The sequence below is a fragment of the Mytilus californianus genome, unplaced genomic scaffold (genome assembly GCF_021869535.1).
Source record: "Mytilus californianus isolate M0D057914Y unplaced genomic scaffold, xbMytCali1.0.p SCAF_7, whole genome shotgun sequence".
NCBI lineage: Eukaryota > Metazoa > Mollusca > Bivalvia > Mytilida > Mytilidae > Mytilus > Mytilus californianus.
Window position 1 is genome coordinate 59434252 of NW_026262723.1, and position 69933 is coordinate 59504184.

At 31.6% G+C, this 69933-nt stretch overlaps 6 protein-coding genes across 11 annotated transcripts; all 6 read right to left on the reverse strand.

Moving 5' to 3' along the window:
• Positions 1 to 6043: 6043 nt before the first annotated feature.
• LOC127708268 (reticulocyte-binding protein homolog 2a-like) lies at positions 6044 to 17018 on the reverse strand. Its single transcript, XM_052213108.1, has 4 exons — positions 16971 to 17018; positions 8972 to 9422; positions 8382 to 8489; positions 6044 to 7313 (listed from the first exon to the last, which is right to left on the reverse strand). Exons 2-4 carry the CDS (start codon positions 9296 to 9298, stop codon positions 7140 to 7142), a joined length of 609 nt encoding a protein of 202 aa, XP_052069068.1. The 5' UTR covers positions 9299 to 9422; positions 16971 to 17018; the 3' UTR covers positions 6044 to 7139.
• A 901-nt stretch (positions 17019 to 17919) lies between these two features.
• LOC127707676 (cyclic AMP-dependent transcription factor ATF-3-like) lies at positions 17920 to 20945 on the reverse strand. Its single transcript, XM_052212327.1, has 3 exons — positions 20722 to 20945; positions 19464 to 19571; positions 17920 to 19020 (listed from the first exon to the last, which is right to left on the reverse strand). The coding sequence occupies exons 1-3, from the start codon at positions 20911 to 20913 to the stop codon at positions 18865 to 18867; spliced, it is 456 nt and encodes a 151-aa protein (XP_052068287.1). The 5' UTR covers positions 20914 to 20945; the 3' UTR covers positions 17920 to 18864.
• Positions 20946 to 23793: 2848 nt separating this feature from the next.
• Positions 23794 to 26496, reverse strand: LOC127708070 (uncharacterized). 3 transcript variants are annotated; one of them, XM_052212868.1, is made up of 4 exons: positions 26448 to 26496; positions 25508 to 25729; positions 24767 to 24874; positions 23794 to 24149 (listed from the first exon to the last, which is right to left on the reverse strand). In XM_052212868.1, exons 2-4 carry the CDS (start codon positions 25718 to 25720, stop codon positions 23958 to 23960), a joined length of 513 nt encoding a protein of 170 aa, XP_052068828.1. In that variant the 5' UTR covers positions 25721 to 25729; positions 26448 to 26496; the 3' UTR covers positions 23794 to 23957. The 3 variants fall into 3 exon arrangements, with proteins under 3 accessions (XP_052068828.1, XP_052068826.1, XP_052068827.1); XM_052212866.1 differs by lacking the exon at positions 26448 to 26496 and adding an exon at positions 26066 to 26416; XM_052212867.1 differs by lacking the exon at positions 26448 to 26496 and adding an exon at positions 26062 to 26416.
• Positions 26497 to 37234: 10738 nt separating this feature from the next.
• On the reverse strand, positions 37235 to 41024 carry LOC127707647 (uncharacterized). The gene is made up of 2 exons (XM_052212283.1): positions 39741 to 41024; positions 37235 to 37922 (listed from the first exon to the last, which is right to left on the reverse strand). Exons 1-2 carry the CDS (start codon positions 40505 to 40507, stop codon positions 37466 to 37468), a joined length of 1224 nt encoding a protein of 407 aa, XP_052068243.1. The 5' UTR covers positions 40508 to 41024; the 3' UTR covers positions 37235 to 37465.
• Positions 41025 to 53022: 11998 nt separating this feature from the next.
• LOC127707475 (tripartite motif-containing protein 45-like) lies at positions 53023 to 56423 on the reverse strand. Its single transcript, XM_052212009.1, has 2 exons — positions 55624 to 56423; positions 53023 to 54022 (listed from the first exon to the last, which is right to left on the reverse strand). The coding sequence occupies exons 1-2, from the start codon at positions 56379 to 56381 to the stop codon at positions 53734 to 53736; spliced, it is 1047 nt and encodes a 348-aa protein (XP_052067969.1). The 5' UTR covers positions 56382 to 56423; the 3' UTR covers positions 53023 to 53733.
• Positions 56424 to 61920: 5497 nt separating this feature from the next.
• On the reverse strand, positions 61921 to 66861 carry LOC127708183 (uncharacterized). 4 transcript variants are annotated; one of them, XM_052213030.1, is made up of 4 exons: positions 66823 to 66861; positions 64742 to 64955; positions 63551 to 63658; positions 61921 to 62854 (listed from the first exon to the last, which is right to left on the reverse strand). In XM_052213030.1, exons 2-4 carry the CDS (start codon positions 64952 to 64954, stop codon positions 62672 to 62674), a joined length of 504 nt encoding a protein of 167 aa, XP_052068990.1. In that variant the 5' UTR covers position 64955; positions 66823 to 66861; the 3' UTR covers positions 61921 to 62671. The 4 variants fall into 4 exon arrangements, with proteins under 4 accessions (XP_052068990.1, XP_052068989.1, XP_052068988.1 ...); XM_052213029.1 differs by lacking the exon at positions 66823 to 66861 and adding an exon at positions 66555 to 66809 and having other exon boundaries at positions 64742 to 65252; XM_052213028.1 differs by lacking the exon at positions 66823 to 66861 and adding an exon at positions 66555 to 66808.
• Between the last annotated feature and the right edge of the window lie 3072 nt (positions 66862 to 69933).

Consider the following 69933-nt stretch of genomic DNA (forward strand, 5'->3'; position numbering starts at 1 on the left):
TAAAGGGGCATAACTCTAGAACAGTAAAAGTGACGCCACCAAAATTCAAACATGATCTGTATTTTGTGGTAATAATGATTGTGTATAAGATTCATAACATTTGATTGTGGCAATAAATTTCAGGGTCAGAAGAAATCATTTTGATGTATACTGTTCAACTCCTCAGATGCTAAGGCTTTTGAGGGGTAGACGTCTTCAAAAACACTAATGAAAGTGTGGTTTTATGAGACCCATTTTCTGAAAATGGAATTAAAAATTTAAAATAACATCACCGGTACCAATTTTTCTGCACCGGATTAAAGACATGGCATTCGTTTACCTGTTTTACAATTTTTGAGTAATTCTCAAAGATTAGGTAAGCCTTGAATGGCAATTTTCACTCCAAATGTCGATCAATGTATATGCTACACATGAGAGAGCTTTATTCGGTAACAACTTAAAAAGAAAGATGTGCTCACAGATATTGCTCGTTTTGCTATAAGAAAATAATTTTGGACACCTTTAGATGCTCTAAGAATTAAAAGATATTGGATTGGTAGAAGAGTTGTTTTGCTTACCCTCCCCCTTTTAAGCTACAAAAATCTTCATTTCAAATATTTGATGGAAGATGTGGTACCAATGAGACAACTATCCATCCAAGTCACAATGTGTAATAAAAAGTAAATAATTATAGGTCAAAGTACGGCCTTCAACACGGAGCCTTGGCTCACACCGAATAGCAAGCTTTAAAGGGCCCCAAAAAGACTAGTGTAAAACAATTCAAACAAGAAAACCAACGGTCTAATCTATATAAAAAACGAGAAACGAGAAACACTTATGAACCACACCAACAATGACAACCACTGAACAACAGAATCCTGACTTGGGACAGGTGCATAAAAATGCAGCGGGTTTAAACGTTTATACAGGCGCCAACCTTCACCCTAACCTGAAACATTGACAAGTCCTTTTTTTAAGGTCTCTATACTCACCTGCATCTCCCTCCCGCCTCTCCTTTTACTTTCTGGGTAAGTCATGACCTCACAAAATTAACTCGGAACGTCCGTTAGTCGGGAGGCTCCAGAATAATATTTTTCTTGGTATGTATGGACGGTCCATGCATATTGCAAACATTTGACGCAGGTTAGTATATAGATACTTCACAAATGGAGGTTTACATTAAAAAATGTGACAATTAAAAAAATCCATGTCTATTTATTAACAACATACAAACAAGTATACATATTTGCTAGATGACACAGAAATCTACTTCATATTTGTAAGTAATGACATGCAGTAAAACAAAAAATAACTAACTAACGTAAAAAAACCCAAAATATTGCAGGTAAATGAGGTTAGCTTTGTCTAATTAATATATAAAATAATCCGTTTCTAATCTATACACTATGTTTTACATTTCAAATTAATCAATGAATATAGAGGTCTATTGCAAAGTAAAGGATTTTCAAACTTGTCACATTTGTTAGCCGTACGTTGTGTTTCATAATTGACATTTTAGGTTGACATATAAATGCTAATAAGAAAAGACTGCAAAATTGCATTGTTTATTCCGAAAAGAAAGTTGTAAGCTTTAGAAATTGTTATTGTGGTGTCATAATTTATTTCAAACTTGTTTTTTATACGAAATTTATATAATAAAATTAAGAATTAGAGACAACTCATTGGTGGTATTCTTCAAGTAACAATTTTTAAGGCACTATTAGTTTCGTTGCATTTTAAGACTCATCGATCAGTTAGTTAATAATCCTGTATTAAAAATGCGATTTGTCCACTTTTGGAGAAAAATAACTTTTACAAAGTGCAATATAATTGAAAAACAGCATTGGACAATCTAATACTTTCATTTTATTTAGTTTTTAATTCATAATACGAAAGGAAATAAAGTTGCTTAACATATACAAAAATACAAAAATGAATTTAAAAAAAAAAACAAAAACAAAAACAACAATTTACTTTTATTAATTACAATTGCCAATCGAACAATCTTACAAGACACCGAATTTTCTTCTGAAAATGATTTTATAATTTTTTAACTTTTCTCGATAAATTACTATCAAAGGGTCTGTCGACTTTACAATCTAATACAAATGCAGTGTACATTTATTTAAATATAGTTAAAATGTTTCAGGTACTGGTTATTGTGGACTGTTTGTTTTTATTAATGAAAAAAATAAATCTGCATGCAATATATAAAAATAATCAGAAATTCCTATCCTAAGTAAAATAATTTATTCTAAATAATAATCCTATCATTACATTTGATGAGTTCCTAAAACACTACATTATTTATAGAATTCTCTCTATGATCCATAGGTTGACCAAGGACAATTGTGATCCACACAAATCCATACAAAGTGGGGGTTTTGGATAGATAGGGGTTGCGCACATTTTAATCAAAACTTTTCTTATAAAAGACATTGATAACACTTTCTGTTTGCTTATTCAATTGTTAAAGATTTGGGTTAAGACAATTGCTTATTAACAGAAAACAACACTCGACGATCACACGTATCAGCCCCCTTTCCAAATAAAAAAAGAAGATATAATCTTATCCACATATGCTATACACAACATACGAATACATGGAAAAGATAACTGCTTTAACATACAATGCAATGTAGAGTTAAACTAGATAAAACACTCAAACATTAACAGAACAGAAACATCATCAGGACATAGCATGATAACTTGATTCAGAAATCAAAATAAAAGTGATAGTTATAAAATGAGTCTTTACATTAAAAACTAACAATTTGAACCACACAGAGTACATTTAGGGAGTGGTGCTAAGTGATAAAGTATTAAAACAAACTTTCTATGATGTCATGTTTAATTAAAAAATCTGCAAAATCATCATGAAAGTCAATCATTCCGAAAAAAGTCAAGTTGTACTAAAGGGCAATAGTCCATCGACTAAGGTCAATTAATTGGCATAGTTGATAACTTTATGGCAAAAGCATGAAACGTTGCACTGTTTTTTATGCTAATGAGAATATTTGGATATGGAACAATCTAAAAAAAAATCCATTATGGCCGCCAAGCTGTCTTTTGTTTACTACACTTAAAATTTTTCGAACTAATAAAGATTTTCTACCCCGGGAATAGATTACCTTAGCTAAATTTGGCAAAGCCTTTCGGAATTTTGGATACTCAATGCTTTTCAACTTCGTACTTTATTTGACCTTTAACTTTTTAATTTCGAGCGAGCATGAGTCTTTTGTGGACGAAACGCGTGTCTGGCGCGCAAAATTGTAATCATGGTATCTATGATGAGTTTTTTGTATTCCATATAGCCATGCGGATATCAGAACAATTGATCACTTTATGGTAAATGCATGAAATTTGGCATAGTGAAATATTAAAGTATAAACGAAATATATATAAACGGGCGACGAAAAAAAAATCCAGTATGGCCGCAAAATTAAAGATGACCGACATAAGGTACTTCAGTAGGTATCAAAAATCTAAGAAAATACAACGAAGATATGTTGAAAATATTTATCCATCTTTTTAAGAACAGAACATCATAAAAATGGCGCCCAAATAAAACGCAATCTATCTAGAAAATATATAGGAAAATAATGTTTTAACATTTTCAGAAGCAAAATCGGGGTGTTGCAATGCCGTCAAAGCGTTCGCATATATACACTATCAAAATAGTATAAAAAAAAAATGATCATATCGTGAAACTTACCATTTGATATTTATACCTGCCTAAATAGTATTAATAACACCAGGTGGCATAGAGTAATGTTTTCAAAATGACGCCGTAAAAATGTAAAACGTTTATTGTGTTTGCATATACATTATTGAGTTGAAATTCAATGATAAAAAACATTAATGAAACATTTATATAGATACGCACACAAATTAACATATTGGGAACATAAACTATGAAATAAGAATAGCGACACAATTCAAAATAGCGTCTCTGACAAGGTGTAGATTTTCACAGTTTAAATTAATGTTTACATGACTTTAGAAAATCTTTCAGGATACTTGCAATGAAAAATATGTGTAAAATCTTATAATGATACAAAACAAGTATCTTTTTTTCAAAATTGCGCCTCAAAAGTAACTATTTGGCTTAACAATTGTTACAGAACATATTTAAATTATCAATAATCAAAATAACATCCTAATTCTGGATAATCAACATTTAGCACAATCTCTTTGACTTTCTCTTTTACAGTCTGGTGAATAGATACATTTACTGTGCTGTGCATTTCAATGTTGTTTTCATGCATTTACATGTCTCTCGACATTACTTCTTACAGCCACTTTAGATAAGCTCATGGCATGACATTGCAGCTTCAGCACGCACTAACCAGAATGACACCAAAGGACCATAAAGTTTTTGGCAACCAAATGATCTGGTTGTGACGTAATAATATTTTTCTTTCAACAATGATCCTGAATAATATTTCCTTGATAAGCTGCACGTTTTGTAAGTTGAAGTAGTGCATCTTTTGAGAAATGTTGTCAATTGTACTGTTTGAATAAATGTTTTCTTAATTCATTCACCGTATTGATTGCGCTAGACCGGTCATACATATCGTTCTATAACTTTCATGACTTCTTATGTTTCCACTTAATTTGGTTTTTCAATTATCTGCCCAAATGTTGCTGGCAACTTCTCATATAAGCGCCGTGTGTCCCAAGCTGATTTCTTACCTTTCCCAACAAAAAAAGATGATATTGTGTCACAACCGGTGAAGACATGAAACAGTGGTAACACTTTTGACTTCAATAGTCCTAAAGCAATGCATAATTCATGAACTGGACTAAATTGGAAGTTCTTTCCCGTACCGAAACATATCAACAAATGTTCAATCTGATGTCTTGAAACAAGACACAAATGAGAAAACAGCATTTACATCAACGATTTTTATCAGTATTGACCATTCTGGGCAGCTTCTAATTAAGGTATGTAAAATATTCTAGTATGTGCCTCCCAATGTTAACATGGACTCGATGAATCATAGCTATTTTGTGTTGTATTTCTATAGGCGTTTTCTGGACGATAATAAAGTTGAGCTCTTTCAATTTTTCGCTGATAAAAAAGTCAACGCTGAAATGGAAAGTGTAGTAACTGACAAGGACAACGCCATTGGAAATACTGCAGAAAAAGGCGATCAATCATAAATCTATGTTTTCATAAGGAGGCAGATTATAGAATATTTGTATATGTCTTAGATACTGCCTCTAAAGGTCATAACAGAACATGGATAAGAACCGTTGATGCAGATGACTTTGTGTTGCCTGTATCTTGTTTCAACAGGCATCATATTGAACATGTGTGGATAGGGTTTGAAAATAACTTTCGATTTATTCCAGTTCATGGTTTATGCTTTGTTTGAGAATTATTGAAGTAAAAAGTGTTACAACTGTTTCATGCCTTCGCCGGTTGTGATACAGTATCAATTTTTTTTCTGGGAATGGTAAGAAAACAACTTGGGACAATGACGCGTATATGAGGAATAGTCAGCAGCCTTTGTGCAAATTATTGAAAATGCAAATTAAGTAGAAACATAAGAAGTCGTGAAAGTTATAGAACGGTATGTCGTACTTCTTTATAACCGGTCTAGTTCAATTAATAGGTGAATTAATTAAGAAAACATTTATTCATACGGAAGACAAGAACAATTGACAAAATTTCTCTGGAAAGAGATACACTACTTCAACACACAAAACACGCAGCTTACCGATGTTACCCAGGTAGTGCTATTTTTGATAATTGTTTAGTGGCAAATCCAAGTATGGTGTCATTAGACTTGTTTGTTTGTCAAAAACTTGATGGTACTCGAGTACAATTCTGTGCAGCGTTGAAGAAGCTTCAATGTGATGCCAGGAGCGAATCCACTGTGGCTGTAAGAAAGGATGTCGGGGGCATTTTAATACTTGAAAGCAGCATTGAAATGCACAGCATTTTGTTACCGTTCATCAGATTCTGAGGGGGAAACTGGGCAAGAATGTGATAAACGTTAATTAACCTGCATTTGGATGTTATTTTAGCTATTTATAACTTGATTATGTTCTATAACACTTGTTATAACCAATAGTTACTTTTGAGGCGCCATTTTTATTTTTTCACCATTTCCATAAAGAAATACTTGTCTTGTATAATAATAAGATTTAACACATTCTTTTTTCATTGCAAGTAGATTGAAAGATTTTTTCAAGTGTAAGCATTTACTATAACTGTGAAAATTTACACTTTGTTAGTGACACCATTTAGAATTGTGTCGCCTTTTTTATTTCATAGTTTATGTCCCCTGTTACCAATAATGATATGTTGGTTTGTGTCTGTAGCCAAAAATAAATGTTTCATGAATGTTTTATCATTGTATAAAACATCAATAATGTATATTGAAAAAAACTGTTAAATTGTTACATTTTTGACGCCGCCATTTTGAAAATATAAACTATGTCCCCTGGTATTATTAATACAATGTAGGCGTGTGTCTATATAAAAAAAATGTTTCATGAATTTGTTTACTTTGTATACAACAATGATATCGTAAATATTTAAATACTGTATAACTTTGAATATGATAGTTGTTTTCCATTCGTTTGATGTGTTTGCCCTTTTGATTTTGCCATTTGATAATATTTAAATTTTCCTCGGAGTTCGGTATTTTGTTATTTTATCAAATAAAAAAAAATTAAAATTAAAATATATCAGAACACGCAAGAGGGAAGACCCCCCAAACTAACGTTAACATTAACGAATCAAGAAAGTCAGAAATACAAAGGAACGAGAAACACAGGAGAAACAACAGAATGCTACCACTAAAAACCGTGACGATTGCTTAGATAAAATATCAGACCCTTCAGATTTTAAATAATTGAACACACAACAACAATAAAATCAGATCCCCCAGAGAAATAAGCATATCAAATCATTTTACAAAATAGCATGCACGTACTTTTTGTCTTCATACATATGCTTTTGAATTCTATCTTGTAACTTGAGAATTCTTTGTGGAATTTGTAAACATACCAGAAAAAAAGTAGTTTTCTAATGTAACGAATAGTGCACAAAAACACCGAGAAAAAGCTTCATATTACACATTAAGTAGTGTCATTCAAAGCTTTAAATGCGGAAAACAACATAACTCTGACATTGACTTGCGCTATCATGAAGGATATTTTATCGTTTGTTTGCATCCTTTGCAAATAAAAGAAGAAGTGTTTTCATTAACATCCATTCCTGCTTCTCTTAGTCTTCTCATCAATTCTTCTCTTTCTGTTAAAAGTTGTAACTTTTGTCTTTTCAGACTTTCTTCTTTTGAGGTCTCCATATCAAAAGTCTGTAAAATAAAACAGCATGAATGTCAATTTAATTATGTCTTGTTTGACTTAGAAGCTGGTTTCTAGTAATATGTTTCTATTTCTATAAACTATTACTACATATCCCATAAATACCATGAAACAGTTTCGATTTAAGATTTACAAATATCATAAATACTTTTATCATGTTTCAATGTAGAACAATTATGTTTTGTATATATTATTGGAAAAGCAACACACAATAAGATATATAATAAACATTCTTTCGCGAATTCTTTACATTTATTTTCTTTCAAAGTGTAATTTTCTTTTCACAGCAACCAAATCATTACCACAAAATATGTAGTGAATTTTATTGTATATATGATAAAGGGTAACTCATTTTTCAATGGTAGGAATGTTATGAATATAAAACAAACTGAAAGGTCTCGTATCATTTTATAAAATCATCTACATTATTACAAAAGATGCATATTGCGGGAATAGAAAAAAAAGAAGAATCTAAGAAGACAATAAGACATTAGAAGTAAAAAAAAAACAGTACCGTAAACAAAAGATAAAAGACAAACATATAGTCAACATATGCATATATAATATATACAAAACATTATACAGAAAACTGAATATTCAGTGGAAAAATCAGGAGGAGACAAACCCAGATCGTTTAGAAGGGTTATGATTCTTCTTCATTATTAATACCTCAAAAACTTCATTATTAATACCTCAAAAATTGAAAGAACAAAGAGGCCGACCCTAAATAAAAATAATACCGGCTGTAATTAGTGTTCTTAAAATACACTTAAACCTTAAAATCTTATTGTCCGTATTTTATTCAATTGGTGAAGTCTTCCTGCAAAACAACTATTAGTTGTCTCCCGACACAAAGAAATTAACATTACTATTAATTTTGTAATATGCTTTTATTAAAAACCTTAAATACATGTCTATCCTATAGTCATGTCTCTTCAATACTTTTCGACATAAATTAAAGATTAATGAGTCAAAATATCTAACAAAGATACTTTCAGATTTTTTAACAGATATCTATTGACATATTGCTGTAAGGGTCGATAACAGTCAATTATTACCTGTTTTAATATTTCTTCACGTTCTATTTCTTTCTGTCTTGATCGACGCAAGGAATCTCTGTTTTGTAACAGTCTTCGCCTGTATTTCTCCCTTTCTTCTTCAGTGAGCTTAAACAAAATTGTGTCAATAAATAAGCCTGTTTTTATATTGTGCCTTTTTTTTTGGCAATGATTATTCTGTACATGAGGGTAGTGACTTACAACATCTTTGATCTTAGATTTAATTTTAATGACCTGCCGTCGGTAGGAAATGTATTTTGTTCTGTATACTTTATAACGTTACTTCATTTGATTAATAATACATATGTAGAAAGAAAAAGCACTTGCATGAAATAAATATTTTTCGAACAGCATGATCCTCCAGCTCAGTGACTAAGTGGATAGTACCTCTCTCTTTCAACCGATGTTAAATGTTACCAACTCTTCAATAACGTATTCTAAACATTGATGAATTTTTGTCACTTCACCTTTTCGAAAGAACACTAGCTAGATATGTTGTTTTTCTAACTTTTGGCATCTATCTTCTAATTAGTAAAGATTGTTTTTCCTTCATTTAAACATATGCTATTGTACACTTACAAACTACTTACCTCATAAACTTTAGGTTCCTCTCTTTCTGGTAACAACTCTCCTTGACCCTCACTTAATCGTCGAGTTTGTATCTTAAGTCGCAACTCCTGCTTTAAAATTGGAAGTAAACTATCTTCTTTCACACTCTGATCATATGCTTTACTTAGGTCTTCGTCAGAGTCGGAACTAGTTGTTTTTTTATTTGAATTTTTATGTGGACGTTTCTTTGAAATTTTTGAACCTTTTTCTGGGCTCTTAAATTCCGGATTTTTAAAACTTGTTGATGGACTTTCTTCGCTGTTCGTTTGGTACAATTTTGTTTTCCCTTTGTCAGAGGGATCGATCATAACAAAGAAGGCTATTCATCAGAATCTCTGGTTAGCACCGAACTGCTACTAAGTATTCAATAATCAGAAAATACAGAATTTTCTAAAGATGACTTTCATTTACATAAATTAAATCTGAAATGAACTAAAGTAATATCATGATGAGCATATGTCCTGCACGTAATATAGAGTTGTAAAACCCTTAAAGCCGTAAAACAATGAAATAATTCAATGTAGATAAAATTGTTCTGTCATTAAGATGAAACTAACATTAGCATTTCAATATATTTCTCGGCAATGTTAGTCAAAACCACACATCAATAATTTTATAATAAACCTTTCTCCCGAAATATGAATAATCAAGCTAAGTATAACTTGTATATTGGGATGATAATCTTGGACTGCTTTCATTGAAAGTTTCTCATGTATCAAATTATCAAATATGAAAGCAAAATTCTGTCGGAATAGTGATATTCCCGGAATATTGCAACTATACAGTAGTGGCAGTAAGGAATCAAAATAAAATCATTTCTTGTCAGTAGTGCCCGAAATCCAAGGCTGGTCAGTCATGTCACACTTATCACCGAAAAAGACATCTCATCCAATTTGTAACGGTCATTGGCAGCATGATTGCTTTTTCTTTTTTTTTATTTTGATCATGTTTTTGTTTTCTAACTTGATTGCATCGTATTACTTTTACAGAAAAATCACACATTTGGAAGAAAACTGTATCATAGTAGCAGGAGAAACTTTTGTGTTGATTAAGTAAATGTTTCTAAAGACTGAAATGCGATTTGAATGCATAGCACAATAATGCTATAATAGATTATTTCCCTTTTTATGTATATACCATGCATATGTAAAGTTTATGTTAAAAAAACTTATACATGTGAAAATCTTGACATAAGTTGAAATCGAGGCGATGAATACAAAGGTAAGTTTGTTAAAAAAAAAGATTTGCAGTCTAGCAAAAAATGCATAGTTTGAAATTTCTACTGTAAAAAATAGAATAAAATTGCATGAACAGAATGACACTATAAATGTATGATTATGAGATTTTGTTATTAATCTTATTGATCAAATAGTCGACGAATTGACAATTTGATTATGGTTCAGGTTATACATATCTAAGAATACTGTGGATTCATTTATTTTCGTGGGTACCAATTTTCGTGGTTTGAAGAAAACTTGCATATTCGTGGATATTTAATATCGTGGTTTTGGCAAAGTGGTTCACCTGTACCCACGAAATCCACGAAAATTGGTATTCAACGAATCTTAATGAATCTACAGTAGATAACATTGAATGCTGATTTCGTGTAGTTTAGTTTCTGTTTTGTTTTTCTTCCAAATATTGAATCTGCATTTTCTAAAAACGATCCTGCATAAAAATGTAGCGTGCTTTGACAAAAATAAAGCCAGTTTTTATATGCCGAGTGAAACACTACACACACATATTCATAAATGTGTATGTAACTCACTATAGCATTAGTTCCCAAGTCGTAGACATCGTTACGTTTATTCAACAATTGAAATATATCTTAAATTGTGAAAGTAAAATTGTAAAATCGTTGGTATCAATGTCTAAATATAAACAATCGGTATATATCTGTCAGGTGAAAAAAAATATCAAAAGCCCAACATTGAAATGAAACAAGCATTCTGAGAGTATTGCATGGCAATACATAGTCCCCTACCGGATAAAAAATTATTATACTGGAACAAAATGCTAACTTGTTCTATAACTTGTCATGGTGTAAACAAAAAGTAAATATCATGTCAATATCTTCAAGCATGACTAAAAACAGTGTGGAAAACTGATTATATGCGTGAATTTTTCAAGTCCAAGGACCATAACTCTGCACAAAATTATTAGACCGAAACAAAAATTTGAACTTGATCTGTAACTTGTCATGATAAAACTATATATATACCAATTATCAATCAATATCTTATAAGCATGATGAAAAAAACATCAGATATGATTAATAGTTCTCTAAAATTAGATATGATGTAATACAGTGTATATCTATTTTCAAATTATAATCAAATATAATTAATAGTTCCAAATATTTTTTCTTTCATTTGTCACAAACTAATATAGATTTGTAACTTATCTATAAAATGTCAACAACTTTTATCTACACAATGTAATGTATTGAAATATATACATAATAAAAATAGATTATTATCTAATTTTTTTTATATATATAGCATTCAGAAAATTAGTTTATACTAAATAACTAACAAACCTGCCAAAAAATTCTTCAAATAATTGAACAAAGAATGTCTTTTAAAAAATTAGTTATCTCCCTTTGTACAGAAATATGGTTTAACATAGTACTCTAACATTAAATATGGTCCAGAGTTATGGTCCATAACTCTGGATTAAATCATCAGACCGGAACAAAATTTGAACTTGATCTATAACTTGTCATGATAAAACTATGTACAAAATAACAAATCAATATCTTCAAGAACGAAGAAAAAAAGTGTGGAAAGCTGATTTGCCGGACTGACGGATGGACAGACGGACGGACAGACAGACGGACAGAGTGCAAACCTAAAGTCCCCTTCGACTTCGTCGGTAGGGGACTAATAATGAAATAGGAGGTACTGAATTTAATCATGTTAGAAGTAGTCTATGAAAGTTTCACAGAATTCTGTCAAGCGGTCCAGGAGCAGTTGTGGATATACAAGTTCGACAGAAGGACAAACAAATGAACGAACAGACAACCAAACTCCCCATCGCTATATAACGCACGTTTAAGAAAGCGGGGAGTATAATAATTACTATATGGTTTGAAAGAGGTTGAATGATAAAACATTGACGATTAATCTCTGACGATGAATGTATTTTTTTTATCATCCATAACTTGTTAATTGTATAAGAAAATATGCAGAACGCAAAAATCGGTCAAGGATCAGTCAAAAATCACAATTTAAAAATGGAAAAACAGTACTGAAAAAGATGAAAAGACTAAATTAAGATACATAATAAAGGAAAGGAATGAGCAATATGACTCAAACAAAGCCAGAAGTTAACTCAAATCCTTCACATTTGTGAACAGTTTATGTCCTACATATGGTACCAATTGTGTTGTACCTAATTCGGTGATGTGTAGTATTCGGCAAGAAATTAACGACGAATTAAAAAATGAGGAGACCACTTTCGAATTCGTTGCATTTCCGTCAAAACTTTTGGTTTTAGTGAACATCATTCGTGCGTTTAGGGGCATCGTCACTTCCTTCTCATGTTGAGCGAGCGGTTGAATAAAATTGATGCTATATTGCCCGAATTCTTCGGCAAATCAAATTCTTATAATTGATTATCAGCACTGCTATCATTAGGGAATTGTAATTAAGTACCTACGGAACAAACATTATTTCTACTTTATCCTGCATAATGACGATCACGAAGACGCTTGATGAACTTTAATACCGAAGGGATACAGGTTGCCCCCTCTATCTGGTGAATGACGTCATAAATGCGCGCATAATTGACGAACTTTTCCGGTAAAGGACATTACACGAAAGTGTATTGTAATTAAGTACCTACATTAATTCGACGAAAAAAAGACAAGTCCATGACCGAAAGAAAAACTACTAAAATACAATCAGTAGTCCACCAAACACTACACAGATAACTTAACACTGAACAAAAAGAAATCACACTAAAAAACAGGGATAAACTCCGGATTGGTAAACAGATTGTATACTACAAGTGGCAATCGTCGTGTTACCCATGGCGACTCAAAAATTTGGTGAGTAATCTCAATCCGTGATTTCACAATTAAACAAACGGACGGTATTGAAGCTATTATAAGTTATATGGTTCGCTACTGACCCCCTACGGATCCATACAGGGTTAGTAAAATCCTTAGGGGGTGAGGTCGAAGGCCGAATTTCCTATGAATTTTATTCACGAAAATTGGGGTCAGTAGTTAACCGTATAACGAATTTATCGCACGCAGGACTTTTTCTGCTGCGTTTTGTAGAAAAATAAACAATGAAACACAACAATATTAATAGATGACATCACCATTAACAGTAGACGTGACGTCATGAACCCCCTATGAAATTTACTAACCCCTACGGATCCATAGGAGTCACCACGTGACGGCGTTAAACCAATCACAACGTGATAATTTACCCGCAGTGCGATAAAACAAGCTGTCATATCCGTGGTAATCTTTGAAACAGATATTTCGTAACGTTCTTTTCCTGTTTGAATGGTTTTACACTAGTCATTTTTGGGGCCCTTTATAGCTTGCTGTTCGGTGTGAGCCAAGGCTCCGTGTTGAAGACCGTACTTTGACCTATAATGGTTTACTTTTACAAATTGTGACTTGGATGGATAGTTGTCTCATTGGCACACATACCACATCTTCTTATATCTATATACAAACCTACATAAAACGTTGACTTCACTGAAAATTCAAATTCGTTGTTCACTTGTACACACGATATCAACGAAAATTTGCATGCAACTAATAATAAAGAATCAACAATAGACATTTCACAATAGGAAATTTGAAATAGTTTTTCAAATCTCTGAACTGGTGATTTATTGTTTTTCTTTTTTCGTTTTTTTTTTAATAATGACGAGGATCATGTAAGATGTGCTTGTCGTCAACAGACATAATTGTCACAGAAGATAATATATCTATTATTAGTCTATTAGCTATTGCCTCTTTACAGGATTATTTAAGAATTCTTCATTTACTTTTTCAGTCCAATATTTTTGTTTTGTCATCGTTTACCCTGTTTTCTATCAATTTACATATAAGTTGCAATGACTGCATTGTTTTGGCAAGTGTAACAATTTGTTCTTCGCAAGATGTTTTTAAAAATGTTTATTGATTTTTCAGTTTATTTTTTATGTTTTGTATTGGGTGCAGCCATGATTAAAGGAAAGCTTCGCAAAAAGTGAAAGATTGATATTATATTCATTATGTATAAAAAAAGCACAAAACCATAAATATTAACATTTTATAGATAAGATAAGAAATCAACATCGATTTTAAGTTGAGTAATATCAATTATCTGCATGTAGCAACTTGACGGCTTCCCGATTATAAACCATGTGATATCTATAAACCACAAAGTACCAAAACAAGCAAGGACTAACGTAGTCGTAATTCAGTGTCAAAATCACTTGTCAAGCATACGGTTGTTTTACCCGACAAGGTAATGACAAAAGCATACACAGTTTGAAGAATACACAGGCGGTAAAATATATTAATCATAATTCTTAAAAGCAATACACTTGCACTATTCTTCAAATGATAATGCTAGGGTTTCTCTCTCTTAAAGATGACGGACATACAAAAAGTATTCGACGATTATTTGGACCATCAACCACAATTCCTCTATTCCAACATATTCATTATTCCCCAAAGTGTGGTTGACTTTTTTGGTTCATGGGCAGAAATATCGGATACACGTTTTAAAGTAGAAACCTTGCACTATTACCAGTATCCTTTTGGTAGTTGTGAAATTACATTCATTTATAGTGAAAAGCTTCTTTCGTACTAACCAAAATAAATTCAGCAGAGAAATATTGCTCTTCAATGTGAAGTGGTTTTAGGACTTAACTAAATATACTTTTGCATGTATAGAAAATTTAACGAAAAAGCATTAACGGTACTAATTTTACTAATTTAAGTGCATCAGATGCATTAGTCCTTTATCTTTAACAAGACTGTTTCGAGATCTGCATTTGTTCTTAGAATTCCTGGTCATAGATGATGACGAAAAAAGTTGTAAAATAGAGGGAAAAGATACCAAAGGGACATTCAAACACATAAGTCGAAAAATAACTGACAATGCTATAGCAAAAAACGAAAAACGTCTAAAAGACCAACTACTGTATAGAAAACACAATATAGAAAACCAAAGACTAAGCAACAGAAACAAAATAGTGTGTGATCTCATGCGCTCCGGATGGTTAAGCAGATCCTGCTCCACATGTGGCACCCGTCGTGTTGATCTGTAAGTACAAACCTAATACTAAAGTCTAATTCAGTAGGTCAGATTCGAGGAAAAGAGGACGTGATTGCGGTCACGACGTGAAACCAAATGGCAATGTTTATCTTTGATTTACTGCCAATAGGTTAATACCATGACTTGTATCTGTGCAGTAGTATTTGACACCAGCCATACCAGCCGTGATTGTTTCATATATTCTACAAGATTCAAAGTTGGCTTTTGGAAATGAACGTACTCACATAATTTGTCAAATTGTATGATGTTTGTCAACTGTGGTAAAAAAATATAAATCTTATTCTTCTTTATGTTATCAGTAAAAAATGTCAACGTGATATTTAAGTAGAGGTCAAATAACATGTATGAGTAGGTTATGTATTTATATATATTCTTTCATCGTAAATGAAAATAACACTTTATTAATTTCACTCGTCTGAAACTCTGTTCTGGATTTACCTTCACAAAGAACACTAAAACCCATATATTTGAAAGTTCAGGATGTATAAGACCTCAACCTTTGAAGAGCTATATGTCCGAAATGAACCTTAAAAATAGTCAATAGATATGAGAAGATGTGGTATGAGTGCCAATGAGAAAACTCTCCATCCAAGTCAAAATTTATAAAAGTAAACCATTATAGGTCAAAGTATGGTCTTCAACACGAAACCTTGGCTCACACCGAACAGCAACCTATAAAGGCCCCCAAAAATTACTTGTGTAAAACCATTCAAACGGCAAAACCAACGGTCTAATCTATATAAAAAACGAGAAACACTTATGAACAACATCAACAAACGACAACAACTGAACATCAGATTCCTGACTTTATAGGACAGGTGCAAACAATTGCAGCGGGTTTAAACGTTTTGATGGTATTAAACCTTCACCCTTCATTTAAGGTCAACTTTGCTTATGGGAGTTGGAACCTTAGTTTCTAAATAAGTTCTTAATTTATCAACGTGGAATTTAAGTAAGTTTGTTAAAAATCATATGTCTGTTACGAAGCACTGACTAATAAGTTGATGATACATTCGGGGACTAGCAGTCCACCAGCAAGGGATTGAAAATATTACTTGATTAATTTGGTACGACTCCGAGGCGCTTTTCTGGATTTACCTTCACCAGTAACGCTCAAACCAAAACATTTGAAAGCCAGGGATGTATAAGACCTAAACACTATATCAGGACCAAAAGGGACATATTAAATATTAGTCAAATTCATCTAAGGTTAACTTTACTTTGTAAACTATAATTCACCAGCTGAACTACAACTACTTAAAAAGAAAGCAGAGAAAAAAATCCTTGTCTCCTTTGACCAATTTTCAAAACTGGATATCCTACGTAAGGCTACAATGCATATATTTCCTTATATAAAATTCAATGTTCACATACGTTTGCGGTTTTTTCAAGAACCGGTTATAAAAACTGATTATTATAGCTATGAACTATGCAATTATATGATACTGATACATTTTATGTGCTATTTGAATAAGTTAAAAATTTAAAAAGGCAAAACGACGACGCCTTTAGAAGTTTATAGAGGTTTAGTCATATACATGGGAGTTATCAACTTGATGGCGTTGACCTTTAAATAAATGATATAATTAACACTGATTACTTAAACAAAAATAGATAAAAGTTAAACGTAAATAGAATATAAAGCATGCAGTACTTGTTCCTAAGATTGAGGATGTGTTTTATTTACCTTTTGGTTTCTACCGATTGTGTTTTTCCATTACTATCCAACATTTTATTTGAGTGTATGTATAAAAATAGAATGCAAAATTCCCTTTTCCAAATATAACTTTTTTTTTAAAATTTATTTATAACATTTTCTAATAATAGATCGAAGCTCATGTTCTATTTATACGATGTCGCCTTAGCAAAGTAATCTATTAATCAGAAATCTATCAACGATAAACATTATTTAAAAGGTATTTAAAACAAGTTTCGTGTATCTTGTTTTATCATTGCAGCATATATCTACTGATCAAGGATAGATGAATTTATGTACATATATGATAACTAGTTCTTTTTTTTTGTGATCTCGTTTTTAATGGATTAATTGGGCACACACATAAATTATGGCGGACGTTACAAGTCTAAAAAACTCGTCTATAGGCAATCACAAGAATATGATAAACGTGGCTTTAATTAAATTGAATTTATCAATCTGAAATGCGTGCTCTAAATCTTAACATTAATAATTAACTTTTTATACGACCTAAAGACGTTTGAATATTTTTTAAAGATTAAAGTTTTAATCTAAGCTTGACGCAATGTGTATGATGTATACAAAGAACAATAAAATATTTTTTTTCTTTCACAATCAGTTATTTTGACGATGCATTTTCACAAAATTATAGTATATTACAGAAACGAGGAGGTTTCCATTATCAATAAACAAACACACACCCAAATCTGTCAATTGATATTACTCTGATTTTCCCATTTCATATATTGCCTTACTAAATAGCATACTAGTAATCTTCCAGACCTTTAAAAATTCCATGTCATTTTTCGAAAACATCAGTGTTGCATTAAATGCATTAGTGAGTTGACATTGAAAACTGTAAGTTTGTACCTCATTTAATAGTTTTAAAAAATGGAACAAAACATATATCTTTCTTTTATCAATAATTTATTTTTTGTCTAGAATATACGTGTATACATATATAATATTCATAATCAATGCTTGTTTTTTCTATATTCATAGATATAAGATGTGGTATGAGTGCCAATGAGACAACTCTCCATCCAAGTCACATCATGACAATCCAGATTTTGAATTTGATATTAATATAAAATCTTTGACTTTAACGTTTACTAATGCCCAAGTCTATCTGTATGGGATCTTTATTGAACATCACTGCACTTCAACTATGTACTTTATTTGGCCTTTCAATTGTTTTGGTTCGAGCGTCACTGATGAGTCTTTTGTATACGCGTCTGACGTACAATTTTTAAGCCCGGTATCTTTGATGAGTTTAATGACACAATATTCTACAAAAATTATGGGCAATTCAGTTACTATTCCAGCAATATTTCCAAATTGTTATAAAAAGCGACTAATAGGATTTGAATAGATCAATAGTTTCATATTGTTTTAGACCCCACGTGTCCCTTATTATCTATCTGTTATCATGGTTCCTATTCCGACACTTGCAGCTGCACATGTTTCGAAAAACACTCGCAATGCATTCATAGCTAGTAATGCCTATACTGCTGTTGTACCGAATCTCATTCGGTTGGGACTTCATGCAAATTCAACTGTTTTTAAACCTCATGTGTCTGCTTGTTTATGGATTTTTGTGATTTGTAATGACTTCGGTACACGTTCCTCATTTTTGTTTGCACAAACTAATATAACATTCTTGGCATTAAAAAAAAAAGTAGCGGTACAATTAAGATGGTAAAACAATTCAGAAATATCCACTTTCTGTTATACAATCTTTCAATTTTCAAATAAAATTAATATTACAAAAATCAACCCTGTTCTTCGCAATTTGTTATCCACAACAGCTAAACAAGTTGAATGCTTAAATGTATTTTTCTCTCACGAGATATCTTATACTTTCGATCTTTGGTCATAATACATATTATGCAGCTTTCATCATAGATCGATATACCTCTCCAAACATTTTCATCACCACCTGATTGTTTATCATATTCCATACGAATTGTTCCCTGTTAAGTTCAAGACATCTAATTCTTTCTTTGAGTTGCTTGTTTTCCTCTACTAATTCCCGTATTTCCTGTAAAGAAAAGAAATTTCCTACATTTGACCTCAATGGCATGATAACCTTTCCAAATCTTTCGGGATAAAATCAAATATTAAAACCGAATATTGTATGTACATCTTCTCGAAACCATTTTTCCACGTTAGAGTATCATTGTACAACGTTGATTGCTTTGCTTTCAAGAATCGAAGCTTTATTTGTCAGATTTTACTAATTCCAATTTCTTACAATGGTTGTGCTTGAAAAGGATGATATTAGTATTGCAGAAATATATAATTTGTGTATTAAGATTCTTTTATCATTTCTCCTGTGTGATTTCTTACCTTTGTTGGTTTTTTGTTGTTGTTAGTTTTAAGGAAATCTTTTTCCTATCAAGTGTGCACCGAGTTCAATCATGCTTTTGTTGCTCTTGCTATAAAGTTTGAATATATCTAATTCTAATAATATTTTTTTATTACCTCTTGTAAAAGACTCGTCACCTGTCTTTTTCTTTGTCGACACTTTCTTGCTGCAATTCGGTTTCTTTCTTTTCTTACAATTTGTTTTTCACGTTCCACCTTTGTAAGCTGTAAGAATAAGAGCCTTTTTGAGATACCATATTAATTTTTGTAAAGTTTCAACGTGTACATTTAATTTGCCCACTATTTTGAAAAATAATAAGCTGCTACAAAAATAAGAATTTTTTATTAGGATTCAATAACCTATAAATGAAAAAAAAAATGATGAGATTCCCGTAAAAACATGTTACATGACGTTACAAGATTGAACCGTCATTCTTTTTTTTTTAATAAATCTTGCTTAAAACAGAAATGGGAAAAATTGATCAATTGTTTCATTTGTACTAGAATTCTTCAATTTTCTTTAATTTTCAAACAATTTTTGTTTTTCTTATTTTTCTTAATGCTAGTGGTGATTTTTCCGCTCGTTCATTGACTAGCTAAAGAAGTAGTACAGTCATATAAGAGGCGGCAGTAGTTTACCAAAGTTCGAACCTCAAAACCAACCAAAAGAAAATAATCTGAGGGAAAAACACGAACCATAAACGGATGAGACCGAGTGCCTCGCCAGCACCGTCACAAGGAAAGGTACACAATTAGTAAATTTCATATCAAAATGACAGCGACCTGATACTGACAAAATGTTTCATTTTTATTCTACGGAGGAGGATTTCTTTTTCTTATAACGAAATAAAGTAATGCATATGGATTTAAATCGATTTTAAATGATTTTGTGGATGTGTAAAATCCGGCACTTTATTTACAGATATGAATCCAAACTGTACTCAGTTTGTGAGTGTCTGAAAAATATATGACGTTAACGTCTACAAAATCGTGTTTTATGCTTTAGTTCAATACCTGTCATGTGATTCAATCCAAACTTATGACTTGTTTCAGTGTCATTGAGCAATACCGGTTAAAAACTAGGTTGGGCGGAAATGACCATTATAAAATATAACATGATACACTTTAATAGTAAATTGAGACAGATAAGATAAAACAGATAAAAAAAGCTCTAAATATTTTACAACGATTGTTTCCCCTTTATACAATGAATGAACATTTTTTTCAATAGAGAATCATTACCTCTCTTGAGTTAAAATAATTCCTAGGTCCGAAACCTATCAACGCTTCTTATTTTTTAATTGAAATATAAAAGCTATAATCACAAAAACTATGTATCTATATATACATTAAAAATAAATATTTGTATACTTACTATGGTTGGCCGTTTTTCTGTAAAATCTGCCTGAAGCTGCTGAAGACCTTGAGATAAACGTTTCCGTTGAATTTTACATCTGAGTTCAGCTTTTATAAAAGGAAGAACTGGTTTCCTGGTCGAAGTACAATTTGCTTGATTTACACTATCGTCATCAGATGTAAGATGTAATGATGGTGAATCCATTTTCATGTATTTTGCAACTGAAATGAAACAGTAGCGGTCTTATTTACAGGGAAAAGAGTAAGCAAAGATCAAAGGTCAATCTAATCAAATTCAACCAACCAAAGAAAGAGAGACAACAGCATGACCAAAAGAAAAGACATAAAGGCAAACAGTCAACAATTTTAACACAGAAAAACCAAAGATTTTTGAGGAACACAAACCCTACTGAAACTGAGGCTGAACTCAGGAGCAGCGGAAGGACAAGTAGTTCCAGTAGTACCCGTCATATTGATCATGACTAGTGAAACTCCCTGGGATAAGGGGACGATTTATTTTATTTTCCGGGGGGGGGGGGGGGGGGGGGGGGGGCTGGAGGATTTGAAAATGTACATCCTGGTCTGGTAAGAGAAGGAATAATTTTGTCTTAAACAGGGAGAAAAAAATAAGGATGTATAGCAACAGATGAAAATGAATAGTCAATTCGCAAACAATCCCCCTATAATAACAAATGGTTGTCACATCAGTGGCAATCGCTGATGTCATCAGCAAAATATGGAAAGGACACGAGATTGTGGCTGCGACAAATAGAACACAGGTAATCTAGAACGGCCAACCAAATCATCCGTAAATCTTTTAAGATTGAGCAACCTTTCTTTCAATACCTTCCTAAGCTTACAATAGAAAAATCAAAGTATTGTTTTTAATTCTAAACTGCTCCTCACTTTAAAGGTTTTAGGTATAAGTCAAGATATAAACCGAACCTAACAGTATCTGTGGTTCCCTTTATTTCAATAGGTAAGATGCGATCAACATATTAACCAAATTTTGAAATATTCAGTGAAAGGACAGCATATATACAGTGATAAGAGAGGTTATACGCTAATGCTATGATTCATTTACCAGTGATATTGGTAATGATTTTTTATATTTCTTTTTGATATTGGCTATGATCTGATTCCAAATAGTATATTTAGGGGAAACTTGAAAATTCTGCCTAAATCTCTTCTTTTGAAATATTTCCCCAAAAGATATATATGCAACTGCAGTAACTTACACAATAAAATAGCTAGTAGATATAATTCATACGACGTTCCAGAGCTTTCATTTTCTATCATGATTTCCTTGATAGAGGGTTGCTGCTACAAGGAAGCTATTGAACCAAGAGTTCGATCGGTGAAGTTGAAATCGTCCCTTCGAAAATTTCTATCTCGTCCTCTATTCCTTGAATGTGGCCTATCGGATTAGACTTATCACCGGGTTTGTACTTACATGAGCAACACGACAAGTGCCACATGTGGTGCAAGATCTGCTTACCCTTCCAGAGCACATGCGATTCCCCACCCCTCCCCTCTTCAATTTTTTGTGGTGTTTGTGTTTCTTAGTCCTTAGTTGTTTTCGACTTATGAGTTAGATTATCCCTTTGGTATCTTTCGCCTTTCTCTTCCAACCATGTTGTAATTTTTATGTCTTTTAAGCTGCAATCATCGTGACATTACAGTTGTTATCTTGCTATTAATTAGTCATATAATAATTAGCAATTTTTATACACCGCATTTTAATTAAGATTCATTTGTGTATAGCTGAAAATTGGGAGGGTTGATGACGTACATATCACACAAATTCAACACTTTACCAAAAAGCATCCAAACAATATAGTGGTTTCGTGTGTAATCGCTCATCAACGATAAGATAGTTATTCGAAGATATTCTAAGCAGTAAGTGTAAAGCCAAAAATCTGCGTATTGCCTTTTATTTATCATATTCTCTTCATTATCAAAAAAAAATTAAAAGACAAAACGAAAGGGAGGATAATCTATATCACATGTTGAGCTTATATATATAATAAAGGAATAAATAGAAAGATTGTTTTTTTCATTTTGAACTTTATTTAACACAGAATAAAACATTTACAAATAATTATTTCGGACATCTATAATAAAGCTTTGCTTACCTGACAGTTATTTACATTACTGATAAAAGTATGAAATATATAATTATTATCGGAGGCTTACCTAATGATGAATAATACCATTGTCTGAGTAACTAAACCTATGAGTACTGATTATTAATGCATAGTTGAATGGAATGTAAAACTTATTCTAGCATTCAAAAATTAATGACACATTTTTAGCGATGCTTTGATATCATCGATGGATTTGATAAACCATGCTATGTCACATTCGGTTCATGTTATAAATATAGTGAATAAATACTATAATTAGATATTGGATTTTTTATGCTGGAAATAGATCAGTTATTGATAAAGCAATAATTAAGTGTTGACATGATGAACTATATTTACACTTAACGGAGATAGTGATGCCTTTGTGTATTATTTCATTATCATAAGTAAATAACCCGCACATAATACAAAATACACAATTCTGACTATTTTTTACCATTTTTATATCTCATTTGCAACGTATTCCAAGAATTATATGGAACCGTAAATCTTAACAAAACTATTACTGAAGATATCATAAAACAATATGCTATACAAATCATCACAAAATGTGTAATAAAATAGACATCATTCTGTTAACAACAACCATATTTATGTAAAACTATTCAAAACAATATTCAGAGATCTTCCATTAAAAAAAACAAGATCCAAAGTGCGCTCAGATCATTCTTTCAGGAACATTTTTTAGTTTAACCGCCTACCATCTTGTAATTGGCTTGTACTAATTACCTTCGTCCTGAATATGCATGAAATATTTGCCACTGGACGTTAAGCAACCAACAATCAATCAATGTACTAATTACCTTTTCAGTAATTTTGATTATATCTAAAATTATAGTAGCTGCATGTCTTAAGAAAAATGAGTGGTTCAAAAAAGAAACTATTTGCACACTTTGGATAATGTTTGAGAATATGGATTTTCACCGTAAAAAATTAACAACAAATAGCTGCATAGATCATTTGATTATTTCACGAATGTAGCATAACAGTACAAAACACTAACAACTAGTAATCAAATAATTTGATTTTTCCCTGAATTATATGTCTGAAAATATGAATATTCCTTCATGAAAGCACTTATGGGTCACACTCTCAAACGTGCACTAACTCAGTTCTGTACATATATAATCTCCTGTTTGATATCAGTCAAATTGTTGTCAAATGATTTTGAGAAGTCTGATAACACTTCCGATATTACTGGATGTCTTAGAATGTTTGACAAGAAAAATTCCTTTTCGGCCTCAATACAGCGAATGCTTTCTTTTAAATGTTTATTTTCGTCCATTAATGACTTCAATTCCTGAAAAAAAGAAAAAAAAAAACATTGTATATATGTCACAGTAATTTGTAATATAAAAACTTAATTAATGTACACAAGAATCACACGGCATCATTTTATCTACATGTATTTTAACAGAGCTCTTGTCGTCTATCGGCGTGTTATTTAATTACTGTCTTCACTAAAGAACATTAAACCAGCAAGCTCGAGTACATCACACACCCCATATAACGTTTTTGGAATATTTCTAAATACCCCTCCCCAAAAAATGGTTCTCCAATTCAGATTTTTCTGATTTTTGAAATCATCCAATGTAATGATGAGTGAAAACGTTCATACAAATTCAAAGACGATCTGATGAAACAAATAAAGGCGCTATCTCACGGAGTTCTTTATTGTTTTGTGTTTCAAGTAATTCAATTATGATACAGTATCTTGTGTAATGATGACCCCAAAACAGGTCACTGTCATAAATGTTAGTTCAAGAGTTAATGCTGAAATTGTTTCCATAGTTTTTGCAGAAATGCCATTATTAAGGATCTTTATTTTTCCATTACAGATATAGTGAATGAAATAATATAATGTCTTTTATTACATGTAAGTCAACCAGACCACTAATATATGAAATTGCTAATTACCTGCTGTATGTTTTGATAATTTATCTTTTTCTTCCGTCGACATTTTTTTGCTGATTCCCTGTTCAGAAGTTTTCTGTTTTCTTGTTTTTGTTTTTCTTCAGTTGTCAGCTGTAATATCAATAACATGAAAAATTTAGCTTATGTTATTTCTTTATAAATAAAAAAAAAACTGTTTGCATTTCTTTGCCTATAATTGTTTGGCTGTATATGAAAGCAAGAAGAAAATCAGAAAACAGATTTTTTTAATCTAAAAATGAAATGACGCAATTAGCGTAAAATGTGTGAAATCCTAATAAACGGAAGGTATACGACACTCCAAAAAAATCAAAACGAAATTCTAAATTTGTCTTATTATTCTAGATATTCCTTGTTTCGTTCGGTTGTTGTCTGTTTGACCTCTACCCCACATCTCCATACGATCTTTTGCACATACATGCAAGGAGGGGGGGGGGGGGGGGGGATCCAGGATTTTTGAAAGGGTGTTTAATTCCATAAAACGGATTATACACTGTTATATAAACTTTTTTGGGTGAATTTATGCTACAAAAATCATATAAATAGTGAATAACATGATATAATTATTTTTTGGGGCGTTCAAAAGGGGGGGGGGGGGGGGCGTACGCCCTCGACGCCCCCACCCCCTGGATTCGCCACTGATATGTATATGAAACCACCGAGAGAATACATGGTCAACCAAGTTAAAAACAAATAAACAGTTATTAGTGTTTATTTTCCACTTACAGGTGCTGGTGGCTTCATTTGGAAATCTACTTTGAGTTCTTCCATTCCCCGAGAAAGTCGTTTGGTCTGTATTTTACAACGTAATTCATCCTTTATCAAAGGTAGCAGAGAATCACCCTTCACAGACTCCAAAGCATAATTAAAAAGTTCTGTATCAAAGTTAAAAGCATCAGACGGTAGACGAAATGACGTTGTTTCACCTTCCATTTTCATACTTATGATCTGCAATTGAAAACAACAATATCATTAACTGTTAATGATAAAATAAAATTATATAAATAATGTTTTTAATCTTTGATAATGATAGTAATAATAAAAAAACGCGGAAGTCAGAATGTTAAAATTTAAAATACTTTTTTGGGCTATAATTATTAAGCAAAGATAAGAAACTTAGGAATCTATCTCCTTATTCTATTGTTGATAACCCGAATTAAACGACAAAAACAAATAATAGTAATAATAATGATAGTAATAATAATTATTAGTATAATGATAGTAAAAGTTTATCAATTATAAATTTAAAATGATCGTGATGATTTTATTTAGTTTCATACCTACTTTATTCGTTCTCCTTCAATGACGACTGTTTCAAAAATGTTTAAACAGAGCGGGACACGTGGTTCTTAATGAATCACTTCATACACATGTGTAGGCATAAACTGTAGCACGTAGTTTTGTAAATGGCTAGTCCTCCTGTGTTTAGTTCCTAATAAAGCTCTAAATTGTTCGAAGAATAAATTCTGACTGAAATTGTCATCTGATGTAAATACTATAAACTATTACAAAATTGAAACCGACGTCATGTTTATCACAGTGGTTCGTATAATTTTGTAAAAATCCTTCCTTCACGACAAAATGCTCGGCAGATTTAACGTACTCTTCGTGGAAAAATAAACGTAAATATGGTAGTCAAAGGATAGTAGGTAAAAATATATCTTACCGTATTAATTACCTGGAGAAGGAACACAATCTATAGGATATCTATTAATACATAGGTGATTTCCGCTTGCTATATATATATACATGAACCATAATGAACACTTCGGTTTCAGGAAGACGACAATACTGCGGTTTGAAAGGATTCATAATCCCGTATAACAAACGCGTTTAAATTTAAACCTTTAACAGTTACTTTATTTCATATCTAAATATAAACTTATCATTAGTGCTTTTTTTTTCTTCAACGTAAATCACAATATACTTTTGACGAGTATGTAAAGGTTGATTTGACTAGATGTTCTATCTTTTTATTGCATAATTCTAAGATATTTAACACAGGCATTTTCTATTCGTGTCATTGTAACAACTTTTTACTTTAAAATGGGTCATTATTTCAGTAATTTTGCTTTTAATAGTTAGTTATTTATAAAAAAGGGAATTTCTGTTTTCTAAAATAACTAGCTGCATGACATCAAAGGTCGTATGACAAAAACACCCATTGTTTATTATGATTAGTCACTCACACTTCATGTGTAGACAAGCATAAGCTTATTCTTTCCATCCGTGTGTTCCTTTACGTTTCCGATGGTATCACAAGTACGTAAACTTAAATTTTCGCGAATTTTTTTGAGGTAAAATTATCGAAATATTCTTCTAGAGTGGGTGCTATGTAGATATCTCGCTGAGGACTTTACTCGTGCTTTGCAAATTTTAAGGGGGACACGCCCGCCACGCCCCCGCCTGAATCCACCCCTGATGCTCTTTTCCGCGTGAAAAAATTAAGGATACCATTTGTTTATTCTTTTTCTTTGAACATTGTTGCATGTATTATCAGCCGCCTAAAAACGTTTACATAAATATACTGAAGGTTTTATCAAATTATTACTAAGAAAAAAAGTAAATGTTTTGAAAGTGATGGACAAATATAAAAGGGAGGGTAACCCAGTTAGTTGGTTAAAAAGATCGGTAGTTTTAATGTACTGTTTATGTAGGGAAAAGAATGTAAGCTGTTACATGTAGTAGTCCTAATACTGATAACAATCTTAAATTATCACCAACTTCCGTGGTAAAATATTTGACTGGTTCTTTCAACACAATAATATAGTGTATATTAACTTTTCATTTTAAAAACAGCCTTAATCTTTCAATTATAGATAAACTCGTCATAGATACTAGGACTAATTTTTTTTACGCCAGATGCGCGTTTCGTCTACAAAAGACCCACCAGTGACACTCGAATCAAAAAAGTTAAAAAGAGCAAATAAAGTACGAGGCTGAAGAGCATGGAGAACCCAAAATAGCGAAAGGTTTTGCCAAATTACTCATTATAGAGTGACAAAGAGATAGTTCTGCAGAAACTGATAATGATTTTGTGATACAGGTGACAGGCATGTAAAAGGAATATTTAATATATGAAGAATGAATGACTAGGCAAGTGTGTCTGCAAATAGATACTGCACAGTGCATGGCTGGACGTTATTGGAAAATGATGTATTTTATGGGAATATTCAGTAAATAAATATAGCAGTTCATTAGATATCAAGGATTGCCAATATTGGGGAGAGCTTCTGGATAACACTGAATACATGTGCTCCATTAATTGGAAGATTATGTTTGTAATAAATATTTAATATTAGATAGATCAAAACTATGGTTAAAACATTAATACAAATAAATGCTGAATGCAATTTATTTTTTACTACAAGATTGTCAAGTAGTGTAAGAATTTAGTGCGAATCTACAGTGCTTGTTAACAAGACCCTGTGAATGGCCCACAAATGCCGCATGACCTCATGTTTTGATTATTGCAAAAGCTGGGGCTACATTTGTACTTCAATGAATGATATATGAAAGCTTCTGATATCTAAAGTTAAACCAGGTATAAATTTAATTCAAGAAATAGGTTTGCATTGAAGTAAATGAGAGATTTTTGTACGGAATTTACCCCTATAGGAAAAATATGCACCCTGTCACTGTACCTTGTAAGGCCACTCAATAACCCCTGAGCCCATTTCCTGTAAATATTAATGCAATGAGAAAGCTTTTAGGAAACTGTTAATGTTGTTTTTCATGTAACAAAAAAGGACTAAGTAGACTGTTGGACGAGGCAATGGGGCCATGGAAAACAAAATATAACAATGGAAATATTTATTAACCAATTTGAAATTTGCATTTAAAAAGGGGAGCTAACACCCCATTTAAGTTATATTAAACTTATGCTAACTTGTAGAATGTCTAAATATAGATGTGAACCGTGTGGATATAATCATTTCCAACTATTATAGAATAAAAAAGACAAAATACGAAATTATCTGTATGAAATTCCGTTGATTTATTGTCAAAACGTAAAACAGACAGTCGTTTTACTAGAAATGGGCTAAGCTAGAGAAATTATAAGAAGAAGTAGATTCGGAAACGATATTCAACTTGAGACTAACGCCGCTCGTTGATTATCGTTTACGAATCCACAACTTCTTATAAATTCTCTAATACATAAATCACTATTATAAATACTTCCCTTTCAGAGTATTTTCAGCAGTGTCTTCTATCTTAACCCGCAGATAAAGTTGTGAATAAGGACTTTTTAAGTGTTCCAACACTAGAATAATCTGACGGTAAGAAGATATAGTATTTCACTACATATATCATTGAGTTTCTTTAATTCAAAAATATTCCGGAACATTTTTCAACCATTTATACATACCCTTCATCTATTAAACTGTTGTTTAAATGTATGTATTTGGATCGCTATGTCAGCTAATTTGCTACTGGGTTTGTTATTGACAGTGTTTGAACTACTCAAGTATTAAAAGCACATCTTTAGTGAAGTGAAACATATTTTTTTTGCACGAAACTCCTTAAAAAGCCTTTTTTCTCAAGACATATAATAAAAATTTTTTTAAGAATCTTGTATTGACACTGAAACTTGAAAATTGGTTAAATTACATGACCAATACACAAAAAATAGGAATGAAGAAAAAATGTCTCTTTTCCTTAAGTTTTTTACATAAACTATATGGCTATCATTTTTTTTAATTAGAAAAAAATTCAATTTTTAAACTTGATGCTCCACAGAACCTGTATTCCCTATAAATAAGAAGATGTGGCAAGAATGCCAATGATACAACTATCCATCCAAGTCACAATGTGTAAAAAAATAACAATGATAGGTCAAAGTACGGCCCTCAGTACGGAGCCGTGGCTCACACCAAACAGCAAGCTATAAAGGGCCCCAAAATGACAAGTGTAAAACAATTCAAACAGGAAAACCAACGGTCTAATCTATATAAAAAACGAGAAACGAGAAACACTTATGAACCACACCAACAAACGACAACCACTGAACATCAGGCTCCTGACTTAGGACAGGTGCATAAAAATGCAGCGGGTCTAAACGTTTAAACAACCTTCACCATAACCTGAAACAGTGGTGTAACATTACAACATAAAAAGACACACAATAAAATATCAATCGAAATGGCTTAACTCGATCAAAAAGACATACACCAAAACAAGTAAATATACACTGAACGAATAAGTTTGATCTATGAGACAATATAAATAAAAAAGATGTATCAATGTCGAAAAGACAACTTTAACCTAGGACAAAATGGCGTTAAATAAAGTAACATACACAGGTAAATTAGTATATAATAACTTTGTTGTTAGGAGTACAGAAACATTTTTTACAAAATAAATTTGTTGTTCATAGTACGAGTACAGAAGTGAAAATTTATCGTCATACTAATTAATTATCAAAGGTGGTATATATTAAAAATAGTAAGACGATATATAACACAAAATAAGTAAACATTAAATAACAGAAATGCATTACAAATTGTGTCAACAGGTCAAATTAACACGAAAGTACGATTTAAGAGTATTCACAGTTACTGAAAGCTAGTTGAAAGCCAGAAACAATTAATAACAAAAAATCATGCATCAGAGACTAAAATTAATTAAAACACATCCCAGGCAGGAATTTTGCGTTTTAACGCCATGGACAGTCATAGAAGACATGACTAGTGCAATGCCAAAATAAAAGTAACGACATGCAGTAGGATAGTTAGGATTTAACCTTATAATAAATATGTATGATGTTCTATATAGATAAAAACAATCTCTAAATAGAAAATAAACGTGGATATGATATACACATCCCAAAAAAACGAAAAGACTACAAATTTAGTTATGTTTTAATTTGTTAATGACAAAATCGATGTTAGAGCCAATGAAAACAATATTCAAAGATCTGATTACCACATTAATAAGATAACCTTTACTAATAAGTTTGTTGAAAGGTTCGGTAAGTTTACACGGATCACATAGTGATTCCCCCGTTGTTTTGTATTAAACTGATACAATGCAACAACAATATCTGTGAAGCATTGAAATTTTTGTGGATCAAAATCTTTTTTTTTGTGATCATTTGTGCGGGGCAGTTGTTGTCTATCCAAAGTTATAGACAAAAAAGTGAAAAAAATAGGTTCATACTGTGATGTAGGGAAAAACAACTCCTGTAAGGAAACGGTTTGCAATTGGAATCGTTCAGACTAATTTGTAGCCCTAGATATTTTATTTTTTAATCATTTTTGCTGTTTACAATTTTGTTCTATTTACTCAACCTAAAATCCGTCACAATTGCCACCAGAGGAAAAAAACTCTTATAAGGAAACGACTGTAATTTACGCCATTTTGGCTATATTTAGATCATATATTGCTGATCAGTTTTGCTCCATCTACTTTGAATTGATAGTAACAATAGTTACATCAAAATTGGATAGAATTGTCATTTAAGGGCAATAACTCATATATGCATCGATTGAATATTTCGGCCATGATGGTTTATTTGTTGCCACATGTAGAGCTGATCTGCTTACCCTTCCGGAGCACCTGAGCTCACCCCCAGTTTTTTGTGGGGTTCGTGATGCCCAGTCTTTAGTTTTCTGTGTTGTGTTTTGTGTGCTGTAGTTTGTCTCTTGGTCGTTTTCTTTTTTTGGCCATGGCGTTGTCAATTTATTTTCGACTTATGAGTTTGAATGTCCATCTGGTATCTTTCGCCTCTCTTTTGTTGATCTTATTCTGCTGAACTATTTACCTGTTTCTCTCTACCTCTTATAGTTTTCACTAAAAAAAGCAATACAGTTGTACAAGCGTTAACGAAGGGCATGAACTCCTATAAATAGTCGACTGACGATTTCGGCTATGTTGATCTGATCTTCTTGATCATTTTTGCCAAGCAAAGTTTCACGATTATTGCAAGATTATAGCCAAAAATGCAACACAACGGTAAACAAAAATCACGATGTAAGGTCGATAACTCCTATACAGAGTCAAATTACGATCTCGGCCATGTTGATTTTTTTGCTGTTAAATAAAGGCAACAGTAGTATACCGCTGTTCAATAGTCATAAATCGATTAAACGAAAAAAAATCCGGGTCACAAACCAAAACCGAAGGAAACACATCAACTATAAGTGGAAAACAACGGAACATCAGAAACACTAAACTGCAACAAAAACAAATGCCAACATATATAGAAACGGTCTATTTGTTACAACTGCCATATTCCTGACTTGGTACAGGACATTTAGAGAAAAAATGGTGGGTTGAACATGGTTTTATGGCTAGACAAACCTCCATCTTATATGGCAATGTAACAAATACCGCTATAATGACAACATTACGTGACAGGAATACAGTACAAATAAACGCAAGAACACTGAGGAAAGAGAAATACATAAATAAATAATATAATAGTACATTACAACAAGTAAACCACAGAATAACAACGGTCAACTCCCATGAATTTACGACAGTGCACCAGGACACCAAAATAGAATCATAAACTGTGTGTCACACGAATGTATCAACGCCACAAAAAGTGACGTATTTTTTGTGACGTTTTTTTTATCACAGGTAAATTTCTAAAAATAGAATATAAAATTGGGATTGAGTTTTTAATGGAGTTATTTTATGTATTTTCTAACCATGCCAAGAATATTAAAATGGAATTCTGTTTGTAATGGTGTAATTATTTGTAATTTCTAACTATGTCGGGTTTTCTTCTAAATCAAAACTGTGTATACACAAAAATCCTCGGCATGTAGTTGCTTTAAACCAAAATTCATATAAATGAAATAGCTGATTAATTATCTTAACTTTTACATACATATAGAAAATAAAAATAGAATTCAAACCACAAACGATAAGACATAACACAATATCCAACCAGACTTACAAAAAAAAACATCATAACTAAATACATGGATGTTGGGTGTATAAATACCGAGACACGTCGTATAGCAATGAGAATTCACACCCGGCAAAACAGTCATATTCGGGAATAGGTCACGTTCGGTACTTAGCAGACCAGACGACGAAGATGGTAAACCACAATCTAAGACATGGTAAACATGTCGTTAGTTAGTTTAGACACAGACACATCGTTTAGATCAACCAATTCGTGATGGTGGCCATAAAATTACGGAGTGTCATTTTTAATCTTTGCTCCTCATAACTCTGTTGGAGCAGTTTCTGCGTAAGGAGCACACTCCTGTATATGAAGTCCGTATAGTGTGAACATGCACGAGCACAAAGTATCAACTGAGATATGTAAACACCATACGATGGGGCAGAGAGTATGCTACTACTGAGAAATTGGAAATTGATAATTGGGAAGTTGAAATCATCCCGTTTGTCATAGATTTTAGGGTGAAGTCGTCTATCTGTGTCAATATTGAGGAATAGATCAAGGTATGAAGCAGTCCTACTAGTATCAGTAGTATCCTTAATTTCAAGTTCACTGGGATATATGAGATGTAAGTACTGACTGAAATATGGGTTATTTTAAATACAAATTACTACCAAGAAATGTATATGCAACAGGAAATTCGATTTGAAAAAATCGCTAAGATGACCGAAACAGTACCAGCGATTCAAAACGGGGATGATCGTAATTGGTAAAAGATGACCGTAATTTATAAAGAAAAAAAAAAGAAAACTAGTAATTTGATTTGATCCTTTAATGAATGTTATAAATAATCAATTATATTATTTAGTTTCATCAGAATTATCAATTATGGACTATTTTATTTCTAAACAAACGAAACAAATGAAAACTCATTAATAATGAACCAAAAAACAACATTTGAAGGTAGTCAGAAGGTTTATCACTGAGCACGTTGCAAATGTTATACCCTTTGACTACTTAAAGTACATTTCCATATAAAATCAAGATGATTTCAAATTATAGTCTGGCTAAATAACAAAGCTGTGGTCTGTTCAGGGTTGATGCATGAATTTCCCGAACAATTAAATTTTGAAATTTTGCAAGCTTTTTCTGGTAAGGGAACGATCATTTGATTCTGAGGTGAGGGCCGGGCAGATTTGATCGGGTCAGAATATTTATTTTAAAAATTTTGGAGGTCAGAAAATTTATTTCAACCACTTTAGAGCAAGATTCTTTATTTTTCTTATTTTTTTACTAAAAAATATACATGGTGGTAAGAATATTTTTCTAGGAAGTTAAGCCAGAATATTTATTTTCAACTTTATCGAGGTCAGAAAATTTTGATGAAAAATCTGCTAGCCCCCCACTGGAGTTTTACCAAGAAATGTACTTTGCAAGAACAATGTCAATTGCCGAGGATGAAAATACCAATAGAACATAACTCCTAAATGAATCTGTCTCGGGCACTTTCACTATGACATGTATGAAAAAAAGGTTCATAATAGAAAACCTATAGAGTGAGTCATAAATTTTGCAATGACTTAAATCTTGAAGTTTACATCCTCAGAGTGATACTGAACAATTGATAGCAAAAAAATTAAATTGCTAAAATTATGAATGGTTCGTGTCTTCATATCTGTAAGTGCCCAGACACAAAATATTTAAAAAAATTCAAGAAACTTGGGTTTATTTAATTATATATACCATCAATACTGTTCAACGATATATCTTTAAAAAGTAATGATATCTCAATTAAATAGAACAAATCTTTTAAAAACAAATAATCGTTTTCTTTCTGAAAAGGAATAATAATTGATTGCTGTTCATTTGTCGTGATCCATTGCATGCTATTCGCATCTTGATTTATAGAGAATTAAATTATTTGAAAAGTACATCAAACATGTAAGAATTATTTCAATGAAATATTTAAGGGGCATTAGCTACGAGATATAGAAAAAATAAAACACGATTTTTTTTTTGTTCAATCATTAATGAAAGTGAAATAGTGAAATAATAATTCGATTTTAGCAGCCAGTTTGATTCAGTTTTGCAAAATAAGCAAAGAGACATCGTTAATGAATTATTCACTTCCAAGTGAATAATTCGACTTCATTAAATCCGTATTCATGTGAACTTCAATTGAACCCCTTAGCTAGAGATGGGGTACGCATGAACTAGACATGTTCAGCTATTAAAAGGAAAAGAATGTCGAAATTGGAAGTGAAACAAGGGTAAATCAATTGGTCGACTGATTCCATCTACTAAAACTCTTAAAAACGATTATTAACATATTGTGTTAACCTATAATATAAAATCAAACAGACCTAGAAAAATGCAATTACACAAGTTTGCTATCTATTTATATCTATGTTTATGTTTATAAATTAACAGAAAATGTTTTAAAAAAAACTACGATCAAACTAATGAGGGTGAGCTCCGGCAAAATCTTACCTAATTTATAATTTAGTCTACCCCTTAGATCTTTGGAAAAGCTTGTACGAATAGCGTATTACAATGAGGAACCTTGTCAAATTGTGTAAAAAAATGTTATTCATATATCAAGACAAAGTTTGTGGAAACATACACATGAGTTCGGTTATAAATATGTTTAATCATTTCTTTTTAATTTTTGTCGTATCTTTGTCAATTTGTATTAAAATTTTAATATTGTTATTAATATTTCATTGTTGACTAGCAATATGCAATTTACTATCTATGTCCTGTACTGAAAATACGGCAAAAAATAAAAAAGACATTAATTAAACATATTTATATCCGCTAACCGAGCCCCTTTTGAGACAAACTGAACATCATCTGTTGCTCGGATTATGGAATCACGGTCATCCTTGTTATATGTCACGATCATCTTGAAAAAAATAATGATGATGAATTACGGTCATCTTAGAGATTTTTTCAAATCGAATTTCCTGTTTCATATACATTTCTCGGTAGTAATTTGTGATTTCCGTGTGCACTTTTTATAAATCTATATCATACCAATGTATACTTTATATAGAATATATCATAGAAACTCTTAAACAGGCAATACCGATTCTGACCTAATTCTGCGTCCGCCATCTTGGGATGAACGTGAATCGAATTAAGGTCATCAGCTTTACCCCAGTGAGTAGTGTAAAGCGTAGAAAAATCAAAAGTCTTAATGTTGCTGCAAATTGCAGAGATTGTGATCTAAGATTTAGCAGTAGATCTTAAGAATTTTTAAGAATCCACATCTGATTGACACCACTGGTTGAATATATCTCATCACAACATTTCTGAAGGCCATATTTTACTGTAGAAAGAATAGTAGTCAGCACTTTAGAAAGATGTTTAGTTAAACATCTTGATGTTCCAGCTATGTATCGTTCTTTATAAGGAGTTTTGTGAAGTTTGGGTATCCAGTATAATGTTAAAAGTTTCCCTGCATCTATTGCAGTGTTTTCAAAATAATAGTCAAAAACGAAACAAATAGGTAAACACTGTCATTTAAGAACATTGACTCATATAAGAAGTCGAACATTTTCTACATAAGGAAATGCCTGTACCAGGTCAGGAATATGACAGTTGTTTTCCATTCGTTTATTGCGTTTGAGCTTTTAAATTTGCAATTTGGTAAGGGACTTTCTGTTATTGAATTTTTCTTGGAGTTCGGTATTTTGGTTATTTTATTTTTTGATAATTTAGGACATACAATTTGTCATAAGATCTTCTTTAGCTGATCATTTTGCTGTTCACCGATTCTCTTCATCTTCTATTTTTTAACAAAAGTACAAAAATAAGACAAACAAACGTCATTAAAGAACAAAAACTAAGGAGTCGACTACCGATTTTGACCACTTGCCTCTTTACTTTGCTGATCATTTTTACTGCTTACAGTTTTGCTCTATCTTCTATAGTGTCCACCAAAAATGCAATTACGGTTACAAATTGTATTGAAAGCGAAATAACTCCTAAACGAAGTCAACTGACAATGTTTGACATATTTGTAGATTTTGTTTTTCTGATAATGATTGCTGTTTTATGTCTCTCACTATCTATTATAGTTTTATAGATTATAGCCAATTACGCTAAAAGGGTAAACATCATCATTCAAGAGCAATAACTCCTATAAGGAATTCTGTCATCTAGCTTATTTGTAAATATTTTCTTGTAAATCATTTACAGTTCAAAATTTCTCTCTATCTTTAATAGTTTCAAGAAAATAAAATATGCCAAAAATTGGTAAAAATCGTCATTTAAGGGCAATTACTCAGAAAAGGAATCATCTGATAGTTTTGTCAAAACATGTAGTACATAGGTCTTGACATTTTGAACATTCATGCACGTCAGATTTTCTCAATCTATAACGGTTGTCTAGATTTTTAGCGATTACTTGCATTTTGTTTTATGGTATATTTTTAGACATGTTGGTTGCCGTCTAGTTCATCGGATACAATTTTTGAATCAGATAAACCTAGGATGGTTTTGTTTGGTTGCATTTGGCAGAGTAGTTTCAGGGGAGATTTTTTGTAAAAGTTAACGGACGACGGAAGCTGAGTAATGACAACAAATTTACGTATGTTGAAACTACTTATTGGGATCTGCTCGACACAATATTTGCAGACTATGTTGTAATTTATAAATCTTATAAGATCCTAAAGTTCTCACAAATCAAACAATAAAAATTGAAAAGACACAACAGATTGATTGTTTTTTCTTAATTTTCAGCGATAGATTTCCAATGCATAATTGTGACGTATCAATCAATTGCAAAATGTAAGAAATCAATGTATACTGCACGTACTAATCTACTGCTCAAAAGGCTCAGTTCTTATTGACACAACGTCGTTGTCCTCAACAATCTTAATAGTTTCTGCAACTTCATGGTGGGATGAGCCTTTAACTTGTTTTCCATCGTCTGTGATTATTTTATCCAATTGTTTAAGACCTGCCTTTGCAGTATTGGAAGAAACATCTGACACGTGAAAAGGTTCAATTGATATTGACACAACGTCGTTGTCTTCAACATTCTTAAACATTTCTGCAACTTCATGGTGAGATGAGCCTTTAACTTGTTTTCCATCCACTGCGATTATTTTATCTAACTGTTTAAGACCTGCTTTAGCAGCAGAACCACCGGTAACAACATCTGACACATAAATGTCGTCGTTAAAATCCTTTCCACCGATAAGACGGAAACCATACCCAGACTCACAAGGTGACAGTAGCAATTCTTTTGATTTTGGGTTTGGGTTTGAAAAGGATCTGAAAAATATAAATAATTTCATTAACTATTTTTATATTTTGAAATAATTAACATATACAATAAATACTTTTGATATATGAAAAAGGACATCCATTTTCAATATATGAATATTTGTAAATTATCATAGGTTATATATACGTTTTTAAAAACATACATCAAAAATAATGTGCTGATATTGTAGGGAAATGCATGTTTGTTAATACTCTTTTAAATATTTGAGTGATAGAATGCCTTGTTCATATATCATAAAAACTATTTTTCATAGATAACACATTGTTGAACTTGAAGACCAAAACCTATTTTTTGTTGATCCTGAATTGCTGATTATTTTTTGCTGTTTATTGTTTCTCTCTATCTACTAGAAAAGAGATCCAATACACAAAGTGGATAACAATCATCATTTAAGGGCAATAACACTTTAAGGACTCATCTAATGATTTGGTCATACTGATATTTTTGTAGAGTTTGTAAAGCTGATCATTTATTTGGTTTACAGTTGCTATTTATCTATCATTGTGTTTGAGATAAAGGATAAAAGCACGACGATAAGACAAAAATAGTCCTGAATGAGTCATCCGATTGTTTCGGTCATTTAACATTTTTAGATTTTCTGTAAATTATCTGAATACAAAATGTTAAAAAATTCAAAACACTTAAGTTTTTTTACCCCCAGGCGTGAATTGCCTTAGTCGTATTTTGGCACAACTTTTCGAATTTTCAGGTGTTAATGCTATTCATCTTTGTATTTGATTTGGCTTTCCAACTTTTCAATTCCAACAAAACTGATGGATTTTTAGTAGACGAAGTGCGCGTCTGACGTATCAAGTTAAAAGCCTAGTATCTGTGATGAGTTTTACTTTACCTGTCTAGTATAGAACTGTTGCCTTTAATATCCTTTTAAATATAATAAGCAAAATGTTAAAAATTAGCCAAAAAAAAATGTTAGGACATAAATCCTTATGTAGTCATCTCATATTTTTTGGTGAAAATAGAAAAAAAATTTGATCTTGACATTCTGAAATTTTTTTTCTGTCAGATTTTTTACTATGTAAGTGATAGCAAAATCTCACATTTCAAGGGTAGGTGAGCTAAAAACGCAAGAAACACACCGTACACCTGGCTGTTATAATTTTGTTCAAACCCCGATATATAAGAACACGCATCACTGTTGTTATATTTTACCAACAGAATGAAAACAACACTTTTAAATTTCATGCGTCCGAAGTGCTTTTCTGGATTCACCTTCATCAGGAACGCTACGAGACGAATGTTTGAAAGCCAGGGATGTATAAAAACCGAAACATTTGGAGAGCTATATTACAAGGAAGGAAATTGAATACTTTAATGATGATTTCATCACTTCTTAAAGGAAATAAGATCTTAACCGTTTACTGAATTTAATACATAATTAAAGATATGCCTTTGTCGGTTAATACTGTTAACACAATACATTTGTCATCCGTAATATTTGGTATTATTCATATATCTTAAATACATCTTATATCCATTTTTTGTTTATAATATATCAAAAATAATTTGCTGCATATAACATGATTTTAGGTTTATAGTATATGACAAATATCTTTTAAATAATATTAAACTTCATTTCAAATATTATGAATATTTCTCATATATTTATATTAGATTTAATAAATCATTAGATATATGTAAAATCCTGAATTTGAAGAGGGTGGTAAACCGTACTTGAAAGCTTGATACTTCTCCGACTTGCATTTCTCTGACTGATTATAGTTGACTTTAACACACGTAATATACGAGTTGTTAATTTATTATTGATACCATCACTGATCACTTACAAAAATTTGATACGTCCTAGTAAACCCATGATGATTTTTTCGTCGACTGGTTGGGCACAATATGAAACCGCAGGGACATCAGGCAGGTTAGGAAGTTCCATTGCTTTCATGTCATTGAGAAGTTTTTGAATTTCATGAATAGATGTTTCGGTTGCTTCTTTCTGTCCAATTTCATCTATCTGCTTTAGCCATTGTGTGAATGTACTTGAAATTGCATCCTGAAAACACATAGGATAATGGTTTCTCACGTTTTCACGAGATTTCTTTACGTTTTCAATTATTGCGTTAACCATTTTGTCAATACTAGACTTTATCTTTGCACCTTGATTTGAAATTGCTCGCTCAAGCTTTTCGCTCTCCTTCTCATAAGACGTTGTCATTGATAACATGTCACCGCTTTTACGCTTGAAATCGCTAAAGATTCCTTTCATTGTTGTAGATGCTTGGTAGTGCAAGGATGAAAACATCTTATCAACTTCGTCCACGCTATGGCCATTGTGGTTTTCGACTAGACAACCCTTACACAACGCAAAATCGCAATCTAAACACATAAACACATGTCGATCAACATGATTACATTTCAGCTGTTCCTCTACATCCTCTACATCCACCTCGAAACTTTTTCCAAATACATGATTACGTGCAATCTTTAATCTTAGATGTGCAGTCTTGCAGCTGTAACAAAAGTACTGTCGACATTGTTTACAGTAATGTGATCCTGTTGCTTGAACACAAATTTCACAATTTCCAATTGGACATTGTGCCATTTTACTTTTATCATGTGTACGTTTCAAGTCGAATGTTTTACTTCCTGTTTATACAAGTGTCTATCTTATCTTTACACATGCTTTCCTTTTCCTTGAAAATACTATAATGATCTTATCATCATTTTGATTTTAATAAATTACTCTTAAGTAAAGTTCACACTATATACATTTGAACCTTATATTGACAATTGTGATAATGTTAACATATCAGCGTATAATTCTATAGATATAATTCTATATCTATTATGGTGTTTAGATATTAGGCAATTACTTCAATTTTACCCTTATGTTCTATTTCCGCCATGGTGGCCATGTTGGTTGATTGAGAAGAGCGGAAAACATACAATTTATATAACATTCCCGGAAGGATCATTAAGTCCATGTGTAGTTGAAATTAGTCCAGTAGTTTTAAGAAAATTTTTAAAAAGCATACGACGACGGGCATCGATGAAGTACACCAAGTGATCGCAATAATTCATCTGGTCCATAGGACCTGGTTTTTGATTTGTTGAAATGTACGAATCTATTTGCAAATTATTTTTGTTTACTTTGAAAAACTAAACTTTGCTTCTTTTGGAATTACCTTCAGAAACATTAAAAACCTTAATAAAAAACATAATTGATATTTCAATACTCGAATATCTCATAAAAAGCTGTCGATAATATACATCGTAGATGTTGTTAATAATTTTTCATACGGAAAAAGATTTTTCGCATCAAGTCATGAGAACAATATAAAATCTATAGTTATACATCGGTTTAAAGTTGAAACTTATCTGATAACTTCATACATCAAACTAGTGTTTAAGAGGGAAGGAAATACATATACAATCGTAACTACTCGGGCATTCTCGCTACACATACAATAGTATTATAGGCGTAGCCAAAATGGCCGAGTAGTTACATTTGAATTTATTTACTCGTTTCCGTTTAAAAAAGAAAAACTTTAATTTCCTTGATGCTTTAGATTCGTGTTAAGAACGATACAGATCTAAAGTTTCAAAGCCAATCAAAAAGTTTCAATTCGTTAGAAAAATTGTAACGAAGTACACTCTATATGAACAAGTGAAACTAGCCCCAGACCACAATTAATGATCCCGCTTTTCGTTGTCCTTAATTACATGTAGTTCCCTTTAATTAAAGTGTATTTTTTCTTTATTTTTTTTCTTTCCTTTTCTCATACATTTCTTAGTTTTTATATGGTGGAAATGAAAGAAGAGAGCTGAAATAAATTTTTGGATGTTTTATTGTAACTGATTTTGATATGGAAAGAGTGATTAGGCCAGATGCAAAAAGGTAATATTTACAGTTTTCGGAACATCTCTCGATTAGTCCATAGGGGTATGGATGTGTATTGGCTAAATTTGTAAGATGTAAACGTTCAATTTTTCTGAAACTTGGATATATTTTTGGACTTGTACTGTACATTACACACACAAAAGATTTGACAAAAAAAACAGGTAAACTTTTTTAATGCGACAAAACGTTATAAAGAACTAATAGGGGGAATTAATTGTGGTCTGTGGCCAACTGTATATAATTATACTATGGAACGCCAAAACTGTCTTATTATGCCCATTTTCATTTTATGATGTGCATTTGCCTTTATATGATGTGCACTTGTCATTATATGATGTGCAAACATACTCATATGATGTACAAACATCCTTATATGATGTGCAAATATACTTATATGATGTGCAAACATACTTATCTGATGTGCAAACATACTTATATGATGTGCAAATATCTTTATATGATGTGCAAATATACTTATATGATGTGCAAATATACTTATATGATGTGCAAATGTACTTATATGATGTGCAAACATACTTATATGATGTGCAAATATACTTATATGATGTGCAAATGTACTTATATGATGTGCAAATATACTTATATGACGTGCAAACATCAATATATGATGTGCAAACACATTTATATAATGTGCAAATATCTGTATATGATGTGCAAATATATTTATATGATGTGCAAATGTACTTATATGAGGTGCAAACATACTTATATGATGTGCAAATATACTTATATGATGTGCAAATGTACTTATATGATGTGCAAAGATCCTTATATGATGTGCAAATATATTTATATGATGTGCAAATATCCTTATATGATGTGCATCTTCCCTTATATTATGTGCAGACATCTTTATATGATGTGGGTGTGTCATTATATTATGTGCTTGTAACAATATATTATGTGGTGCGGTTTACTTCATTATATGATGTCAAAACGTCCTTATATGATGTGCTTTCATCGTTGTTATGGTCAAAGAACATGATTACAATTAGAACGATTACTGTCTACGTCATAACTGATTCCGATCTGCTTATCCGGAATTATTATAAACCCGGCTCAAATCTGAAGCTATCGTTTGGAAAATGGTTGAGGTTTTTAGAGATAAACATTGCATGGCACGTTGGTACCTCGTTTTAAAGATGAAAGAAACACATCTGATATTATTGGAAAATTGTCAAAATATAAATTGCAAAGTTTAGGTTTATTCGATGGGTTTAAAATAATGAACATACGGTGAAAGTGATTTATTATGGGTCTTAGACTGTGTACTGAGCACCTGGAGTTCAAATAACCAGAGGATATTCTGCATTGTTTTTTTGAATGCCAGTTTCCTGTTTCTGATTTAGCAGCTCCAATCTCGTATCAGCTTCCGAAAGTGCATTTTATAGAAAAAGTGAGATAGTGCAATTTAATAAAAAAAATCAACGTTTCAAACATTTCGGAGGAAGATTTAGACCCATTAAAACAGGAGCTAGTTGAAAAATTTTCCCTGCTGCGGCGAAAATATGATAAAACAACTTTTATTGCAAAAGACAGCTTTACCGGTATATGTATTCCCTCTTTCTGAATTGTCGCTTTATCTTAATTCTTTTCCTATACCAATTAGATCACAATAATTTTTAAAAGTATTTCATAACAATAGCTATAAAATTTTCTACTTATGCATAAGTAAACCGGTATGGATAATTGATTGATTGATTGATGTTTTACGCCACTTTCAGCACTATCGTGCTATTTCGAGGCGGTCACTTTATATTGGTGGAGGAAGCCGTAGTGCCCAGAGAGAATCACCGACCATCGGTAGTAAAACTGACAGTCCTAGTCAATTAAGATTAGAGTCGAGCTTACCTGCCACATGTGTAATTCGAACTCACACCTTAAGTGTTGACAGGCTAGTGATACAGTAGTTATACTACTTAGACTACTCAGCCACCGATGACCCCCGGTATGGATGAAAGGAGATATAGGATTAACTTGGTGCGTTACATTTGCGCACAGCTTTATATTACGTTTTCGCGCATGTATTTTACAGCTTCAACTAGACAGTAACCCGCAACATAAAAGGTTTCGATGGAAGCCGTTCATATATACACCTCCAGACTCAAGAACTTAAAACAGCGCCAAGGTACCGACCAATCATTTTTTGTTTTTGGTGGGGGGGATGCATGTTTTTTTAAATGTTTGATTCCAGATATTGAAAAAGATATTATTTGTTTCAGAAGGAGAGCAAATAAAATAGATTGTTTCCATTGAAAATGTCTTTTCTATTTAGAGGCAGTTTCTTCTATAAGAAGTTGATACACAAATTTCAAATACAAATGTATGATCATTTTTTGTAAATTTTGCCTTGCTGATCATTTTAGCTGTTCAAGTTTCTCGTTATATATTACTTTTCTCAAGATATTAGTAAAAAAAAGACGCAATAATCGGCAAAAATCGGACACTGGGAGGGTGATGACTCCTGTAAGGGATCAGTCAGTTATAACCCCAAAAAGAAGGGATGAGGACCTTGAATTTTGGAATGGAAAGGTGGTATTCATTTTTTTATATTTATAAATTTGCAGCCGTATAATGGTATGGCGATGTCGTCGTCGTCCGAAGACGTTTGGTTTCCAGAACATAACTTGAGTATAAGTATATGGATCTCTATCAAATTGTACCACAGGGTTCAATACTACAAAAGGAAGGTTGGGATTGATTTTTTTTGTCTTAACTGTTTAGGAATTAGGGGCCAACAACAAGTATTTTTCTTGTTTCAGGAAAATCACTTGTGTATAAGTGTATGGATCTCTATGAAATTGTACCATAAGGTTCTATACTAAAAAAAGAATGTTGGGATTAATTTTGGGGGTTATGGCCTTAACCGTTAAGGAAGTAGGGGCCTTTAATTTCTTGACCAATTTCAATAGGGTTAAATTCAAAGTCTTGAATTCTTGGGATCTTTAATATGTTGAATCTAACCGTGTAATTAGATTTTTGATTTTGGGCCCCGTTTTTAAATTGGTCCGAAATTGAGGTCCAAAGGGTCTAAAATTAATCCTTGTTCGATTTCATCAAAAAATGAATTATTGTGGTTCTTTGATATACCGAATCAAGCCGTGTATTTAGATTTTTTATTTTGGGCCTCGTCTTCAAATTTGTTCACATTAAGGTCCAAAGGGTCCAAATCAAACTTTGTTTGATTTCAACAAAAATTGAATTCTTGGGGTTCTTTGATATGCTGAATCTAACTATATATTTAAATTTTGGGTATTGGACCAGATAATAGGTAAATGTCCAATTTCATTTTTTTAAGATGTTAGACCACATTCATTCTGTATCGGAAATCTATGCTGTGTCAAATATTTGATCATTATCCAAATTCAGAGCTGTATCAAGCTTGAATGGTGTGTCCATACTTGCCCCAACTGTTTATGGTTCGATCCACACCCTACACCCCCCTACAGTAACAAAAATAGTTTTGACTCGAAACACATCAATTTTTTATAACCGGCATATCCAAATTAAGTTCCCTGAAGTCGCAAACAACTTCCACACTTAAAGTTCTAGATCTACTACTGACGCAATATTTTATACGTAAAATAGCAATAGAAATTTAATGCATTTTTTTTGAGAAATGCCCATTTTACAAATCTATATGAAAAATGTAGGGCTAACTATTTGGTCATTGCTCTAGATCGTGTATTGCTCATCATTTCAACTGTTTACAGTTTCTACCAAAAAAACATATTATTTCAAGCCAATTACTCCAACAATGATTCATCGCCGGAATAAATTTGGTGGAACTAGAAAGTACATGTAGGTATAGATCTTGACAATCTGCGCAAGTTTTTAATGAAAAAGTGATTGAATAATACATTTCCCGTTGTTTTTCAATGGAAACTATGTGCCACTGTGATCAGAATCGGCAACCTATCAATAGTAAATGGTAATCGTTGAAAGGGATCTCTCATCATTAATCTTATAGAGTTTCCAAACATATAGCTTTGCAGTTTCAGTGAAGAGGATTTTTAGAAATTGACCTGCCAAATTCAAAAATTGACTCCGGTGGTATTATTTTAACAAATCGGAACAAAATGAAGGTTTTTTGTATAGGACTTTCAATACATTATTCTTACAAAGATTTATTAAAATTGGCTGAGTGGTTTCAGAGAAGAAGAAAATGTGAAAGTTTACGGACGACGTATACTTAATGACGAGAATAGCTCACATGGCCTTACAGGCCTGCATGACACCTATAGGCTTCAAAGATCATATGTCGCTCACCTAGGTCTATGTGCATATTCAACACTGGTTGGACTCTCTCTCCAACAACTTAGACAAGAATAGAGTTCATGACAAAAATCTCTTTTTTTTATTGAACTTGTATTGCTGATCATTTTGTCTGTATACATTGTAGTTTCTCTCTATCGTCTTTAGTTTTTGCTCAAAACACAAAAGAGAGTAATAAAAAATGTCATTTAAGGGCTTCTTCTTCTTCCGAATACGAGAGTGGACTCATAGGTGGGATTGTAATAATAATAAGAAAAGGGCAATGACGCCTATGAAGAGTGAGTCTTATTACTATAACGGCAAAATTTGACTATGTGGATCTTGCCTTGCTGATCATTTTTTTTATTTTTAAAAAGTTTCTTTTCATCTATTAACTACCTATTATAGTTTTTCATCATATAAGGCAAAATGCAAAAAAAAAGGTAAAAATCGTCATTAAAGGGTAATGACTTCAATAAGGAGTCGTCGGAAATTTCCACCATATTATCTTAAATGTAGATCTTGGCTTGCTGATCATTTTTGCTTATTTAAGTATCTATCTATCTATCTATCTATCATTTTTGCTTATCTATCTATCTATCTATCTATCTATCTATCTATCTCTCTCTCTCTCTCTCTCTCTCTCTCTCTCTGTCTCTCTCTCTCTCTCTCTCTCTCTCTCTCTGTCCTCAAAGGGCATTAACTCGTGTCAACTGACGATTTCCACCGTGCAAACTTATTCGTAGATCTTGTATAGCTGATCATTTTTGCAACTTTATTTTTCTTTCTATCTATTATAGTTTTCAAGTTAATAGGCAAAAATGAAAACAACAATGGTAAAATTTGTCATTTAAGGGCAAAAAGGACAAAAGCTTTGACGTTCCTGGATAATTGGTAGAGCTCAACATTCCAAACATTTTTGATCTATCAGATATTCTCTATTTATAACGATTTTCAAAATAATAGACAAAACTTGCATTTTACCCCTATGTTTTATTTTTAGCCATGTCGGCCATCTTGGTTGGCAGACGGGGTCATCGGACACATTTTTAAACATGATACCCCGATAATGATTGTGGCCAAGTTTAGTTAAATTTGGTCCAGTAGTTTCAGAGGAGAAGATTTTTGTAAAAGTTAACGGCCGACGACTACAACGGACGACGGACGACGACGACGGACGCCGGACGACGAGTGAAGTGAAAAGCTGACTTGGCTAATAACAGTTACTATTGGAAAACTGGACTTTATTTAAAAAAAAAATTAACATCCTCAATCCTCAAGCTTAAATGATTACGGAGCCCTGTTGTAAAGTCCAGAGCTTGAGTTGTAAAAGAAATTTATATCTACTGAGCTGAACATTATATCTACATCGCTTGACTTTATATCTATAGCGCTTGATTCTACTTCTCCAGCGCTTCACTTTAAAAAAAAACACAACTCTCTTTCTGTATGAGACCAAAAGGCCTCAGTAAACAATGATTTTTTTTGTTATGTTCATTTAGACACCAATCGTCCTAGCTTTGCTTACAAGGATCCGAAAACGCTCTATTCTATTTTCTGTTTTAGAGACCATATGTGATTCTCTGGTTTTGTCGGATTGATACACACCTTCAAAAATTTAAAGGCTGAAATTACCAGAAGAGAAAGAGGCTTAGACACAGGATCTGTATCTTAATCAGATTGGTTAGGCACCGACTATTCATCTTTTGTGGGTGGGAACATGTGTATTTCCTTGGGCTCAGGTCAAACATATTTTTCGACTTTAATAAAAAAAAAATTTTCAATAACATAATTTTTTTTTTAATTTCATTCTTGTTTTTATTTTTTCCCTCGTTTTCAATGGAAACAAACTATTTTTTCGCTTCCCTTCTGAAATAAATAGTCTTTTTCAAGAAATTTGGAATCAAACATTTAAAAAAAATCCGGGCACTACGGCTTCCTCCATCAATATAAACTGACCGCCACGAAATAGCACGATTGTGTTGAAAGTGGCGTTAAACCCCAATCAATTAATCAATCAATCAATCAATCAATCAATTAATCACCCAAACCGGTATAATTATGCATGAGTAGATAATTTTATAGCTATTGTTATGAAATACTTTAAAATGACTGTGATTTAATTGGTGTCTTTTGCAATAAAAGATGATTTATCATATTTTCCCCGCATCAGGGAAATTCTTCAAATAGCTCCTGCATTAATTGATTTAAATCTTCCTCCGAAATGTTTAAAACGTTGATTTTTGTTAAATTGCACCGTCACATTTTTTCTATAAAATGCACTTTCGGAAGCTGCTACGAGGCTGGAGCTGCTAAATCAGAAACAGTAAACTGGCATTAAAAAAAATGCAGAATATCCTCTGGTTTATGAAATATTTGAACTTCGGGTGCTCAGTACACAGTCAAGGACCCATAATTTAATAACTTTCACCGTATGTTCATTATTGTAAACCCATCGATTAAACCTAAACTTTGCAATTTATATTTTGACAATTTTCCAACAATATCAGAATGGTTTTTTCATCTTTAAAACGAGGTACCAACGTGCCAATGTTTATCTCTTTTAAAATCTCAACCACTTTCCAAACAATAGATTCAGATTTGAGCCGGGTTTGTAATAATTCCGGATAAGCAGATCGGAATCAGTTATGACGTAGACAGTAATTGTTCTAATTGTAATCCTGTTCATTGACCATAACAACGATGAAAACACAGCATATAAGGACGTTTTGACATCATATAATGAAGTAAACCGCACCACATAATATAATGTAACAAGCACATAATATAATGACACAACCACATCATATAAGTATATTTGCACATAATATAAGAATGTTAGCACATCATATAAGTACATTTGCACATCATATAAGTATATTTGCACATCATATAAGTATATTTGCACATCATATAAGTATGTTTGCACATCATATAAGTATGTTTGCACATCATATACGTATGTTTGCACATCATATAAGTATATTTGCACATTATATAAGGATGTTTGCACATCATATAAGTATATTTGCACATTATATAAGGATGTTTGCACATCATATTAGTATATTTGCACATCATATAAATATGTTTGCACATCATATAAAGTTGCTTGTACATCATATAATGACAAGTGCACATCATATAAAGGTAAATGCACATCATATAATGAAAATGGGCATAATAAGACAGTTTTGGCGTTCCATATTATTCTACTGAACTACTGGTCTTTCAAGAATTATGACTTCTTTAGTGTTGATATAATTTCTGACACGCATTGTATTTGCGGTTGTAAGAAGGCACATTAATTCTTCTTATAATGCCTATTATACAAAATCCAAAGAGAAATTCTGATAAACAATCTTAGTTTGATTCCTGATGACAAAATAGTTTGAAAGATATGCAACATGAAAAGTTACTTGCATAACATTCAAAATCATTTATTTGTATACACTCATAATAACCTATTGCTTTCATCTACATATGACAAACTATAGTAGGATGGTCTGACTTTTTTTTATAATTGTTATTTCTTTTTTTTACTGAAATCGCTCAAAAGTAAAACGAATTTCTTTGTTTTTACTTTAGTTCATTCTTAAAATGAACAAGTGACTTGGAAGAGAAATTTCATGTAAACATTTAAACATTTTGTCAACATTTTGTGGGGTTAAGCTAGTTTTTTGTGGAATGGTTCCTTGTATATTTTCCAAATATCCAAATATAACTGACCAATCAAAACATTCAAGCTTATATTTACTTAGAGGCCCTTCCAGGGTATAGAAAAATGTGGAAGAAGTTATATGTTATTCTAAAATACAAAAAGTTTTCAATGATCAACACAAAAATAGTTATTAAAATAACTTGCCTTCATTCTATATTTTGGAATAAAAGTATTTTAAGGGTATATTCAACTTTTATAACTCAAAATAATGTTTTGTTGATAATAACTTTCTTTCACTTATATAAACTTACCTTATATATCTATGTCAAGCTTCAGTTTCATGACTTACTAGATAAAATGTCTATTTCATTACACTTTACCGCATAATCACTCGTAAACACCCACCTAATTCACTAAAAAAAATTCAATCCCAACTGGCTTCCATACCTACCGTGGTACTACTGGATGCAAGGTAAAGAAGCCTTTCTATCGCCACTGTAAAGAATAAGAGGTTCAAAATCAATTTCGCAGATATGACAAAAAGAGGCTAGTTCTAGGACACCTTCGACATGACATTTTTTTAGGGCATTTTTGTAGAATGTTTAAATGTAACATTTGATCGATTTAATAGAAATGTTTTATCATATTACTCCCAGTTTTTCCAATGAAATTAAAGCAAACTTTGTAAACTGATATTTATTTATTGCATCAGATATTATGATACATGCAAAGTTGGTAACAACATTATTGAAACATGGGATTGAACTACCTAATCCTGACTGTAGCCATTTGTGTTCAATTCGTTCTTCATAACATTTTTTGGTTTATAAGCTTTGAATTTTTCAAGTTTTTGATTTCATCGAGCATCACTGAAGAGATATCTGATTTGGCCTTTTTAAGGTCCTATTTGGTAATATAGCTTTTCAATTGTTTTGGTTCTTGTACATCCTTGGCTTTCAAATATTAGGCTTTGAATGTTCCTGATGAAGATTTGAACAAAACATGACTGATTCATATACAAACCCTTAATTGAGTTTTGTGATATAGACTGTATTTTGAACCTAATCTAAACATCTCCCTCTTCCTTGATTTTTATCTTCCCTCGAGCTTGGATTATAGTTTTCCATAGTTATGTAACGAAATAATTTAAGATCAAAACACAATTTATTCCCAAATGACACGATATTGTAATACCAACCATATGTACTCAGTTTTCTTATTTATTTTGACATAACAAAAAGCGGTCTTGGATGCATTAAAACAAGATTGAGATCAACATCCCGTATATATAAAGTAACTTTTTATCTATATTTCCCAAAAAGTAAAGCTGTGATCAGAAAGGGTTGTTGTTTGCATGCTGGTGTGAATTCCTATGCAAAATGAGTATTGTGCATTTCCCTTTACAAAATAAGGAGATGAGGTATGATTGCCAATGAGACAACTATCCACCAAAGTTCAAATAAAGTGGATGAAAGCAATTATAGGCAACCGTTCGGCCTTCAACAATGAGAAAAACCCATACCGTATATAAAAAGTTCCGACATGAAAAATATGAATCAATTAAATTGAGAAAACTAACGGCCTAATTTATAACAAAACAATTAACGAAGAACAAATATGACAGACATGAACCAACGACAACCACTGAACTACAGGCTTCTGACTTGGGACAGGCACATACAGAATGTGGCGGGGTTAAACTTGTTTGTGAGCGCTCAATCCTCCCCATAACCTGAGACAGTGGTGAACAGCACAACTTAAGAACAAACTATAAAAATCAGTTGAAAAAAGCTAACTTATCAGATCGATACAATTAGAAAAACATCAAACATAAACACAGACTGGACGTGGCAGGACATTTTTCCATCCCTCATCCGTAACAACAAAAGGACACTAAGTACAGTTCTGAGAGTACTCGCAGTTACTGACAGCTAATTCAAAGCCAATAACAACTGATAAAAAAAATCATGTATCTAAGACTAAAATATCAATCAGTACACATCCAACATCCATGGATTTAGTGTAAAGACGTCATTAACAGTCAGAGAAAAACCCGACCTTGTGCTATGCCAAAATTGACAGATTGAGTACCTTTTAAGTGCATATGTGTATAACAGAACTATTGTATGATTTTGATTTACTGATAACTAAATCAATATTTATACCAATAAAAAAAAATATTCAAAGATCTAATTTGCCCACTTTTATAAGTCTGAGGTTGTCCTATAGACCAAGAGTTTAGATTCCTGGTATTGTTATCTTAAATACTCCGCTAAAAAGATTTGGAAAACACCCGGTTTATAGTGTCTTTGAACTTGTATTTCTCATGAAGTAGAGCTATTGTAAATATGAAAATGACTCTAGGCATCTATGTTGCTCTTTTTTTTTGCATGTTAACACATCACCGGATTTGTACTTACATGAGCAACACGACGGGTGCCAGCGTGTAACAGGATATGCTTACTCTTTCGGAGCACCTGATACCACCCCCACTTTTTGGTGGAGTTCGTGGTGCTCTGTCTTTGGTTTTCTATGTTGTTTTGTGTACTGTTGTTTGTCGGTTTGTCTTTTTCTTTTTTGGCCATGGCGTTGTCAGTTTGTTTTCGATTTTTGAGTTTGAATGTCCCTTTGGTATCCTTCTCCTCTCTTTTGTCCTGACTATGTTTAGTATATGTTGATTATGCATCTCTCTTTGTCTGTTTGTATTAGGCTTATGTTGTCAAAATGTTTCGATTCTGAACTGTGATGTTGAATAATACAAAAAACAACATTAGGATCATCGTCCGTTTAAAGTGTCTTTGAATTTGTATTTTTCATATGTTGAATAAGAATAAGGTTTCTGGTTTCTTGTTGTTTTTGCATGTTGTTTTGACTTTGTGTATCGTATGTCAGTTGTGCAATTTTTCTAGTGGTTTTCATTAGTCTAAATAATTGTGTTAACAAGATCTTTTCGACTTCTGGCAAATTTTGTCGCTTTGATATTCTTCTACATATATATTCATGAAATGTCAGATCGGGTGTTCTCAATATTTTAAAACGTCATTTTCCTCGAAGTATCACGTCCAATTATTCGCTCCTTTTTTAAAGGGTTAATCAATTTGTGTATACATAGATAAGAATAATGTATAACCTTTCCAGTGGTAAGCCCGTAGATTAAATAATAAACCAATTTTTTCTTTACCAAGAATGAAATAACTAACTTATAAATTGTTAAAAAAAAAAAAAACATTTTCCTTGTGTAATTTCATTTTGTTGTATATATAAATAAATGGATAACAAATAGATCAAATATCTTCAATGGGATCACTCAACTTACAACTAATAACAAAAATTGTCACTGGTTTCTAAATAATTCATCATAAGAGTTTCTCGGTGATAATAAGACACATAGAACATACAACAATATATGGTAAAGTTTTTTGTTTTTTTACAAACATAATTTATAAAAGATGTAAAGCATATTTATACATTTATTCCATCTATGGTTGTCAGCTTTGCCAATGTATTCCAGAGTTGTAAACTAAACATCCTCAACTAGGTGTGTTGGAACAAAAGCTTATACTGCCACTCGTTCTATAAGTCAAATGATGTGTTCATTTTATTAGTAATATGATTGTTATTCACATTTCTGGGATCTTCGCCAAATACACAGGATAAAGATGAAGAAGCAGTCAATATGTTGTTACTTATACAGCTTCGATACTGAACAGTGAATTTTTTTTTAGAATTTATTGTTTTATTCTATATTTAAATAAAAAAAATAAGTGATTACAAAAATTAAAACAATAAATAAGGTGAATAAATTAAAAAAGTTTTAAATGCCAATTGTTTTTTCAAGTTCCATTATTTAATTTTTCTAATGTTTTTTTCAAAATTTTACCAACGATTTATTTTATTGATTTTGATATTTCGTCAAAAAATGAAATTCTGAATAATTTGAATCAGATATTAACAAAATAGTACGAAAACAATGTTTATAATACACACAAATCTACTGCTGAAAAGGCTCAATTGTTATTGACACATTGTCTTTGCCTTTCGCATTCCTAAATATGCTTGTAACTTCACCGTGTGTCAGGCCTTTAGTTTGTTTTCCATCCACTGCGATTATTCGATCAAATTGTTTAAGACCTGCCTTAGCAGCAGGGCCATCAGAGGAAACATAAGACACGTATACGTCTTCATTTACATCCTTTCCACCGACAAAACGTAAACCATACCCAGACGATTCAGGTACCAGAAACAAACCTTTCGATTTTGGGTTTGGTTTCGAAAAGGATCTGAAAATCATAATAGATTTCATTAACATATATATCTGATCATTTTAAAAATTGTATTTTTAATTTTCTACCTTTATATTTAAGTGTTGTTAAAATAACAGGCATAGGCACGAAAATTAGTAAAAAAATCATCATGTAAGGGCTATAACTCTGTAAGGATTTATGCAATGGTTTCGGTTATTTGACAATATAATTTTTGAGATAATAGGCAAATGTATTAACATGTATCCATACATATTCAAATACCACTTACAAGTATCAAATATTATAGACCGAGTATCATGTCCTCAAAAGAGTGTTTAAAATGAGGCAATTATTTGAATCAATTTAATAGATAGATGAGTAAATAATGGTTTGATTTTCCTTTGTCGAAATGAACATGATGAATCTCTCCTAATTACAATGTATGGTTTATAATTTTTATTGATCATTATATTAATTCATATATGCAATATGCTACTTTTATATCAAGACCATACGAAATATTTATATAATTGTTGTTTCTTTCATTGAAAATATATATATTAAGCTATGTATCATATATTATAAATATTTCTCCTTTAGGGCCTATATATTAAAGATACTCAATTGATGATATATGTAAAATCTAGAATAATGATAGGGATGGTAAACTATATGGATGGAGAGTTGTCTCATTGGCACTCATACCACATCTTCTTATATCTATATACTTGATTGCTTGATACTAACCCGCTTTTCGTTTCTTAGACAGATTATAGTTTACTCTAACACACGTCATATAAATACAAAAATAAACCAGCTTTCCAATGGCAAGAAAAACAAGTGGAGATAATATGAAAATATAAGCCGCTTGCTGGCGCTCTTTGATTCAATACATTGTTTACTCAACAGTCCCTTCGAAAACCCATTATCTCTTATAATCCGCCATTTTCTACATTTGAAAATGCCTGTACCAAGTCAGGAATATGACAGTTGTTGTCCATTCGTTTGATGTGTTTTGTCTTTTGATTTTGCCATGTGATTAGGGACTTTCCGATTGAATTTTCCTCGGAGTTCAGTATTTTTGTGATTTTACTGTTTTTTATAAAAAAGTAAATTAATCGTCTTTATTTCATCAACAAATGTTGTAAATAACTCATATCATAAACTGATTTTATGAATTAAATATATGTTGAAGTTCAAAAAACTAAAAGATAAACTTCGAAATCCGAATTAAATACCGTTGCGACGCGTAGCTTTTTAGTTTCCGGGTAGTTCAAAGCTGGCACAATTTTGTTCTGGTGGATGAATATATGTACGAGGCGGTGTAATGATAATTTTGAATGTGCTTTTCTCATTGTAAAAAGTTCAAGAACGTTTCCAGCACCGATTAACGAGCAAAATTTCCCTAAGTATCACGATTGAAAGATTTCCCCTCCTAATATCCTGATCTTTACTGCCTTTTTAAGGCTTCCACATTAATAGAAAAACAGAATACAATTTCAAATGATGTTAGCAGATTTTAAGTGTGAATATTATGTCAGGTTCTTGAAAAAAAACGTTGTTTTCCAGATGTGAAAAAACGAAATAATTGGTATACAGTTGTTAAATTACTATAAATGGAAGCACCTATAACTTACAAAAATTTGACACCTCCTAGTAAATCCTTGATGATGTTTTCGTCGACTGGTTTTGAACGATATGTAACAGTAGGTACATCAGGCAGGTTTGGAAGTTCCATTGTTTTCATGTCATCGAGAAGTTTCTGAATTTCAAAAACAGACGACCCGGTTGCTTTTTTCTGTCCAATTTCATCTAACTGCTGTTGCCATTTTTTGCATGTAGTTGAAATTGCATCATCAACACACGTAGGATAATGTTTTTTCACGTTTCCACGAGATTTCCTAACGTTTTCAATAATTGCGCTAACCATTTTGTCAACACTAGACTTTATTAGTTCACCTTGTTTCGAAATCGCTCGCTCAAGCTTTTCGCTCTCCTTCTCATAAGACGTTGTCATTGATTTCATGCCACCGCTTTTTCGCTTAAAATCATTTACGATTCCTTTCATTTTTGTAGATGCTTGGTCGTGCAAAGATGAAAATATTTTATCCAAATCCTCCACGCTATGGCCATTGTGGTTTTCGACTAAACAAGCCTTACATAACGGAAAATCGCAATCGTTACACATAAACATTTGTCGATTAATATGCCTACAGTAAAACTCTTCCTCTTGGCCTATCTCGTTTCTTTTTCCAAATACATGATTACGTGCCATATTTGATCTTAGATGAGCAGTCTTACAGTTGTTACAAAAGTATTGTCGGCATTGTTTACAGTACTGTGATCCTGGTGCTTGAACACAAATTTCGCAAGTTCCAATTGGAGATTGTGCCATTTTCCTTTTATCGTATAGACGTTGAAACCGAAAAAGCACGAATATCTATACTTCCTGTTTATCCCAGTGTCAATTGCATCTCCTCATATGTTTTCCTGTTCCAGGAAAATACTATCATGTTCCTAATCACTATTGTTATTTTGTAAGTTGCGGTAATTACTTTTACATGGTATAAATTTCAATGGTATCTTGTGTACTATTATGAGTTTTGCATATTAACGTAAAAATGGTTCATGTGGAGTACGATTCATGTAATAAGAGACAGGTGCTATATGATGAGCTCCCCATGTATATAAGTGCATGTTTGCTCTACTTATCATCATATTTTCGGTTATTATATATAAAATTTTGCGAGAAGTCGTATGCTACTCAGATACAAACTTGCGGGAAATCGTATGCAGCTTTAATTTGAAAACATTACCCTACGTGTGTTGATGATGCAATTTCAACTACATGCAAAGCAATACGTTATTTTTTAAAAGTCCCAACGGAAATTTAAAAATATATATATAACTGACATCTGACAGACTAATGAAACCCCTTGTCATTGATAATTATTCAATGTGTTATTATCTTGCGGCCTACACCTTTTTTGTTTCTGCATTCATGATGTTAACTATCCGTTAAAAAAAAAATGAAAATAACACGTTATAAATTTCATGCGTCTGGATTTACCTTCATCAGGAACGCTCAAAGCCGAATATTTGAAAGCCAAGGATGTATAAGGACCGAAAACGTTGACGAGCTATAAACCAAAAAGGGACCTAAGAAAATAGCCAAATCCATCTAAGGCCAACTTTGCCTGAGGGAGTTGAAACCTTAGTTTCTGTATAATTTCAAAATTTATAAACGGGCAATTTTAAATAGTTTGTTATAAATCATGTCAGTACCGAAGTACTGACTACTCAGATGATGATACCCTCGGGGACTGATAGTCCACCAGCAGAGGTATCGACTCAGTGCTGTAAAAAAATGAAAACAACACTTTAAAGGTGTTTGGACAACAGGTTCAATATCGCGGTGTGTGTGGTACAAAAATGACATAATAAGTTTATATAATATAACACAATGTTGACTGCTATACCCCTATTTTTGACATTTTTACCTTTTATATCTGGGTTTTTTTTGTTCACACATTGTTGTAATTATATTGGAATTGTATGCGACTGTCATACAAGTGAGAGGTTTAGCTAGCAATAAAACCAGGTTTAATCAACCATTTTCTACATAACATAAGGAAATACCTGTATCAAGTTAGAAATATGATTGTTGTTATCCATTCGTTATTTTTGTTTGAGCTTTTGATTTTGCCATTTGATAAGGCACTTTCTGTTTTGAATTTTCGTTGTAGTTCGGTATTTTTGTTTTTTCATATTTTCATTACACTTGGTAAAAAAAGTAAGTACTTTGCATCGGAATTAAACATATTCATTCTAAAACCAGTTGTTGGCATGACACGGGTTATGTTCTTCTCATATATTTTATGATGGTATAACACTAAACCCCTAACAGGAGGGATTGTGCCTGATATTCATATGATGAAGACATAATCTTTCAATCAGTTTAATTGAGGTCTGGAGCTGGCATGTCAGTCACTGCTAGTAGTCTGTTGTTATTTATGTATTATTGTCATTTTTTTATTTTCTTTTGTTTCCTATTCTGACATCGGACTCGGACTTCTCTTAAACTGAGTTTTACTGTGCGTACTGTTGTACGTTTGTTTTTTCTACATTGGCTAGAGGTATAGGAGGAGGGTTGAGATCTCAAAAACATGTTTAACCCCGCCGCATTTTTGCGCCTGTCCCAAGTCAAGAGCCTTTGGCCTTTGTTAGTCTTGTATCATTTTTAATTTTAGTTTCTTGTGTATAATTTAGAGTTTAGTATGACGTCCATTATCACAGAACTAGTATACATATTTGTTTAGGGGCCAGCTGAAGGACGCCTCCGGGTGCGGGAGTTTCTCGCTGCATTGATGACCCATTGGTGGCCTTCTGCTGTTGTCTGCTCTATGGTCGGGTTGTTGTCTCTTTGACACATTCCCTATTTCCATTCTCAATTTTAAGTAACCAATAAGTACAGAAATGATGCTCACTTTATGATTGAATAAATAATAATTCTATACGCTCTTGCATTAAGCTTCAATTAATGAAACATTTATTACGAATGCAATTTTGTTATGTTATTTTCTTAATAAAATAGTTTCTTTTGAAATATTCTTAAATTCGAAGTTTGCGTTTTAAATTCAAACTATGGAAAGGAATTTGAATTAAAAAAAATCATTATTCAAATATCCAAGATGATCTTTTCGTGTACATAAAACAAAGTAACATATTTTAAAACCATGGTTATCAACACAAATTCACATGTGTTTAGGATTCATTTAAAAATATCCTCCAACTTTATCAGTCCATGAGACATACGTCTTGTCTATAGTTTAAGTCTCAATCATTTCATTCTGAAAAAATAAAATTGTATTGTCAGAAATAAATTCTCAGCTTTACTGCATTGTATTTCGACTTAAATTTTATTTTCTCCTGCCTTCTCCTAGCGTAGACTAGTACTTTTTCATTTTATGTCCATTATATGCTTGATCATAATCACATTATATATGGATTCTACTACTGCATCGAGTGTGTCTCCAGTTGAGACAGTTAATTTTTTAGAATTCAAATAGCGAGGCTTGATGAACTTTCTAAGTAGTTAAAATTTAACTGTCGAGAGTGGTAAAATATCGTAGTGCACGAGTCGCGGCGGTTGATTCTGTTCCCCTAATGATTCAAGACTACATGAAGACAAAATTTATCTTTTATTTTCGATGATCTGCAAACAAGTTATGTTCTTTATATGTAACATCAGGTATGATCGCCTTTTTCGTTCCGTCACTATATGAAATTCAGAGGAAAGCAAGAAAAAAGTTGTACCATAAATGAGTTTTGCCCAATGAATAATTGAGATAAAACGAACCACACGTTGTTTATAAATAAGATAATCAACCAATCGCGAAAAGTATAAATTGGGTAAACATATACAACGTATTGTTTTAAATAATCTATGCATAAACTTCTTAGACTATCTACAAATAGAACTCTTCTCCATGTCAAGAGTCAGTGCGTTGTAACCATGATTGCAACGATGTACACTTTCCTAAACTGATCAGAGGAATGTCATTATTCTTAATTCCATTTATGAATGGCGAATTTATAGCTAAGATAAATTTACACAAAATTGTGTGCACAATGACGAGACAATTATCACTACGCTTTTTTTGTATAATAGTTGACACATATAATGATTTTCTTCGAGCCGTTTTATCGAGCTTTATTTTTCAAAGTATTTCTTTTGATATAGTCAAGAATCGATTTGATCAAATGTGATTTTCTATTTAGAATAGTATCAGTTATATAAAAAGCATTTACCAATCAGGTAGCTAGTTAAATTTATCACACTTATTCCAAGAAGATCATACAGATTTAGTATTTGAAAATAACAATCCGATTTATGACTTTAATTTTGATTTGGAATTATATTTTGTCGGAAACGGATATTTTTAAATTTACGGAAATAGGTATAATGATTATGTACTATCTTGTTTATCAATATTTTAGTAAAAATGAGTTAGATTGGACATCTAAAAGTTAGTATAGAAGAAAAGTCTTTAATAATTTAAAATCCATCACTTCCTGTCCACATGTTAAAAGAACCATTTCCCTTTTATTGCATAAGACTTACTCATTGTATATTTGAATATTCTTTTAATTTAAAATCGAAACTGAATCTATATGTAAATCAATTTTTGATATTCAAAATCTACTTATGAAAAACTATAAGATTTTCAAATTAGGTAACCAGATCAATTATATTTACTTATGCTTAATTTATTAATGTTCCACGAAGACCGTATTGATTGAGTTTTTGAAAAATAGACTGACTTAAAGAATTTTTGACATTTGAAATCTACCAATGAAAGACTATAAGATTTACAAATCAGGTAACCAGATCAATTATATTGAGTTGTATTCAATTTATGAAATGTTCCCGTATTGATTGAATTTTTGAAAAAAAAATTAAAACCTTATATGATGAAAAAATTATTGAAAACATGTTTTGAAAGAAAGTGATATTGCTTGATAGTAACAATTGTTAGATTTAGTGGTTTCACTTATGTGTTCAACTCCTATATTGATTGGCTTCAAAATGATTTTTTTCTGAAATATTTGCATTCCATGCAAAACATAACTTAAAATTCTTGTCACCTTTTTTTGGTGCGAAGAAACCACTTACGACTAAGCGCCACATAAATAAAAGACCATGGGAGATTCTGGATGGAGTAAACAACATTGAAAATAATGGGTAAAAACTACAAAAAAACGATATAAAGAATAGAGAAAATAAGACCAAGAAAATAGAGAAAAATGTGGGACTAAAATATAAAGAATAGAAAATAATTGGCAAAAATTATAAAGAAATGAAAAAATTGGTATAAAACATTCAAGAATAAAGAAATGAGTATCTCCAATCCAGACCCGCCTGTAGTGTACAATCAATACCGACAAATAATTTGCGGCTTAAGAGGTTATTTTCACTATATGAAATTCTCGTCTCAATAACTCAATGTATTTTAAAATTTTTTGGAATAACTGGTTTACGTCATCTGTTCTCCACAAGACTTGAGAAAACATTAAAATTTATGCACGACTTTATTAAACTTTATGTTGTAAGGAAGCGTGACTGGTATGCATTCCATATCAACATACAAAATAACTATGTGTTTGTTAGTATCACAACGCCATATGATTCTTACATTTATGATGCACGCTTACCCATAAAATTTAATTTGTTACATTAGAGGTCACCCGACATTCCTTCGCGAGGTTAATTGCTATATTTGTGGTCATTTCGTAAAACTTGTATCATAGTATGCTTCATTATTTAGCAATTAACAATAAATAACACTTCAAAAATGTTAAACCATATATACCTGGGTCACACATGAGCGAAGGTTAAAATTAATTCCTTGTTATATGTGTGGTTATATTTATAGAACATGGACTTCCTGCGTTCTTTTTTTAACATTTGTTTTAAATAATTGCTTATTTAAGGGTTAATTTTACGCGACCAAATAATTTCTCCGGGTAATTGCAATGATATATGATATATAACTTATTGTGAGCATAATTGGAGTTTTCGTAATTTTGGTTTTGTTTTTTTAGACATCAATTTTACGAGATCTTCATGAGGAATGTATCATTAAATTGATTTGTTGAAAAAACTTATTTTACTATTAGTTGAAAATATGTTTTTAGTAAGCATTTAGATACCCCCAGGTTTAACGTTTTTCAAACATCAATTACTTGTCAAATCTTCATGGAATTTTATTAAACATGGACAGAAGCTGATAAAAAAAATAAAACGGAACAATTTTGTCATAATGTACAAATATACTAGACTTTTACATCATAATCAAACAAAAGTATTATTGTGCACTGACTAACATGCATGTTATATACAGTTGTTTGTTTTAGCTCAATAAGAATAAGAATAAGAATAAAAATATTTATTATTCCAATCAAGGGCCCTTGATGGGCAGCATAACATGTACACATAAAACAATACATCATGATTTGTAACAGAAAAACATTTTTATATATTAAAATGAAACATTTAAAAGTTCAGACAGATGTTATTATCTTCATTCTATAAAAATCACATACATTTAATTCCAGGCAGGATCAGAACTATAAAATCATTACAATTATCATTGTTATTACATACATTAATTAACATTTCGTCTAACATATAGACATGTAATAATATAGCTCCCTAAATATTTTAGTATAGACAAATTTTGCCTCAATTGAAAGATATATAAAATTGGGACAGATACAGTTTATCTCCTTGAAAAATATCTCCCTATCATTATTGTATGCTGGACAACTAGAAATAAAATGTTGTTCATCTTCAACCAGATTTAGAGTACATTTCTTACAAAGCCTTTGGTCTCTTTCTATATATAAAGTTTTATACCTGTCTCTTTCTGTTTTGAGATCATGTGCACTGATTCTGATTTTACATATGGCACTTCTCAATTGAAAATTGTTTAAAGATAGATACATTTCTTTCGAAAAACAAGTTTTAAGTTTGAAATAAGTTTCTAATTTACTACTCTTTGTATCTCTTCTTTTTGTGTTCAATATATGAACGGCGAATAGCTAAAGATTACTGACTAGTAATGAGATATTTTATCCATTACAATTTTGATTAATTCTGTCCTTTTTTGTAATTTTTGAATATCACAACACATCTTCTGTCTCAACTTCACATACACTGTTTAAAGTCGCTCCATAATACTCTGTAAAAATATTCACAATTTCTGGAGTATTGAATAGTTTAGATATATAGAACTCCTTCTCTGTTTCCAATTGAAAAACTTTATCTTTTAGTTGTACATTTTTTGTTCTTAAATCCACCAGCTCCTGAAGTAATAAAAGAACCATTTTAGTAGATTTATTAACCAAACACTTCAATGAATATGAAGCAATAAAATTATTTTTTATCATATAAACATTAATATTCACCCATAATAAATGTTTGTTTTTTAGCTATGTTTGTACTTCCTAGGAATATAATCTTAAAATAGTGTTTGCTGGTTTTTTGTGACATCTTCCGACTTTTTCTCTAAATATTGGTACAGAAATCGCTTCGATTGCAAAAGAAACTGATGTTCTTCTGAACTTGGATTCATTATGGACCGACCTAGAGTAATTCAGAAATCCATCTTTTGGCTTCGTAAATTAATTTTTTTTCGTAGTCGCAGCGTTTGATTTTTGGCCCAATCAGGAGGTTAGAAACCATAAAATTTCAATTTTGCATGATCATTACCGATTAGGACAATTACGACATAAGAAACAATAACAACCTTGTACTTGTAATTTAAGTTAAAATTTTACACCTTTCTGTACTTTTATTGAAATTGCAGTATGTAAGAAATATATATTTTCTATAGAGAGTTTGATCAATTGGAAAAACTTATCAAGTAACAAAAGACTTAACAGTAATACGAAGCTCTAAAAAAAAGAGACGAAAAGACTGTCCGAATGCTAGACGAACATTTGCTTGAATTGATGATAAGAATAGATTCAACGATTATGTACTAGTATGATGTTCCTAACCTGTTTTACCAGATAATTAAATTGTTTTTTCTTTAGTCGACATTTTCGTGCAGAGGACCTGTTGCACCGTTTTCTGTAACATTGTCTTTCTCTTTCTTTTTCTGTAAGCTATCAATTTTTTAAAGGAAAGAAATCAATAACATTCATCCTGTAAACATTAATAACATATGTATGAAGGAAATGTTGGGTAAGAGTAAATGGCATAGCCACCCCAAAACACTTATTTGTTCGAAAATATTATCTATGGATTACGGCATGTCCAATATGACAAGGTATCAACATGAACCTAGATGGAATGTGGTAATTCTATTTTATTCTAGCTTTTGTGATTGAATTCCAGAATGAGTTAGAAATCATCACCAAATACCTGAATAGAAATGTTAACCCAATTCCCACTACAAAAAAAAACAAAACAAAAACAAAAAAAAAAAAACACAAATAACTATAAAAAAAAAAACAATCAACGAAACATAATTCATAAACATTGAAACTTTTGTTGACCAACTTTCATAACGAATACCCCAGAGAGCACCGTTCCATTCTATGCTGTTTTTGCAAGATATATTAGTTTTTTACTCGGAAGAGCATGAACACATTTTGCATGGTTCAACCAGTTTTGTGGGAAGATTTGTTCCTTGTATCCTTTCGATTTGTATAACAGACGACGAGAAGTATATACTTTATAAAAAAAAATTTATAAAACAAAAGCTCGAAACCCATTATGGTTAATTGTTCGACGTATTATTACATTGCGCCTACACATTTCGAGGTTTCATGTTACAAGTGTAAATGATACATTTCAGTTGTATGACTAACATGTTCACTATTGTGATGTGTGTGTGGTACAAAACGAAATTATTGGTTTTCTATCTTTTACCAACTAGGTGTAAATACGAAGAAACAAGCAGATACAAAAATGATGCTTGCTTTATTAGAAAAGTTAAATGGCTAAATTTTATGAAACATTTATCAAAAAAAAAAAATCATTAATATTTGTTAATTGGTTTTATTTTGATAAGAAATTATCTTTTGATAAGTTCGAAAAGTCTTCATATAAAATTCGTATTATTAAAATGAATTTCAAAATGAAAGTTCAAATTAAGATCCATTATTTAAATATTCAAGCTCATCTTTTTGTATTCATACAAAGATTAACAAATGTTAGTGGCTATGGTATCAAAACAAACTTACAGGTGTTTGTGGTTTATGTTCAAAATCTACTTTAAGTTCATCCAGTCCCTGAGACAGACGTCGTGTCTGTATTTTCAGCCTCAATTCGTCTTTTAATAAAGGCAATAAAGACTTTCTTGCAACTGACTCTTTTGCACGGTCATAAAGATCATTGTCAAAATTGTGAGCATCAGATGGCAGTCTAAATACTCTTTCATTTTCTTTGCGGTCCATTCTTGAAAAAAAAAAAATAAAATGTATACGCAATATATCTCAGCTACACTGGTGTTATCAAAGAAGTTTTCTAAGATGTTATTTCCGATTCCCTCTCCATGCACAGACTAGCTTTTTTATGTTTTGTCCAAATATATTCCTGACAGTAATCACATAATACATAAATATAACACGTGTTTTTTTTTTAATATTCTTTGCATTGACTCATGCTTACGCAAAATTAGGCTGTCTAAAAATAACTCTTCAGCAAGTTAAGGGTCAGTGAGTGGTAACCATGAACGAAACTTTGTGCACTTCCCTGAAATAAGGGAAATGGATTTATATACGAGCATTGACATTGTTACCTCATCCCATTATTGAATTCCATGATACATCGTACTAGTTTAAACTATTATTTGTACATGATTTATTAATACATGCAATATTTCTTTACAACATTTTATGCACTCTGAAGAGACAATTAGCCCTATGCTAAACTTGACACAATCACAAGCATTAAATTTTTAGTTCAGCCGTGTCAGTTTTATCATTATTCGCACAGTGTTTAAAATGCTGTTTTCTTTTCCAGTTGGTCTTTTCCTATAATGTAGAATCAAAAGTGAGCCGACATGATGTTCTATTTTTAAACACTACCTATTACATAAAAAAACTTACCAGCCAGGTAGATAGATAAATTTATCATACTGATTCCAAGAAGACCGTACATATTTGGTATTTAAAAATATTAATGTTTTATATGAATTTAAATTTATTTGAAATTAAATTTTGCAGGAATTATATATTCTTGCAATTAACAAAAGGGTTGTAAAAGATAATGTTCTAATAGACAGAAAAAGAAATATAAGAAAATCTTTTGATAATTAAAAAATTACAACATCCTATTCCTTAAACTTTATAAAATATCGTGCTTCCGATGCGCTTTTCACTTGCATTGCACACGACTTACCATTATTCTCTTAAAATAAGATCAAGACTTAAATGATTTTTTAATCTATTTTTGATTTTACAAATTTACCTATGATTAAAAAGTATAAGAATTACCAATAGGGTAGCGAAATCATTTATAACAACTTATATTTACTTCATTAGCGTTCCAAGAAGACCATATTGATTGCGTTTTTGAAAAATAGACTGACTTTTTGAATGAATATATTATTTGAAACTAGGCTTTGAAATAAACAGTTGCTTCCTGATAGTAATTGTTGAATTAGGAAGTTTGATTAATCAATACATTTTGTTTTGTGTAGTAAAGATCAGTAAGTCCATTTGTAAGAATGAAAAAAAACATTTCATTGTCCGTCCAATTACATTCTAAACACAATAAAACACCAATAACCCTCCAATAACTCGAGACCCAAAGAGTGTGTGACCTCTCAACTGGTATGTTTTAATTTGATAGTGTTGACATAAAATATGTACACGTTTAATTTGGAGTCTCAAAGGATATTTTAACTATGTGAAATTCTTTTTTCAATAATCCAATGTATCTGTAGTTTTACAATATTCATAACTGAAACATCTTTCTGATCTCTACAACCTCAAGAAAGCATACACATTTATGTATTCATTTTCATGTTGTGAGGAAGCGTATTTGACTTACCTTTTCTTATCTCATTACAACATGAACTTTTAAAAAAGCATTGTGGCTAAACACTAAAAAAAGTTTCTGTTGAAGTCCATATGTGCTTAATACGCCCGACAATTCAATCAGTTATGAGCAAACTCATCCATGCAATTATAAGCATTGCTTCAGTAGTAACTCGACAATGCTATGTATGTTGTCAACCCAAAAAATGCGAAAAATTAAAAAGCATTATTATTTAGCTTGGAACGATAATAATGAATTCTAAAAAAGTTAAAATGTATACCTGTTTTAGACATGTGCTATGGTTAAAAATAATTCCTTGTCATCTTTGTAGAATTATTTTTAGAACAGGTACTTTCTGTGTTCTTTATTTAGCATTGTTTTAGATAAATGCATATTATATGATTGATTCATTTCCCTAGGAAATTGGATAGCCATATTTATGTTTACAAATTATTTGTAAGCGTTGGCTTAAGATAATGCTAACGACTGCACTATATTTAACATGACAAAAAGTTTGCTGCAAGCTAAATTCCAAAGGTTTGTCTTCACGCTAAAAGCACCAATGTGTCATTGTTTGGGCCATGGGTTTTTCCTATGACAAACAATATTTTTTTTTGAACAGCAGGAACACGAAATGTTATTTATTCAAATCAATTTTGTTTTTATTTTGTTACTTATTTTAAGCAAAAACATAATCTATTCATTCACTGAAAGAAATTGCTTTGTATATATTCATATCGGACAAAGATAATGTACCTTCTAAAATATCTGAATAAAGACAGAACAGATAAGACATTTTTGACCTAGACGTCCTTTAAACAAAGGTGTTTTAAGTTTAGTTTTTTTTCAAATATTTTTGCCTTGGACATCACTAAAGAGACGTTTATTGTCGAAAACCGCATCTGGTGCAATAAATTTGGTATGTTTAATGATATTCCACAAACCTGTCCAAATTAAAAAAAATAATACTAGAAAATAATAAAAAGAAGCCTTGTCTCAATTTGTTTTTGATTTTAACATATTTTTGCCTTGGACATCACTGATGAGACGTTGATTGTCGAAATTCGCATTAAGTTTTAAAAAATAATATTTGAAAAAAATCGAGAGAAGCCTTTTATTATAATTGATTTTTTTTTTATTAGTTGTTATTGGCTTTGAACTAGCTGTCAGTAACTTCTAGTACTCTCAGATCTGTACTTGTCGTCTTTTTGTTGTGTGGATGTATAAGGTACCTGTCCACGTCCACTCTTTGCTTTTGTTAGATGTATTTCAATTTGTATCCATCTGATGAGTTAAGCCTTCTTCAACTGATTTTTATCGTTTGTACTTATGTTGTACTGTTGAACCACTCGCCCAGGTTAGGGGTAGGTTTGACTGCTCACAAACATGTTTAACCCCGCCACATACTTTATCTGCCCGTCCCATGTCAGGAGCCTGTAGTTCAGTGGTTTTCGTTGGTTCATGTCTGTCATATTTATTTTTCGTAAATTGTTTTGTTATAAAATAGGCCGTTAGTTTTCTCAATTTGTTTTTCTCATTGTTGAAGGCCATACAGTTGCCTATAATTGCTTACATCCACTTTATTTGAACTTTGGTGGATAGTTGTCTCATTGGCGATCATACCACATCTCCTTATTTTTATATTGTCTATCACCGCTTTAAAACGTTAGATGTTCTAAATCATATTCCTCAGATATAAACAAGAAATTAAAACAAAAAAGTCTGTGATAACACCGACAATACAAATTTTGGTCACTTTTGTAGCATTAATTGTTGTAACAATTGGTCGAATTAATATAAACTCTCTATCATATCCCATCCACCCTTTTCTGTTATAAGATATATATAATAGCGAACTTTGTATACGGATGATTATTAAATAGTTTAAATATATTCTATTGTATTAAGTAACAACTGGATTGGATACAAATTATAACAACTTAAGATAGTCCTTAAGTTTATTGCATCAGATAATACAATACATGTTAAGTCGGTGTTTCTAATAGTATTGTTCAAAGCTCTGAGTTCTTTTAAAGCAAGAGATAAAACAAATCAAACTCGAATTTAGTCAATTATATCTTAATCGTTTTTCTTAACATGGATGTTGATATTGTTCAAATATTCGTTTCCCTGCTTAGTGTTACTTGTATTTGATTTTCAAATGTATGAGTTTAACTATAATTGAAGTGAAATCCTACATAATGTGATGACGTCAAATCAGTTCAAGGTTGACATACCTGCTGTCATTCTCGCAGGAATTGCTGCCATTTTTATTATATGAAGATTTATTATGCTGTTTTAAAATATTACTTTTCTATTGAAAAAGGAGACAAAGTGCAAATGGCAATAAGACAGCATTTCAGCTTTCTTACTTAAGATGGAGTATTTTTTTAAACTAAAAGAGTAAGAATATATAAAAGGCCAGTGCTAACACTTTATGAAAAGGGGGGTATAATATTGAAAAACTTGTATGAAAATAAGAAGAAACAGCTTAATCTTATCCGATAAAAAATGCTGAAAAGATTTTTTAAATAAGCTCTAGACTCTAGATGGAGTTTTGTAATATTGTTTTTACTATAAACATATTTAACAATCTTCTTCCTTGATTTTTATTAACCTCCGATCTAGGTTTAGTTTTCCGTGATCATTCTATGAAACAACTTGAGATACACATTTTATTCCCAATAACTAGATATTTAAATGCCAACCCAGTAGTTACACACCCTATTACCGGCTATCATTGAAGATACAATAGGAAGTGTTCCCAATTGTCATTCAAAACAATTGTTTTTACTATCGCATGAATCAGATGTTTGTCTTCTTTAACGATTGCCATTTTAAAACAATGGATTTTGCAGTAGCGTACAGTAGATTTGATCTGTGTTATCTGTCGTATCGATAGATTGTAATGGGATGGGAGATGAATACATAGCCTCCCTATTTTTTTTTATTTTTTTTATTTTACAAGACAACACAGGAAAAACACAAAAATTTTAATTCTGGTATCTATGATGAGTTTTCTTAAATGCTCTGAATCAACATCCCGTGTATATAAGTGTCTTTTTTCCTTAAAAAAATGTCTGTACCAAGTCAGGAATATGACATTTGTTTTCCATTCGTTCCGTTGGTTGATATTGTCAAGCATATGGTTTCGTCAAGTTTTATGGACTTCTCCCTTGTAAATGTACCTTAGAGTCCGGTGTTTTTGTTAATACTTTTTGTGTGTATCTCAATTTCTCAAGAAAGTAAAACTGTGGTCAATATAAGTAAGGTTTAAGGTTTCAGTGTTATCGCTTGCATTTTGCTTTGACTTCGTATGTAGTATTTTAAATTTGCGTTCCTCCTGGTCTGTTTTTATTAGTCTTATATGTTGCCCTAAAGTTTCAACTTT

Coding starts and splice junctions, on each gene's coding strand:
- LOC127707676 (XM_052212327.1), bottom strand. CDS start 20,913: ATGAAAATGGATTCACCATCATTACATCTTACATCTGATGACGATAGT. Junction 19,572..20,721: donor CAGAAAAACGGCCAACCATA/GTAAGTATACAA, acceptor TTATTCTTACAG/CTTACAAAGGTGGAACGTGA. Junction 19,021..19,463: donor TGACGAGTCTTTTACAAGAG/GTAATAAAAAAA, acceptor TTTTCTTTACAG/GAAATACGGGAATTAGTAGA.
- LOC127708070 (XM_052212868.1), bottom strand. CDS start 25,720: ATGAAAATGGAAGGTGAAACAACGTCATTTCGTCTACCGTCTGATGCT. Junction 24,875..25,507: donor AAATGAAGCCACCAGCACCT/GTAAGTGGAAAA, acceptor TTGATATTACAG/CTGACAACTGAAGAAAAACA. Junction 24,150..24,766: donor ATTATCAAAACATACAGCAG/GTAATTAGCAAT, acceptor TCTTTTTTTCAG/GAATTGAAGTCATTAATGGA.
- LOC127707647 (XM_052212283.1), bottom strand. CDS start 40,507: ATGGCACAATGTCCAATTGGAAATTGTGAAATTTGTGTTCAAGCAACA. Junction 37,923..39,740: donor CTAGGACGTATCAAATTTTT/GTAAGTGATCAG, acceptor TATATTTTTCAG/ATCCTTTTCAAACCCAAACC.
- LOC127708268 (XM_052213108.1), bottom strand. CDS start 9,298: ATGATCGATCCCTCTGACAAAGGGAAAACAAAATTGTACCAAACGAAC. Junction 8,490..8,971: donor AGGAACCTAAAGTTTATGAG/GTAAGTAGTTTG, acceptor ATTTTGTTTAAG/CTCACTGAAGAAGAAAGGGA. Junction 7,314..8,381: donor GTGAAGAAATATTAAAACAG/GTAATAATTGAC, acceptor TTTATTTTACAG/ACTTTTGATATGGAGACCTC.
- LOC127707475 (XM_052212009.1), bottom strand. CDS start 56,381: ATGGCACAATCTCCAATTGGAACTTGCGAAATTTGTGTTCAAGCACCA. Junction 54,023..55,623: donor CTAGGAGGTGTCAAATTTTT/GTAAGTTATAGG, acceptor TATGATTTTCAG/ATCCTTTTCGAAACCAAACC.
- LOC127708183 (XM_052213030.1), bottom strand. CDS start 64,954: ATGGACCGCAAAGAAAATGAAAGAGTATTTAGACTGCCATCTGATGCT. Junction 63,659..64,741: donor AACATAAACCACAAACACCT/GTAAGTTTGTTT, acceptor AAAAATTGATAG/CTTACAGAAAAAGAAAGAGA. Junction 62,855..63,550: donor TTAATTATCTGGTAAAACAG/GTTAGGAACATC, acceptor TTATTACTTCAG/GAGCTGGTGGATTTAAGAAC.